We start from the raw sequence: 60,948 nt of genomic DNA on the forward strand, positions 1-60,948 counted from the left end.
ACACGTGGTACAGGCTGTGGGCGCTATAGATTTCGGGGTGGGGAGTCCCTGGAATATCACAAAGACCAGGTTTGGGGGACTTTGGGGAAGGAGAGGGAGTTTCAGGCAGAGAAAGCTTCATGAACAAAGGTGTGGAGGCAGGTGAAGATAGAGATGGGCAAGAATTAGAGAGGAGGCTGGCCCACCTGGGGTGATGCTGGAGGATACTGAGTCGGGGAGGTAAAGAGGGGACCCAACGCACACGTGTTTAGGAGGACTTGAAGACAGTCATGAGTTTGGGAAATACATGCTAGAAACCAAGTGGAAGGAAATGTCATACATGTGGGCTAAATTAGAGGAGGGACTAGACATCAATTAATAGGCACTTGGAGTAGAATTGGGCTCCAAAGTCTGTCTGGAATAGAGACTTGGCAGTACAGTTGGCACACAATCTGAAAGAGGTTTGGAGGGGGAGGTTCATTATATCGATCACTAGATTGATCTCGGGGATGAAGAGGGCTGAGATGTATGAGGTCAAAGATGACTCCAGTCTTTCAAGCCAGTCTTTCTGCTGAGTTGGGGTTGCTTCGCTAATTACAGTGTAGGATTCCAAAGTGTATTAATGGTGATCTGTCTCCTAACCACGACGTCAGGAAAGTACTTAAAACCCACATTGAGGGCTTGAGTCTAGAGAGGTTCACCCACCCCCGCACACCTCGCAGGATCTCAGTTCCTTGACCAGGTACTGAACCCGCGCCCTCGGCAGTGAAAGCATGGAGTCCTAACCACTGAACCACCAGGGAATTCCCCAGAGGGCTTTGAAGCCAGACTTTCTTAGCTGTTTGACTGTACACACATTGTTTAATGATGATTGAGTCTTTTTTCCCCATGGTGGGGTGGGGAGTAACATTTCACAGTGGCCTTATTACAAAGGTCAAGTTATAGCTTGAGAATGTGCTTGGGTGATAGCAGGTGTATGGTAAAGTCTAACCTTCTTGTCCCAGCACTTCCTGAAATCCAAGAGTTTGAGGCTTACCTTTCGGATCATTGATAGTTTTTGCCTGCAAACAGGAAAAAACACTCAACTGGCTTGTGGTTAAATCCTTTTTTTTTTTTTCTTTGTAAACATGATAGAAAATTTACTAATTCTCAGAACCAGTAGTCCCAAGATAGTGGCTCTAGGATTGCTTAATCCAGCAACTCAACTGACAACATCCTTCTTCTTTCCTTGTCCTCTCTGCCACCAGCTTGATATTGAACTTCTCTCTTTCCAGCTATAACTTGGCTGCCACCCTTCCAGGTGTTTTGGGGGGATGTGACCCCCCCTCCCCCCGTGCCTTTCTGGAATGCTGGCCCAGCCTCAGAGTGAGCAATTTCTATTCTGACCCTGGTGCAGTTTGGCTTCTGGAGCAGGTAGCTTAATAATGACAAATGACCTTTGCAACTGTACTTTGCAATTTACAAAGCGTATTTCTTACGCCATCGTTTTCGGTACTCTCTGCACATTGCTTGTTTTCCTGTGAAAAAGTGGAGCTTAGCGAGGTAATTTCCTAAAGGTCACATAGCTAGGGAGAGGTGGGATTGGAGCCCAAGTGTACCTTTCCTCACCTAAGGCTCTTCATTTTCCTACTGCACTGTATAGGCTTCTCCCTGATGGAAGTGAGTTTTCCATTTTCCGCCCATTGCCTGAATCCTTGATCCCCTAGATGGGGATGCTGGTTTAAGTACTGTGTGTATGATCCCATTTCGTAGCTTGGTTAAATAATTTACCCAAGATCATGTAGCTAGTAAGTGTTGGAACTAGGGTACAGATATAAGCCCCTGGAATGTAAATTGGTGCAGCCACGACGGAAAACAGTATGGAGGTTCCTTAAAAAACTAAAAATAGCTATATGATCCAGCAATCCCACTCCTGGACATACATCTGGAGAAAACTCTAATTCGAAAAGATACATGCACCCTAATGTTCACAGCAGCAGTGCTTACAATAGCCAAGGCATGGAAGCAACCCAAGTGTCCATCCACAGATGAATGGATATCAAGATGTGGTATATATACATAATGGATATCACTCAGCCATAAAAAAGAATGAAGTAACACTATTGGCAGCAACATGGATGGACCTAGAGACGATCATACTAAGCGAAGTAAGTCAGAGAAAGACAAATATCCTATGATATCACCTGTATGTGGAATCTAAAATATGATACAAGTGAACTTATTTACAAAACAGAAACAGACTCACAGACATAGAAAACAAACTTATGGTTACCAAAGGGGAGAGGGAATCAGGGAAGGGTAAATTAGGAGTTTGGGATTAACAGATACAAACTACTGTATATAAAATAGATAAACAACAAGCACCTACTGTATAGCACAGGGAACTATATTCAATATTCTGTAATAAACCGTCACGGAAAAGAATATGAAAAAGTATATATACATGTATAACTGAATCACTTTGCTGTACACCAGCAACTAACACAACATTGTAAATCAACTAGACTCCGATTAAAAAAAAAAAGCCCCCGAGTCAGAGGTTTGCCATTTCTCCCTGCATCTTTGCTCACACAGAGTGGCCCCAGTGGTAAATTTCCCACTGTCGTAATACTTTCCCTCCCGTTCTTTGCAGGGTGTTTCTGCGGCCTGGGACTGGTGAGCACCAACAAGTCCTGCTCGATGCCACCCATCAGTTTCCAGGACCTTCCCCTCAACATCTACATGGTCATCTTCGGCACGGGCATCTTCGTCTTCATGCTCAGCCTCATCTTCTGCTGCTATTTCATCAGGTGGGCGGCTTGCTGGCTGATCTGGGCTTGGGGGAGTCTAGGAGGCAGTGGCCGTGGGTCGGGTGAGCTGAGTGAGGCTCCAGTCACAGAGTCACCAGCCTCCAGCCGGGTCAGCTGCTTTGAGGACAGGACTTGGTCCTGCCCTTGGCTGGGCCCCTGAGGCCTGGTGTTTCTATTTACGTCAGCCTGTCAAGTTGTTGGAGAGCCTATAAGGTCAGCATGGGTTGGGGCTGCGTTCCCACCCTTTGGCCAGTTGTTCTCAGGTTGCCTAGAATGACCGTCCAGGTGATATCATCAGTGGTCCCTAGCTGTCTCTCTCCGCCCATTCACATTCTCTGGATGGCCAGGGATGGGAGGCATCATTACACCAATGTCATGATCCTCTGCCCTCCTGGGAAGTCCTGCTGTCATCCCTCCAGATGCTAATATTAGCAAGCTGGTGTCTGCAGAGCCGCTTATTTGTTCTGCCTTGTGAGCTCTTATGTTTGAGAGAGAAAAAACCGAAAACCATCCCTTCTTGAGCGTGGCCGTGCTAGCCAAGCTCCAGGAACTGTTTTCTTCACTTGCAGACAAGGGAACTCGTGGCTGTTTTCTATCAAAAATGTGGGGCAGGGAAAAAAAAAAAAAAAAAAAAATGTGGGGCATGCCTGGTATTCAGAGTGGAAAATACAGTAGTGTTTCTGACTAGGGTGCCCTGTTGGTATTAACAATTCCTCATTGTATGGGACTGTCTTGTGCTTTGGGGAACACTGGACACCCCTGACCATTAGAATGTGCTAATGGTCCTGAGAGCCATTGTGATAACCAAGCCACACAACCCCCCATACACAAACACGTGATCACCCAACGCCTGGGTAGACGGATGTCAGCTGGGGTCTAGGCTGGTGTCTGATCAAATCACCTAAGAAGATTAAATTAAGATGAAGGAAAAAGGAGTTCCTGTTCCCCACTGAGATGTCCCAGTGGGTTTGAGTGCTTCACCTGGCAGGAGGCTGGGGGAAAATAGATCCTTGTCCAGATTCCTAGGGCTGGAGGAGCTCCCTCTTAAGAAGGGGAGGTGCCCGTGGGCCCTGCTCTCTTGTGCTCCCCGTCCATACCTTGGGCTCCTTCTTTCTCAGGACTTTAAAAAGTCCCCGGGACTGGAATTTTCCACTTACAAGTCTTTGCAGAAGAGGTAGAGTCTAAAATTTGCATCTAATTAGTAAGTGAGGGTAGATTTCCCATATCTCACCACCCCTCCCCTTTCCCCAAGCCTAAGTTTTCTTCTGCAAACTCTTCCGTCTTCCTGACCACCAACCACTGCGCTCTCCCCATATGAAGCAATTTATACAACTCCCCAGAGACGGAAGATGGAGACATAGCAAAGATTTTTGTGTGACGCTGGCAGGAGGCTGTAAAACCAACTCTGGCCCCTGCACACACACACACGCGCAGAGGCACACCCATGCCAGGCTGCAAACGTGGTCAAGAGAAGAAAATCTACAAAATTACTCTGAGCCAGTATGTGGGTGACCGGGCTTCATTTCCCGATGGTGCCACTGATAGGTGTGATCTTAGGGTTTTAGCTACTCTCTACTAGGTACCTTCTTTGTGCCAGGCATCATGGTCAGCATTTTGTAAAACATTTAGCTTACTTAGTCCTCAGAACTTGCCTCCAGTTCCGGTACCAGCCTGCTTCTGCTTCATAAATGAGGAAATGCATATGCTCAGACAGTAACAGACCTGCCGACGGTCCTATATCCAGGAAGATGGAGAGGTGAGCTAGTCTGATGACAGTTAGGGAGAGTCTTTCAGATTCTAGATGTTGGTCTTCTCCGATTCCTCTTCCTTGAACGGGAACAGCTGTGGCATCCGTGGCCGCTGCCTTGCAGCTAGAGAGTGTGGTCCTGCAGAAGGACGGGCCGGGAGCTCTGGGTATGGCTGATTTATTCTCTGTTTGGCTGGAGTTAAAGAACAGAGCTGCAACCACATGATAACAGAAGCTGTCCCCACTGCGGGGCTGCTCAGCGCCACCTGTTCCCCCTGCAGGAATCTGCCCCTTTGCCACCCTGCCCTCTGTCCTGCAGTCTGCCCGAAGCCAGTTTGTCCCTGGCTTGCTGGCATGTGGCAGCCTGGGAGTGTCTATATATAGAAAGACACACAAGCACAGAAGCCACTTCCTCTCCCTGCTTCTCGGTTTCCTCCTCAGCCAAAATAGGCCCGTGACCCCCCTCCTGACCTGGTGAGCTCATCGGCCAAGGCCAGCCTCTGCTCCCCCTCTCTCTGTCTCCCTGACTCCCATCCCCCGACCGCAGGAGCTGATCTCTGCCCTACACAGGATGGAGGGGCCCGTGAAGTACAACTGGGCAGGAAAGGAACCATTATTTTTGGGACCTGGCTGCATTGTTTGTTGCAAAAGGGAAAAGCTGGGGAGAGCCCACTGGCAGCGGCTAGAAATGGTCTCATTGAATTCAGGGTATTTTTAGTTGCTTTGCTCACCCAACAGCTGAGAAGGCCACCTGTCCAGAGTCGTTGGCACTCCATCCCCTGCTGGGATGGCCCAGGATCTCTGCTTTTTGCTTTGTTTCCCTTGCAACCCTTTCGGCCTCATTTCATCACAATCTGTACCTTCCTGACGTGGAAATCTACATGCAGAGTGAATATAGAATGTGGCTCTGAAGCGCTTGACTCTTCCGAGAGATAGTCTTAGGCTGTAAGAGTCAGGCTTTTGGAGGATCCTCAGGTGAGACCATTAAAGGGAGCTAGGCAGATGGAAGGGCCGAGGGTGGAGAAGGAGGGCACCCCAGGCACCCTACGACACAGCAAGCAGAAAGGCCCTGCACGTACTCTGTAAGTGTAGCCTTGTTGCAGGCGAGGCAGGCGAGGCTTAAGAGATGGACAACCCCTCGTTCTGAGTCAGGAAGCAACTCCTCACCACTTCCTTATTTACTCTGTACATACCTCCTAGCAGAGCAGCGGCGTCTCCCTCAGAAGGTGGCTGTGAGCACCCCGGCGATGAGATCACTTTCTTTCTTCCCCAGATTAAGCCAATATCAGGCAGGTCGCACTTGATTATTTAAGCTTTGTGTACATCCTTCCCCGCCCCTCTCATTTGGAAGTGGGGACACAGTGTATATGTGAAAGTAGTACCAAGGTAAGGGTGGGGGCTTCCCTGGTGGCACAGTGGTTGAGAGTCCGCCTGCCAATGCAGGGGACGCGGGTTCGTGCATCCCCCCGGTCCGGGAGGATCCCACGTGCCGCGGAGCGGCTGGGCCCATGAGCCATGGCCGCTGAGCCTGCGCGTCTGGAGCCTGTGCTCCGCAACGGGAGAGGCCACAACAGTGAGAGGCCCGTGCAAAAAAAAAAAAAAAAAAAAAAAAGGGAAGGGTGGAATGGTGCAAGCCCTGTTTAGGCCCTTAGCCCAACCCTCCAATGACCAGAAACTGTCCGATGCCACCTTCAGACCAAGGCTGGGGAACACCTGTCCCCTGACCTCCTGTTAGGAGCCATGGAGGTGGCGGCAGCCCGATCTTAACCTGTCCCCTAGCTGTGCATCAGATACGGCTCTTCCAGACCTTCTGCACCCCCCTCCGCTCTGGTTCCAGCATCTCGGTGTTGCTCTTGGGGCGTCTTACCTCGCTCCCTTCGACTGAGGCTCGTGATTGGAGATTCCCTGCCTCTAACTCAGGCCAGCAATCTTTTTCTGCAAAAGGCCAGATATTATAGGTTTTGCGGGTCATATGATCTCTGTCTGAACCACCCAGCCCTACCTTGCAGAAGCAGCCATAGATGGTACATAAGCTATTGGGTTGGCCAAAAAAAGATCGTTCAGGTTTTTCCTTAAGATGTTGTGGAAACCCCCAAATGAACTTTTGGGCCAATCCAATATAACGTGGCTCTGCCCCAGTAAAATTTTATAGGCATTGAACTTGAGTTTCATATAATTTTAACATGGCATGAAATATTCTTTTGATTCCTGCTTTCAGCCATTTAAGAATAAGTACCATTCTTAGCTTCTAGGCCCTATGAAACAAGCAGTCAGCTGGATTTGGCTCTCAGGAGGCCGTGGTTTGCTACCCCTATCCTACCTAACCTGTTGGTTTTCTCAGGTTTCCTTCCAATAACACAGCTCTTTGGTAGAAATGATCCGTGGGAGAGAAAGCCCCATCTAGTTCCCAAGTACAGGAGGACATAGAGCTCCCTGCGTAATTCAGAAGGTTTCCCTCACTGAAAATAAAACAGGAAAAAAAAAAAAATAATTGTGATCAATGTGTGATCATGGTCCTAGTTATCTGCATAGTGAGCCATTCAGAGTCAGAGGCTTGCTGATGAAAGGGCGTTTCCCAAAACCATCACATATTCTCAGGACCATGGTATGTGCCACCTAATTGGTGAAGCAGGCCACAGTGTGTGCTGAAGAGCTCGGCCTCTGTCATCAGATCGACTTTGATTCAAATCCAGACTCTGCTGCCAGCCAGCTCTGGCATTTGGGCAAGTTACTTAACTTCTTTGGACGCCGTGTTCCTCATCTGCAAAAAGGGACGTCTCTCCCTCTGGAAGTTGTTTGGAATTGGTGCAGACATGAGGCGTTGCAAATCCTCCATCACAATTGTGCTCCTGCCATTAGTAACGGCGTGTTCTGGCCATTGTGTTTTGGCCATTGAGAGTCCAGTTGTATGCGGGCCACCAGCTTGAAACAAAAAGAGGAAAACAAAGAAGGAATTGCCTGTGTTGGCCTGGCGCTGTGAAGTGGGGCAGGCGTGTGCTCTGGTTCCAGAATACTTGTGTTCTCTGAGTGGAAAATTCCCCAGGCTCAACAGACTTTATCCTGCTCCCCTGGCTTGGTGGAAATGTCCCTCTTAAGAATATCTAACTTCTGGGAATTCCCTCGTGGTCCAGTGATTAGGACGCCGTGCTTTCACTGCCGAGGGCGTGGGTTCAGTCCCTGATCAGGGAACTGAGATCCTGCAAGCTGCGTGGCACGGCCAAAAAAAAAAATCTTGCTTCCATACAGTCAGCAAGCAGATGGTTGACCTGTATATTTGGGGAGCCTGAAGGAAGTGACCTACCAGAGACAGCAGGGAGGGCGAATGAACTATGGGTTGGCCAAAAAGTTCGTTCGGGTTTCTCATTGCATCATATGGAAAAACCCGAACGAACTTTTTGGCCAACTCAGGATTAGGGTGCTCTGCAGAGATGCCCCCAGTCTGGGGGAGCTGGCAGTGAGTTTTGAGGCAGTTGAACCTGAGTAAGAGTCTTGAGTCCTTAACCCACTCTGGTGACCTGCAGAGGGTCCCGTGCATACTCCATGTGTCTATGGGAAGCACACCTCCCCACCCCCAGAAGGACGCCCCAAGCAGCCAGCCGGCCTCTCCTGCTCTGAATGGCTGTTTGTGCAAAGACATAATGATTTCTTCTCTCCCCTCTTTCTTGCTTCCCCAGCAAACTCCGGAACCAGGCACAGAGCGAACGATACGGATATAAAGAGGTAAATAAAGTCCACGTGTTGCCCCGAGACCTTATCCACTATTAGCCCTGCTTGGGAAGGGGGTGTGGGGAGAGAGCAGGTTTAAGCTGGCCTGGCCTCCCCCTTGGCCTCACCTCTGGCCCCCTCTGAGGCTAACTCCTTTCCCCGTCCTCAAGTCTGGCTGGGCCCAGGCAGGGCCCAGGCAGGGCCCAAAGCCCTCCTCCTTCACGGGAGGGTCACGGGGGCACTCCTGTGTGGGGCCAAAGACTCACTCCCTTCCTTGGCAGCTATACCACCTGGCCCCTGTGTTTGGTTGCTTCTGATACCAGGCCTCCACTTTTTTCCCCAGGTGGTGCTTAAAGGTGATGCCAAGAAGTTACAGTTATATGGGGTGAGTGCATTGGGACAGGTCGCGGGAGTGCCCGGCGGGTAAGGCAAACCTTCTCCAGCAATCTCAGCCTGACCTTTTCAGGAACCTTTTTAGTCCCTGCCTTCCTATTTCCTTGGGCCAAATAAAACTCATCCCAGGAGGTGATCAATATGCAGAATCCGTTATGTCTGGAACTGAACCAGCGCAGGCAGAAAACAAAAGGATCACAAAAGGGTTTGGATACATGGTGTGACCCACGGCCCCAGGAAGCCCACTAGGCATAATCTTAATGGGGAAGACGGTAAGACCACTCCATGCCAGATTTCAGTGACTTTCCCCTGCTCAGACCCCAGGTCTTGGTCTGAAAGAGGTTAACTTTGTGTATGCTCTGGTGACTGTGGATCTGATGCGTGTGTCCAGCCCTGAGGTTCTTCCCTGTTTCCCTCCATTCCCCTCCCCTCCCGCATCACACCCACTACCTGGGGCCCCTCAACTCTGACTCATTTAGGACTACACCATTTCCTCTTCCTTTCCCACCTATGCCTTTGGGGTCACCTAACTCATTTCCCAAGACTTCCTTCCATAACCATGGACACTCCTGCAGAGAGCGTGTGTGTGGTCGTCTGAGTGGGGAGGATCACAGGTCTCACTACACACAAGACTCTACCTGGACATGGCCTCATTTCATCCCTCTTTTTGGGGTCCACTGTCATGATGTCCACAAGTTCCAATGTTTCTTTAGCTCTCCTCCAGAAGAGTAATTCAGGTGGGATTGAAGGGGTTATAATGGGATGTAAGGCTGGACTTAAAGAATGTAAACCAGGGCTTCCCTGGTGGCGCAGTGGTAGAGAGTCCGCCTGCCGATGCAGGGGACACGGGTTCGTGCCCCGGTCCGGGAATATCCCACATGCCGCGGAGCAGCTGGGCCCATGAGCCACGGCCGCTGAGCCTGCGCGTCCAGAGCCTGTGCTCCGCAACGGGAGAGGCCACAACAGTGAGAGGCCCGCGTACCGCAAAAAAAGAATGTAAACCATACACCAGACCCCCCTCCTTTAGTTATTGATAAGTGCCCCCTCACCAAAGGTCCTAGGCTAGAAAGGGTTAAAAATCATAACTACTCAGCCATAAAAAAGAATGAAATAATGCTCTTTACAGCAACGTGGGTGGACCTAGAGATTATCCTCCTAAATGAGGTAAGTCAGAAAGAGAAAGAGAAACACCGTGTGATATCACTTATATGTGGAATCTTAAAATATGACACATGAACCTATCTACAAAACAGAAACAGATTCACAGACAAAGAACAGACCTGTGCTTGCCAAGGGGAGGGGGGGGTAGGGGAGGGACGGATTGGGAGCTTGGGATTAGCAGGTGCAAACTATGATATATAGAATGGATAAACAACAAGGTCCTATTGTATAGCACAGGGAACTATTATATTCAATATCCTATAATAATATAATAATTGGAAAAGAATATGAAAAAACATAATGTGTATAACTGAGTCACTTTGCTGTACAGCAGAAATTAACACAACATTGTAATTCAACTATACTTCAGTTTAAATATAAAAAAAAAAAAAGGTTCCTCTATAACAGCACTGCCCAGTGGAAATCTGAGGATAGAAAATGCTCTCTATCTGACCATCCGGCGTGGGGACCACTTACCACTTCTCAGCTGTTGAGCACTTGAAATGTGGCTAGTGTAACTGAGGAACTAAACGTTGAATTTCAGCTTATTTGGGTCGACTTAAACCTAAAGCAGGCCCCTGTGGTTCACGGCTACCGCCCTGCCAGGGTGAGTTCTCTCTTGGGTGGATGTTCTCTCTTGGAGGATGAGGTGCTGGGTATTCAGGATGGAGGAGTGAGGCTCTCCCCCTTCTCTTATCACAAGGCCCCTTTCTTCCCACAGCAGACCTGTGCAGTCTGTCTGGAAGACTTCAAGGGGAAGGATGAGCTGGGTGTGCTCTCATGCCAACACGCCTTTCACCGCAAGTAAGTGTCCACAGTGGATATGTGTGTCCCGGGGTGGCTTTGAAAGAAATAAGCAGGGAGCATCTTCCAGAGCCTCCAATCCCGACCCCTCCCATCTACCCTTTGCCGGTGATGCCCTTCATCCTGTCTGGACACCAAGCAAGCCAGAGGGGTTAGACCGGGTTGAGGATAGAAAGGTTCTTGTCCTGAGAAGCAGCTGGGCTCCATGAAAAGACAGCTGGAGCAGATTGGTATCTTCTTAGGGAAAAACAGGTCGTCTCTTGCCTGCAGGTGTCTGGTGAAGTGGCTGGAAGTACGCTGTGTCTGCCCCATGTGTAACAAGCCCATTGCTGGTCCCTCAGAGGCCACCCAGAGCATCGGGATCCTATTGGATGAGCTGGTGTGAGTGCTGCCTCCATACCAAGGCCTGGAGAAGACCTCTAGCCTCACGGGTGCCTGGTCCTTCCGCGAAGCCGCAGTGAACAAGACTGTTGGGTGGTGATGGGCATGCTCACCTGGAGGGGTGGGGGTGCCAGGCTGGTCTTCCAGCCTCAGGGTGAGACTAGACTTGCCCACCTCTCTGCTTCCTGAAGCCTGCTTCCCTGCTACTCAGTTCTGATGGTCTTGCCCGTCAGGACCACTGTATCCTGGTACTGGACTATCTGCCCGCCTTGTCCCTGCTCTGGGAAAAGAAATCCATTCCTATTTGGCCAAGAACTTAGAGCACACCCCCTTGAGGGTTCCGCTGAGGAGGACAAGCTGCCCTGACCTAGAAGAAGGAATGAGATGGGCTCTGCCCCACCTGTGACCTCCCCGCTCCTTCCAGAGGAAGGTTAGAAGGGAAGGAAGGAAAGATGGAGGAACCAAGTGCCTCCAGTGGAAGCGAGGGAGGCTCTGTAGGAAATGGGAAGAGCAGGGATGAACAGAAGAAAAGTCAATGTTTACATGGGACCTATGGAAACAAAGGCTGGCCGGCCGGCCTGCTGACTACAGAGGGGTAGAGGGCAGCCCCCTGCCCCTCCGAGATCTGAGGTGCTATCCGTTCCCTGTTCCTCGGTTGATCTCAGAGCTTCCTATTCCGTGTTGGGGTTTGAGTATCCGCCGCCCCGGAGGAAGGGCTTGGTCTACACCCAAAAGGATTCCCAGGGTTTTTTTCTAAAGGAGCAAAAAGGGGGCCTGGGGATGGGGGTGTCTGGATATTAAGGTCGCGGTGGACACCCTCTTCCCCTTTGTAAATAGTATTTTTATACTTCATCCTTACCATCTCAGGCTTTATACATGGAATCCCCCAAATGGAAGGGGTAGGGGTTTTCTGTTCCTCCCCCAAGTGGGTGAGGGTGGGAAAAAGGTATGTATTTAAAGCAAATTAAATTTAATAACAAGTTTCTCTAACCTTGTGCCTGTGGTTGTGGCTTGTGTCCATTGGCCCTTTTCTGCCAACAGAGGGAACAAGGTTCTCGAACTGCCTCGTCGCACTTTCCCATGCTCAGAGCAGACATACATGTGCACAAAGTTTCCTGATCCTTGACAAGAAGAATTCGTATTAATTATGACCTGTTCAGCATAGGTTAGGACTCACATCAATGTGCTTGAAGACCTGACTGAGCCAGGCTCATTCACATGATTTCTAGAATATTTTGAAAGAAAGCTGATGCAGCTGAGGTAGCATTCCAGCTACCAAGACTTGTCATTCATAGAATTCTCCTTGTAGTTCAAGCCACTGAGCTCTTAACACAGGAAAGGTCCACATTGCTACCACGGAGGCTTGATTTCTTTCTCTGATTACATTTTTTTTCTTACCCACTAGCTGACAATCACTGACTCATCCTACCCTGTGTACTACATCTAGAAGTATTGCTAACTTTTTATGCTCCCAGCTGCACTCAGATCTGGCACCCATGCCCTCCAACTGTGCTCTGTCAACGTCTTAAAGGGGTGCTGCGTTGATCGTGCGTTTGCAAAATGGACGGAGAGAGCCAGGAACAATTTTCGTAGCCATCACAAGCAGGGAGCAGCTGGGCTGTGGTCGGCCCGTGCTCAGTGGAACAGGGCAGGGCCAATGGTCCAGCATCTCTTTTTTTTTTTTCCTCATACTTCCAAGATTTTATTTTCTTTTTAAAAAAGTCATTTGAGAAAATATCTCAGAAGTAGAAGGCATTATTGTTTGCCTTTAACAGAAAAAAAAAAAATCAATGTTGCAGTAAAACAGACCACAAACTCATGTGTTTCCCCAACTATGCTGCCTAGGAACGCACCTTCCACTTCCTGGTAGGTCTTGAGCAAAGTCGTGGTGGGTCACAGACATACAAAAGATGCCTGTGCTTCCAGAGAACCCAGACCTACAGGTTAGGTCTGATGCCCTCCCAACCCTGCAGTTGAGCCATGGAGCCTGTTGGCACAGTTGGTGCTCATGGCAGGGCAGACCCAAGATGCCACTTGGGCATCTGACTGTCCTGGTGAAGTTGTTGCTACCTGTCTTGGTGGCATCCTTTGCCCCACGGTGCGCCTGTTCTTGTCACCTCTTCACACGCTGAGAAGTAACAGCTGCTCCTCGGAGCCTCTACCCCCTGCTCGTTGCTGCCAACCCTGCAGGGTTGGATCTCTTCACTGAGAGCACCAGTTCCTCCTCTCCAGGTGGGCCTGCTTGCTTCAGTGCAGGGAATGCAATGCATTTCCCAGGCAAAACAAAGAGCCCTCTAGCTCCTGCCGCAGCCTCCTGGTGGATGCATCACGGGAATGAGGTGGGAAACAGGTGGTTTCCAGGTGGGCCTCAACCTTTCCAGCTCCTCCCTCACCGCTTCCCTTCATCTCAAGGAAAACTCATCGGTGTTGGCGTATTCTGAGTAAAATGTTAGCACCAGAATGTCTGTGTTGCAAATTTGAATAGCACTGTCTTGGCGTCAAAACGATGGTAAGAATGCCTTGTGTTACCTTTGAGGCTTCAACACAGCTTGGTAGAATGGTGTTACAGCACACAGAGACAGGGACACTGGGTATTTTTTTGGCTGATCAGGTGGAATTTGATCAATAGCTGATCACAAGTTAAATAGTCACAAGTCCCAATTTCATAGTCGTAAATGTGGTCTTGTTACTGAGTTCAGAGTTTCTAGAGCATCTGCTGCCTGGGCCAGGCACTGTGCCAGGTGCTGGAAGACAGGACAGCCCTTGCCTTGGGGAAGGGCATGGGCACACGAATTTGGGTGAGGAACTCACGGTAGAGAGACTCTTAGCTCAACTGGTGTGGAAGTGACAGCAGGGGTGCCTGCAAGGAAACATTACGAGAGCTGGAGCTTGAGAGTAACGTGCAGAAAAAGACACAAGGATTCACCGCCGTGGGTGCCAGAGAGTGCAAAGAATTCATGTGAAGTGGGAGTGCGGAAGGGTTGGGGGTTAGAGTTCTGTGTAGTGCAAGGAACCTGGGACTTGACAGGGTGAGAATCCTAAAGTGTCTTTAAAACCTGCACATCAGTTGGGAGCAAAGCCAGTGATCTCATCCATGCACACAATATTCATGATGGGCAACTACTGTGCTTAGTACTATTCCCATTACTGAAAAATTTGACTCTAGACATGTTTCAAAGGGTAAAAAATGGAAAGAAGCTGGGTGATAATCATACAGACCAGGATTCCGACTTCAACGAGCTTATCTATGGCAAGCAAACACCGTGAATCAATCAAAAGATAAGCACTTGCCCACCAAGTTCTTTCACAAAATACATTTTGCTTTCCTTTCTATGTATATCCCTCTGAGTCTGGGATCAGGAGAAGAGTGTTGGAAAGCAAATAAATGGCTTACGCATAATTACACAGACAGAAGCATCGGAACCAAGGCACAAACGCCGATCGTGCGGATCTAAGCATCATTGGCTTCCACGTCCCACGTAGCTCTGGCAGCCGATTACTTGCTACGAAGATACTCAAAGTAGCAGGTGCTTTTAGTTCCTGGGCTGAGGCAGTCGTGGAGGACAGGGAACCCAGGTAACTCAAAGGATCTGTGCTTGCCATTATCCAGGATTACAGATTTTTTTTAAATTCTGCAGTGGATTGCTTCTTTTAAAGAAATCTTACGTGGCTCTACCCTTGACAAAATGGTTAATTAAAGTGGGGTGAGAACTCAAGAGTAGAATTTGAAAATCACTGACTTGGAGAGGATGGGGCAACTGATGTTGAAGAATTGTGCCCTCCCATGCCCCCTTTCTCCCATCAATTCTTCCATCCCCACTGGGGCTTTTCCCCCTTCTCACTAGGGCCTTTGATGCCTCCCCAGTTGTGCCATGTTTTCCCTGTAAGTCTAACCTATCCTCTGACTTCCATTCTACCACCCTCTTCTGTCTCCCTGGGCGTCGGAATAACATCTGGAGTGCCCTTGACCTTATCACTCACAGGTGAATCTTCTGTTAAAGCCATACACACAGATCCAGAGGGCTAGATGTGACCAAACTGGAGGCAAGAAGGACAAACTGATGACCAGTCATGCAAGCTTGTACAACAAAGCCATTCATGGGAAAAGACACTAGCTGTTTACCATGCCCCAGGCCAACGATGGCATTAGATTCCTACTGATCCGAGTTTAAAAAGCATCATGGGCATTTAGCTCCTTCCCTGATAAACTGGCAGACTCTGTGGACAGGGAGGACGTCACGGATGTCACCTTCGTGCTTTGTCATGGCCCTGGATCCTGTCTCCATGTGACAGTCTCAGCTGTAAACTAGGGCCTGTGCTTTGCAGACAAAGGGGAAGCTAACAGCACCAGGAAGCCCGAGAAAACGTGTTTGATGGCTTCTGACTGTTCATCACAATCTATCACCTCTCCACTGGTGCAACTCAGCACATTTTGCTTTCTCTTTTTTCTTTTCTTTTTTTTTTTTTTGGCCACACCTCTCGGCTTGCAGGATCTTAGTTCCCCGACCAGGGATCAAACCCGGGTTTTCAGCAGTGAAAGTGTGGAGTCCTAACCACTGGACCACCAGGGAAGTCCCAGCACATTTTTCTTATCCATCCTCTCTCTTCTCTCATTCCTTTTTTCTCCCTCTTCCTCTCTTTACCCTCTTTTGCTTCATCCCAGCCTATTCCCTGATACGACGGAGAGCCCCAAAGCCATTGCAGAGTCCTCCTGACAGGCCATCATTGTCATGAATGGTTCAAACGAAACACCAGTTCCAAAGGGTTTATATCCAAATGATTGTGTAAGCAACCCCAGGGACCACCTCTGAGTTTCTATATATTTCATATTATATATGTTCATTAAGTCTCAAGCAGGCGGCTGATATCCTCAAAGGCAGAAATAGAATCCACCGTGATGCTGATACATTAAGGACACGATGCAATCAATGTGAGAGAGGCTAAAAAATCCAAACCCCAAAGAAGGAAAAACCAGGTTTGCATCAGTGGGAGAAATGGATCTGGAAGCACAGTGGCTGTCAAGTTGGGCATAAGTCAGAAAAAAACCCAAACAAATCCAAAATGCAATAGTACTACTATACCCAGCCAGGGAGTCATCCTCCTGGCCTTCGGTATTGAGCAGATCTCTATGGGATTATTTTGCTCAGATTTTATGTCTGCAAGAAAACAGAAGCTATAAAAAGTACCATGAGAAAGAAGCTGGAGTATTTTAAGTGTGGATGGATAAATACCAAGGGGCAAGACCTTAGTGGTGACCTTCAACATTATGCTGTAAGCATGCATCTCCATCACAAACTCAGACGTTCCAGAAATGTATTGTTTTCTTTAAGTTGTCTTTGACCCTGAGTCACAGACTTTCTCCCCATCTGCAGTGCTTGCCTTCCTCCCCAAATTATTCATGAGTCAGAGTCTTACACAGATCAACCCTCTCCCTCCATCCTTCTGAAAACACTATTTAACCATGGATAGGTCTGTTTGCTGGTCCCCAGGGACCCTGCCTCTATCACTGGTTTCGTGCCCAGTTTGCAGTATGGGAAGCTTGCTGCGATGTCAAGGGCCCAGTTTGTCCATGTCCCACACAGTTGCCTCCACCGGCACCATCTCCTGGGTGCTACCTAGGAGCTAAGGTGCAGATTCCCACTAACCTTGGGACCAGCCACCTTTTTAATTTTTTTTTTTTCCAAGAATGTATTCAGATATATTATTCACAGTATTGAAAATATGTTTACAGATCGAAAGACAGAAAGTCTCAAATCACAGTGACAAAATTCCAAGTCAAAATGTTATTTGCTAGTAGATATGAATTTAATCATCTAGAGTGATTTCAGGGAATCCCATATAAATCCTAGACCGACAACATTTTATTTTCATTCTTAGCTTTCCATTTATTCATGCCTGTTCTCTCCAGTTACTGGCTAATTAAAAGTCTTACTATTAATCTATGTTAAGATTTTCTAGTTCGGGGCTTTTTCAACATCAGAACAAGTGACATTTGGGACTGGTTCTTTCTTGTAGGGCTGCCTTGTAGCATGTTTAGCAGAATCCATGGGGACTGCCCACCTTTATCCTTTTCAGATTGAAGTGTTAGTTGTAGAGTGAACACCTGCATTCTACAATGAACGTTTTGCAATGTTTGTTTTATCCCCTATCTACCCATCTAGCCTTAATCCAGGTACTTTTCAATGCATTTCAAAGCAAGCTTCAGATACCAGTACATTTCTTGTACAGGTAACTGAAATTGTACAGCTAACTATTTTTTTTAACAAGTGAACTTGTTACTGAGTATAACTGGAAATCTACCTCGAATATGAAGGAGATAAGCATTTTCTGATAACTTGTGGATAAATTTTGATGAGTGGCTCTGACTCAGGCTGGTTTGAGAAATAACTCAGATATGAAATCATTTTATACTGAAAATGCAGTCGCGGTGGAAAAGCATCCTTCACTGCCTCAGGTAACGTCTCACCTTGCTAAATTATATGTTGGGTGTCAAGGCAAAAAGAGAGAGAGGGTGAGAGAGACAGAGAAGTGCATCAAAAGTGTAAGACATCCTCCTCTTACTGCACATATTAACATTTCTTGCACAATTATCCATGGGATATTCTCATTTTGGACTCTTTCCACACCCTAAATTTAGCAAGCTAGAATTATCTTTTAAACACCACTTGAAGCAACCTTTTTGAAAGGAAGACGCTGAGGAGGGGGAAATCTGCATTTCCTTGCGGCTAGGATGCAATGGCCTGGATTTAATTCTGCAAAGAAGCAGACTCTATTGTATGCTGAGGATAGAGCAAAGACAGTGCCCCAGCAAATTCATTACAGGTGTGTAAGATTAAAAGCATAGACATGCAGATTGAGAAACAGGCCGTGCGTTCCAGGCTTTGTGTGTTCTGGTCACAGTGCGCACTGAATTGAATAATTGCCTTAACTGTGCCAGGTGGATTTCATTATTTAAAAGGATTCTGAGTTTTTAATGACTAAAAAGGTCTTAAAAATGAGATCTAAGGACTCTCACTTTTTCATTTATATACTTTGAAACACGAAAATCTTCATATAAAATCTGTTTTTTTTTTAAGTGAGCCGTGCCTATAGAATAAAATAAATTAGAAGGAATTTCTTTAAAGTCTGGTTTACAAAGAGCAATGCATGTAGCTAGCACGGATCAGGAAAGAGCCATTTTGTATGAACAATTTTCGTCCATAGTTATTCATTCTAAAAGGGGTAAGGGCTCAGTAGTTGAGAAACAAAAGATTCACTGGTAAGAGTCAGTGATGAACTGGGGCTGTGTTTTAGGAAATCAGGGGTCCTCTCCCTTCTGTTCCTCATTATGAGGTTCATTTGTATAGTGGAATAAACAAAGCCAGCATTGGAATCCAAAGAATGGGTTTTAAACCCAGCTCTGCCTATAATTAGCTGGGAGGCCCTGGCTTTGTTTCTTACTCTCTTTAAGCCTCGCTTTTCTCCTCTGTAAAATGGAGATCATAGTAACTGCCTCAGAGTGTGGTCAGGAAGCGTACATAAAATAACGCATAAATTGGGAGATTGGGGTTGACATATATACACTAATATGTATAAAATAGATAATAAGAACCTGCTGTATAAAAAAATTAATTAAATAAAATTCAAAAAAAAGAATGCATAATAAATGCTCAAAGTCATTCTCAAATATAAGCTCTTTTTGTTTCTAAAAAGTCTCCAAAAATAAGGGGACTAAATGATAGGTCTATCAGAAATAAGAAAGCCTGTGTATTTCCCCTAGTCATCCTAGTGAATACAGCGTCCTTTATGGAGCATATACTGTGTTGCAGGTGCTGCGTTCATTTTGCATAAAAAGGATTTGCTTTACTTCACTGGGCATAGCCGATACCTATTGAACATGCCATTTGTAGAGAAGTCTGATACGGATAATTGTACTTGAAATGTACAGACGATGAAAAGTATATATTTCAAAATTTTCCTATTTATTCAGCTGCCAGCGCATATTAATTGAGTGCCTACTATGTGCCAGCCACTGCTCCCTGTGCCAACACACAAAAACCAACATGGTCCTTATTTCTAAGACACTTACGGTGTAACAGGAGAGACAGAGACTAAACAAACGTTAACATATACACGTGCCAACCATGAAAAAGTGTGCAGTGCCTTCCTGAATTAAACTGGGAGGGGGTGTGGAGGTGAGTCCAGGAAAGGCATATCTGAGCAAGAAGCCTTTAAGCTGAGACCAGAAGAATGGCAAGAGTTGGGGAAAGACCAGACAGAAGAGCATAGGTGAGAACTTTGAGGCAAAATAGAGCTTGGCTTATTGGAGAACAAATTCCATTTGGTTGGAGCTTAATGAGGGCGGGGAAGGCAGTACAAAACGAGGTTGAAGGGACACAGGGGTCAGATCATGTAAGGGCCACGGTGAGGAGTTTTAATTTATGATAATGGGATTTAAGAACAGAAGTGACATTGTTTGAGTTAGTTGTTTAATGGAGATGGGGTGGTGGATAAGAGTGAAAGCCACAGGCCAGCTGGAAGGGAGGGAATAACAAGGATGACAGTCAGGTTTTTGGCTAAATGACTTGGTGGATGGAAGAGTTATTCAGTAGGAATGAGATTATAGAAAGAAAAGCTTTGGAGGTGAAGGTTCAAATTTCAGTTTAGAAATGTTAAATTTAGGGAATTCCCTGGTGGTCCAGTTGTTAGGACTCTTGTACTTCCACTGCAGGGGGCATGAGTTCGATCCCTGGTTGGGGAACTAAGATCTTGTATGCAGCACAGCATGGCCAAAAAAAAAAAAAAGAAAAAAGAAAAAGCAAGAGATGTTAAATTTACCCATGAGAACTGCAAAAGGAGATAGAGGTAGAAATTTGAATGTGTGATTCTGAAGCTCACTGATGGGTATGGGCTAGACATACATCAATGGTGTTGAAGGCCATGGGAAGCATAAGATCACCTCAGGAGAGAGGGTTGGCAATGAAAAAAAGATCCCTGACAAGATCTGAGGAACTAGAAGCTTTCAAGACCTGGAGAAAGCAGAGGATCCAGGAAAGGAGGAGTGACAGAGAGATGGAAGGACAACCAGGAGGGGTGGGCTGACCACAAGCAGAAGAGACAGTGTTAAGGACAGGCAGGTCAAGAGTCAAATGTTTCTTAGAGACCAGATAAGAGGGATATCGAAGTGCCCACTGAATTTGGCCACGAGGGGGCCACTGATGGCCTGAACGAGAGCAGTTTTGCTGGATTTCGGGGGGTGAAGGCATGCTTGAGTGTGTTGAAAAGTGATTGAGCAGCAAGAAAGAAGCCACTCCTAAAAAACTGAAAAGAAATAAAAAGTGCATCTAAATGTATACCAAGTTGGTCACATAGCCATAAAGAAAAATAAATTTATTTCACGTGACTGGTGGAGTCTTGCCTCCATGTTGATGGCGGCTGACTGATCAGGCTGGTGGGTGCGGGAGGTTGGAGTGGCTGTGGCAATTTCTTCAACTAAGACAGCAGTGAAGTTGGCCGCATCCATTGCCTTCCTTTCATGAACCATTTCCCTCTAGCATGCACTGCTGTTTGAGAGCATTCAACCCACAGCAGGACCTCTTTCAAAACGGGAGTCGGTCCTCTCAAACCCTGTCATGACGTTAGCAACTAAGTTTACTTAATATTCTAAATCCTTTGTTGTCTTTCAACAACCTTCACGCCATCTTCACCAGGAGTAGATTCTATCTCAAGAGACCACTTTCCTTGCTCATCCATAGGGAGCAACTCCTCAACTGTTAGCTTTTTTCATGAGATTGCAGCAATTCAGTCACATCTTCAGGCTCCACTTCTAATTCTTCTAGAATTAACCAAAACGTGATGCCGAGACACACTGTGAGCAAATGCTGTTAGAAAAACGGTACTGATAGACTTGCTTGATGCAAGGTTGCCACAGACCTTCAGTTTGTAAAAAACGTTCTATCTTTAAAGTGCAATAAAGCAAAAAGCAACAAAATGAGGTCTGCCTGTAATAAAGTTAGAGAATTGCCGTTTTGTAACCTCTAATAAAGCAAAGATCATCTATGGCTGCTAATGCCACCAGGGTAGAGATTGATAAGGAACTTTATATCAGATATTTCTCTCTTATCAATAACAGTGGGAAATTACATGCCTCCTGTGATACAGTCAGTACACAGCCCTGCCCCCCAAGACTGACCGTGAATGTAATCCTGCCTCTAGATCCAACTTGCTCTTCATAGGAGGTGGGGGAGATAGAGGAACAATTTAAATGACACCAAGAAGCAGCAATCTCCTTAATTCAGAGTTTGGGTCCTTTTACAGAACAAATGGCCCTCTTTCAATGGCCTTTTTTTTAAAGAGTGGGGAGTATTATAAAGTTTTAAAAACTTAAGAGATACAACCAGGTGCAAACTTTCCATAATTAAAAAAAAAATCTAAGTGAATGGTAAGTGGAGAGTTGGAGACAACATGAATATGTTTGTTGTTTTCATTTTTGTTTTAAGACATTTTGCTGAGCAGAGAAGTAGGGTGGTAGCTCCAGAAGAAAATGGCATCAGAGAGAATTTTTAAATTTTTTTGATGTGGACCATTTTTAAAGTCTTTATTGAATTTGTTACCATATTGCTTCTGTTGTTGTTCTGGTTTTTTGGCCTTGAGGTATGTGGGATCTTAGCTCCCCAACCAGGCATGCGGGATCTTAATTCCCTGACCAGGGATCGAACCCAGGCCCTCTGCAGTGGAAGTGCAGAGTCTTTTTTTTTTGTTTTAATTTTTTAAAAGATGTATTTATTTTTGGCTGTGTTGGGTCCTTGTTGCTGCGCGCGGACTTTCTCTAGTTGTGGCGAGTGGGGGCTACTCTTCGTTGCAGTGCGCGGGCTTCTCATTGCGGTGGCTTCTCTTGTTGCAGAGCACAGGCTCCAGGCGCACAGGCTTCAGTAGTTGTGGCTCGCGGGCTCAGCAGTTGTGGCACAAGGGCTTAGTTGCTCCGCAGCATGTGGGATCTTCCCGGACCAGGGCTCGAACCCGTGCGCCCTGCATTGGCAGGCAGATTCTTAACCGCTGCGCCACCAGAGAAATCCTGGAAGCACGGAGTCTTAATCACTGGACCTCCAGGGAAGTCCTGGCATTCACTTTTTAAGGCATTGTCTTATAACTGGGATATCATAGCATCTCTTGCATCTTACACTCATCACTGAGCAACGCCTTGTGGAAACCCCTCCTGGTCCTCTGGCTTAGCTCCACTTTTTATTCTTTTAGTAAATAGCTGGATGATTCCCCAGTGGGGATGTGTCCTTGATGAACCTTCACTGTTTTCAGGTTTTTGCCCTATGAACAGTCACACAAAGAACCTATTGTTCATCCTTGTGGTCTTGAACCCATATCCCTACATAGAGTTATTTGTATCCGATAGAGTCTCAAGACTACAGTTGTCACTGCATTCATTTATTCTGTTAAGAGATGTTGCCAGATTGGTTTCCAAAAGCTGGAGGAGGAGAGTCAAGGAGAGGAAGCCAAATGTGGATAACACGCCTACTCCATGAATTTAAGTTGTGTGGATTGAATGAAGGGACAGGTGCAGAGTAAAGACCAATACAGTTGACAATTATTATTAGTTCTTTTCCTAAAGACTGTGGGCTCCCCAGGTCACCACCTGGGTCTCTGCTGGTGGGGGGCATTCACGAGGTACACAGTGGCAGTGACATTCGGGATTGTATACCTGGCGGGTCTACAAAAAAGGGGTAGAACCGGGAAGAGCAAAGCCTTGGAGGGCTTCCCTGGTGGCGCAGTGGTTGGGAGTCCGCCTGCCGATGCAGGGGACACGGGTTCGTGCCCCGGTCCGGGAGGATCCCACATGCCGCGGAGCGGCTGGGCCTGTGAGCCATGGCCGCTGAGCCTGTGCATCCGGAGCCTGTGCTCCGCAACGGGAGAGGCCACAACAGTGAGAGGCCCGCGTACCGCAAAAAAAAATAAAAATAAAAAGCCTCGGAAGTCCAACGGACTCAGCTTTAATTGCATCTTTACCACTTTCCACTGTGAGATCTTGGGCAAGTTTCTGAACTTCTCAGAGCTTCAGTTTCCTCATCTGCAGGATGGAGATAATGATGCCAGCCTCCTAGGGTGGCTGTGAAGAGGAAGCAATGGACTTGAGGCCCTGAGCAGACTGCCTGGTGCTCCTTACAGGTGCCACTTTTTCTCAGATGCCTTCATTATCTCTCTTCCCCCAGCAGACGAAAACCTGTTGAAGGCAGGAACTGCATCGAATTCGTCGCTGCATTTTTCCCCCACCCCCAGCTGCATGGCATGATCTTAGTTCCCCAACCAGGGATGGAACCCACGGCCCCTGCAGTGCAAGCTCGAGAATCTCTACCACTGGACCACCAGGGAAGTCCCCTCGCTGCATCTTTATATATCCAGATGGATATATATATCCTCACTTGGTTTTCCCTTCTACCAACTACCTTAAGGTCTTTTGCTCAGTTAAACCAGCATTGATTAAAAACGAGAGGAAGAACAATTCTTTTATTATGGAAAATATCAGACTTCCACTATGATAGAGAGACTAATATAAAGAACACCCATGATCCACTCCCACATTCAACACTGTCAACACGTGTTTAACCTTTTGGTTTTTTTTGTTTTTGTTTTTTTTTTTTGGCTCTGCCTTGTAGCTTGTGGGACCTTAGTTCCCCAACCAGGGATCAAACCCAGGCCCTCAGCAATGAAAGCACGGAATTCTAACCACTGGACCACCAGGGAAGCCCTGACCAGATTTTTTCATTCATCTCTTGATCACTCCTTCCCACCACCCCTCTTTATGGAGTATTTTAAAGTGAATCCCAGATATCACATGATATCAATTGTTAAATACTTGTGTAAATTTTCAGTTGCAGTTCTCAAAGTGTGAGCTGGAGAACCCTGAGGGTTTTCAACACCCTATCAGGCGCTCTGCCAGGTCAAAACTGTTTTTATAATAATGTTAATATACTGTTTGTCTTTTCCATTCTCATTCTCTCATGAATGTATGGTGTTTTCCAACACAGACTGAATGCAGCAACAGATCTGAGAATCCAGCTTTCTCCTATTAAACCAGGTATGAGAGTTGCAAATTTTTACCGATCTGTTTACAAAAATGTAAAATAATGCTACTCTTCTCTATTTTTGTTTTGTCTTGAAAAATATCATCACTTTTCATAAAAGCAAGTTTTTAGTTAACAGGTAATGGGTTCATTATTGCTATATTTAAAATAATTAAATGGATATATTAAAAATTTGTCAGTTTTATTTTCTAACGTAGAAAAATATATCTATCAAAATATTTATCTAATGTAAAGAAAGCTCTTTGGGATCCTCAATACTCTTTTAAATTAGTTTTTAAACTGATATTTAATTCTTCACATAGCATAGGATTCACCACTTCACAGTATAATTCGGTAGGCTTTAGTATATTTACAAGTTGGGCAACCATTACCACTGGCTAATTCCTGATCACTCTTATCACCCGAAAAAGAAGCCCCATACCTGTTAATAGTCACTGTAAATTCTTCTCTCTCCTCAGCCCCTTTCTGACTCCACTGATTTGTCTATCCTGGACATTTCAGATAAATGAAGTATTTTGTGTCCGGCTTATTTTGTTTATCCACTCATCAGTTGGTGGACTTTTAGGTTGTTTTCACTTTTGGCCATTATGAATAATGCTGCTAGGAACATTAGTGTCTAAGGTTTTGTATGAATACATGTTTTTAGTTCTCTTGGCTACATACCTAGGAATAGGATCGCTGGGTCATACGATTAACTCTATGTTACTCTAGATTTAACTTTTTGAGAAACCATCAAAGCTGCACCGTTTTACATTTCAACCACCAGTATATGAGTGTCTCACTATCTCAACATCCTTACCAAAATTTATTTTCTGTGTTTTTGATCCCGGTCATCTTTGTAGGACTCAATAATTTCTAAAGCGTATAAGGGGTTCTGAGGCTAAAATGTTTGAGAATTGTTTTTCTAACAAATAACTTTAAAAATACATGAAAGCATTTTTTTGGTAAATAACAAGTTCATAGAAACAGAGGACAGATTAGTGGTTGCCAAAGGAGGGGAAGGATGCAGGCAAAATGGATGAAGGTGGTCAAATGGAACAAACTTCCAGTTATAGATATGTACTGGGGATGTAATGTACAGCATGGTGACTATAATTAATAAACACTGCACTGTATATTTGAAAGTTGCTAAGAGAGTAGATCTTAAAAGTTTTTATTACAAGAAAAAACATTTAATTGTGTGGTGATGGACGTTAACTAGACTTCTTGTGGTGATCATTTCACAACATATACATATATTGAATCATTACATCATACAGCTGAAACTAATATGTTAAAAAAATAAACATAATAACACTATCGAATTAACAATAATTTCACAAAGTTTTCTGAAACCGCGGTAATCAAGCTTGCCTAGGACAGACTCAATTTACACCTTTGTACCAGCATAACTATTAAAAATGTCTCCTTTAACTCTCAGTATGCCCTGTTTAGATGACAAATTATATGAACACCCTGTAACAGAACTATGTTCAGATTTCCCCAGTTGTCTTAAATATATCTCTTTACAATATGTTTATTGAAAACAATATCCAACGTCGCATTTGATTGAGGTGTCTTTAAAAACTATATCAATTCTCTCTTCCACTCCATTTCTTTCATGCTAGTTATTTACTGAAGAAGCTGGGTAATTTGTGGAATTTCCTGTATCCTTAGCTTGGCTGATCATATCGTCTTGGTATCTTAATCTGTCTCTGTGTCCTTCCTATTTCTTGCCATTTTGTAGTTAGATCTAGAAGTTTGATTAGGTTTAGGGTCAATTTTTGCGCAACAGTATTTCGTAGATGGTGTGTATATACTGTTGCATTGCATCAAGAGGCACGTGGGATCGGGTTATCTCACTTTTAGTGATGTTAAGATAAATCGGTGGGTTCAGGTTTTGTTAGCTTGATCCAGCTATTATAAGATTCCCATCAATGTTCCACTTCATAATTCTAATAGCCATGAATGTTTGTTGCCTAGTCCCAGGGCTTCATTAGGACCTGTGAACAGTAACTTTCTAATTCTACTAGCTCTGTTGCCCTTTTTCTACTTTCTACATTTCTACAAATGTTCTACTAGCTCATTTGTTGCCCTTACAAACTATTTGGATATTCTGAAATATACAGAATAAATGCTTGATTTTTTTCCTTTTACCAATTTTCAAAAAAAAGAGTTGGTTCTTTAGGTGATCCAAGTATGAATGATGATGTTTTTTCTTTGTTAGTATTACTATGAATGAATTAATGGATTTGTATATATTAGATTATGTTTCAATCCATTAGTCATTATTCTTTTTTTAAGCCCAAACTGTTCCACTTTGGCCAAAGGGTGCCCCTTCAACCTTGCTCTTGGGTTCTTTTGACATAACCTCAGGAGTATTTGATAGCTACTTTGCTTTCTGTCATAATAAAATGTCACAAGCTCATCTTACACCACCCTTGCTTGCCCCCGTTCTAAAATCAGTCATTTCCTAAAGGAGTCCTGGTTCTTCTTAGTGGGCAGTGGCATTTAGATTATGAATTTGGACACTAGGGGCTGCTCACAGGCATTGGATTGTCATTGCTTCTTGGCCTTTTCAGTGGACACAGCTACGATATATATATATATATTTTGTAAACAGAGAAAAATTAATCATGAATTCATACTACCATTGCCAATTCAAATTTTTGCTTATAGAATTTACATCTAATTTCATTGATTTGATACCTGTTATCTCTTTATCTTTCACCGCAGACCTTGGTTTCTAACAACACTAAGATACTTACCTGCTATTTTATATACACATGTGTGTAAAATATACACGCGACAGCATCTAATTAACAATACCGGTATTATTACTAACAGTTACTATTACTAAATGCAGTTTGATTTCTTTGCCATTCCTTTCTGGTTTTTTTTTTGTTTTTTTTTGGGTTTTTTTTTGCGGTACATGGGCCTCTCACTGTTGTGGCCTCTCCCGTTGCAGAGCACAGGCTCCGGACGCGCAGGCTCAGCGGCCATGGCTCATGGGCCCAGCCGCTCCGCGGCATGTGGGATCTTCCCGGACTGGGGCACGAACCCGTGTCCCCCTGCAACGGCAGGCGGACTCCCAACCACTGCGCCACCAGGGAAGCCCCCTTTCTGTTCTTAGGATAAGTCCCACTAAGGATATACAGTCAAAATCTAAAGTCAGTTTCTTATTTTTCCATGCGGTTATGCCAGTAACTTGAAATACACTTTGATTCATGACTTTCTTTTTCTTTTAGGAAATACTTTGCATTTTCTTCTAAAAACGAATTATGTAAAGTACTTACATGATGCCAAAGTCAAAACTATAAGACAGAGTATATGAAACGAAGTCTAGCTTCCATACTCATTTTTTTCATCTTTGTTCTTTTCTTACATATAACCCTTTTTTATTAGTTTGTAATTTAGTTTGCCATTGCTGCTGCTTTAAAATGTGAGCAAATGCACCACACCTTTCTCAGGAGAGAAGCAACATATACGTGGCCTCAGCCTTGCTTTTTTCACTTAAACAATATATCCTAGCGTCCCATGGCCTCCACAGAGATGGTCTTCATTCCTTTGTACTGCTGCACAGAACTGCATTGTGTGGATATACCGTGCTTTATTCAACCAGTCCTCTGTGGATGGACATGTGGGTTCAACAAACATTTACTGCATAACTAAATTGTGCCAGGCACTGGAGAGCAAGGCATGGTGTCTGGCCTCAGGAAACTCAGAGTGTAGAGAGGGTGAACGCTTGCAATACAAGCACTTTCCTAAGGGAGTGTGATCTTGGATCCACTTAGCACAAAGGGCACATGGAACAGGGAAGACAGTGTCCCACACAGGAGGGATACAGTAACTGTCTGTGGATTGCCATCTTGCTCCCATAGGGGTCAATATCTGGGAGATCTTGATAGGGGAGAATGCCCTTGGGAGGAGTTTTTGTTTTTTTTTTTTTAATAAATTTATTTATTCATTTATTTATTTTTGGCTGTGTTGGGTCATCGTTTCTGTGCGAGGGCTTTCTCTAGTTGTGGCAAGCGGAGGCCACTCTTCATCGCGGTGCGCGGGCCTCTCACTGTCGCGGCCTCTCTTGCTGCGGAGCACAGGCTCCAGACGCGCAGAGCTCAGTATTTGTAGCTCACGGACCCAGCTGCTCCGTGGCACGTGGGATCTTCCCAGACCAGGGCTTGAACCCGTGTCCCCTGCATTGGCACGCAGACTCTCAACCACTGCGCCACCAGGGAAGCCCTTGGGAGGAGTTTTTAATCAATGTTTGAAACTGCTTAGAAAATGATGAGTGCCACCAGTTGGCCGGAGAAAGAAAGACCAAGGGAAAGACGTAGAAAGGAAGGGTCCTAACCATAAAATTCCTCTGAAAAGAAAAAATGTAAGTTAATACAGGAGCTGTGGTTTAACAGTAAGAACTAACACCTGTATAAAATTTACCACGGACCAGAAATTGTTCTAAGCCGTTTAAGTATATTTAACTTTAACAATTCTACGAAGTAGGCACTATTACTACCCACGTTTTACCTTCGAAAAAAATTAGGGCACGGAGAGGTCGCCGAACTTTCCATCAAGGTCACAGAACGGGCGAGGGGGGTTGGGAGCGAGAAAGCACTCGCAGTCAAGATCCGCAGATCGGCTATCTGTAAGCGGTGCCGTCTCCAAGGCGAGACGAAAGCCCTTAAGTCTCCCTTCACTCTCACAGCCCCCTGGGGACCAGAGCCTACTCTTAGCACTCCCCGGGCGCGGCCTCTCCACCCCAAGATCCGAAAACCCCGCAAGTCATGCTCTAGGCGCCTTGCGGCTCGGGAGCCAGAAAAATCCCAAAGACCTGCGGGACGGTGGGCGCAAACTAGGCCGGCCGGCGGGGCAAGGTGCGTTTGAGCCTCGGTGCGGGTCAGCACGCTGCGAACGCCTCCACGAAAAGCGGCGCCGCCTGCTTTCCGACTCCTTCCGGTGTCCGCCGCCCGTTTCTAGGCGCTCCCGCCCACGTCTTGGAGCAAATACGGTGTGCTTCCCCGGGCACCTACCACACAACGCAAGTTATGAGAAATAACCGGCAAACGCCCTCGCAAAGCCGGGGACCGTGACCGGCCCCCGGGGAACCCAAGATCTAAGGTTCTCAGCTCCACCGTCCGAGAAGCCGCAGCAGGAGACCCCCCAGGACAAAAAGTCGCACGGGGCCGTGGCTCCTTCCGCTGCCCCCACCCCTACCACTTACAGCTGCCGACCCCGCCCCGGGAACCGCCCGAACACACGCGGGGAAACACTTCACGTGCACACCCGCGGGCGGGCCCGAGCCACACCCGGATCAGCCGCGTTTCTAGCGAAACCCCCGTCGTCGCAGACCATTTTCAAACTCCTCGCTTACCAGCGACTTCCGCCTTTTTTCCTTTTTAAAAGCCCACGGCAATCAACATTAAAAATCTAACTGCAGGAAGAGAAAAATCAAAGCTCACGCAGAACTCGGAGTCAAACACGCCTCACAATCACGTACTAGACCCAGGACGATACGCACTATCAACAACCAAACCATCGCAGGATTAAGAGGATCCTTCATAGTTCATGTCAGACGGGTAATGTGCCACAGTCGTAACAAGGTTGGAAGGAGGCACATGTCACACAAGCGCGTGAACACCCAATCATCACACTTATGAACTACAAAAGGATCAACGTGACTCGTCGGCTAAGGAGCCCCGGGTACGACCCACTAACTTCACAGTAAGGGTGACAGATGTAGTGCATATTTACTTAGACTTGATATGAAAAGTCCTGTATATTTTATCATGTTCACCGATATTGCCTGATACTTCTTTCGTTTCTACCTCAGTAAGTGAAAACAGAAACCAAATAGCGATGCGGCTATTATCCATGCAAATATACTCTCCATAGCTCCACCCTCTCTTGAACCCGGGTCGCTATTGCTTTACGGTAGTACGTCGTGAAATGACGGAGCGTAGCCGCGGTAATGGCGGAAGCTAGCCTTGTGCTTTGCGGCAACGACGTTTGCTAAGTCGGATCCTGATAGGCGTAGGCGTGCCGGAAGGGCTGAAGGTAACGGCGGCCCTGTTAGTGTCACGCCTTAGAGATTTATTTCTCAGGCTCTTTAGGATATTTTTGTTTTCCCGCATCTTTTCCTTTATACCTTTACTCTTCTGCGGGCTAGACTCTCCCTCGGTCCTCCAAGACGTCTCGCCGTTTTATTTGATTTTAGTTCTGTTCTTTGAGAGAATCCCAGCCCCGGAGTTATCTTTCCTTCCCTCTTTAGCGGACCCCCGCTCGCCTCCATCCTCGTCCTCGGTCTGAGGCATGGAGCCTGACGGCTCTCGGGAATCCCCACCTCGGGAGGGCTCTTCCTTTCCTGGACCGTGGCCTTCCTCCGCCCTCGGACAGGCCTTCTCCCAGATCTTGCACCAGTTTGCCGGTCAGGAATCCCGACGGGGCAAGGCCAGAAATGCAGCTCTTCGGGACCTCAGTGCTGTACTAGATGCCAAAGAATGTGATCAGTTATTTGCGGGGAGTGACACCTCGCTCCGTGGAATGCCCGAGATGCTGGGGCAGGTGGCAAAAGCCCTGGGGAAGTATGCAGCTCCTCCCGAGGGGCCGGAAGGGGGAGGTGATCGTCACTCCGAAGTGGCCGAGAAAGCGGCAGCAGTTGGGTTACTCTTCCTTAAGCTGTTGAGGAAAGTTGAGACCGCTAAGAATTCCTTGGTTTGCCCTGCATGGAAGGCAGGCCTCCGTCACTTGGCAGGACCCATCTATATTTTTGCCATCACACACAACTTGGAGCAACCATGGACCAGCCCAAAATCTCAGGGCGTCGCTGGACAGGTGCTCGCCTTACTGCTTCAGGTTACTGAGTGTGGTTCTGTGGCTGGATTCCTCCACGGAGAAAATGAAGATGAGAAAGGGAGATTTACTGCGGTCATGGGGCTTCTCAAACCCGATTTGAATAAGTGAGTACTCCTGCCGTAAGGGCCACCGACTTAAGCTTCAGACTAATGTTTTAGAAGGTTAGAGCTCAAAGGAGTCTTGTTTCTGCATCAGCGACATAAAGGTGTTGTAAGCCCAGAACGGTTGTGATTGTGATGACGTTAACTCGGTAGTGGCAAGTTCGACATTAGAACCCAGGTCTTCAGACTTGATTTTCTAGTGCTTTTTCCAGTCCTGACAACTGCCCTAAAATTGGAAGTTCAGTCCCATTTATTTAGACTTAACTTTCTTCAGTTAGGTGGGGTTGGGGATTCGGAGAAGATTTAAACTTCGAGAAGATTTAAACTTATGGTTTGAATTTAAACTTAGGGATCGTGAAGCTCATCGCTAGTTATTAGGTATGGAAGCGTGTTTGGGATGAAAAAATGAAAGTCCTTTAGATTGCTGTTAGCTAAAGTATTTTCTGTGAGTTTCCACTTGCTACTTTGTACATTTGTGTTTGTGACCCTGGAGCGATGAGAAAAAAGTGAGTACATAACTGTCTTTTTACCAGGAATGTGGAGGTAAAAGGCTTAGTTTTGAGGATGTCTCTTGCTTCTTTTTATTGCTTCTGAATAGGACCAGTTTCATTATTTGCAATATAAAGATAACATTACCTGTTACACCGTATTTGAAGATTGGTTGAGTAATGTGTGTAAACTCACTTTATAAGCTATAAATTGCTGTTTGAATATTGATTCATTTGCTCCCATGTGGTAATAATAATAATAATAGTGATACTGAAGACATTTCCTTTCCTCCTCTCTCCCTTCTCAACACTTTCTCACTGTAACCACCACCATCACCACAGATTCTTTACATAGCTGTGGTTATAACTGGCTGCTTTTCATCGGATATTCTTTAGACCCAGAGCCCTGGGTGATAAATGTATTTAGTGTAAGTTCTGTACGTTATTTTGATCTAAATCTTAAAAAAGTATGTTGTTAACATTGAGTTATCTTATGTGGGATGTATTTTTCTTTCAAGTATAAGAAAATATAGTTAGCTTGAACTGGACACCATGTCACTTAATGTGGTTTCACATTTCCATTTAGGGACTCCTGGAAGAGTAACCCAGCCACCAAACATGTTTTCTCATGGACTCTGCAAAAGGTCACTCGACCCTGGCTGAGCCAACATCTGGAAAGGGTACTTCCCCCATCATTGCTCATCTCAGATGACTATCAAACCGAGAACAAAATCCTGGGTGTCCACTGCCTCCATCACATTGTGCTAAATGTGGTAAGTGGCCTCCGTTCTCTGTCATCTGTACCGATGGTGCAGGCTGAGTCATCATAGCCATTCCTCGTTCATGACATCACTGCTCTACTGCTACCCATGTTTATACCTTTTATTAACTGGCTTTCTTTTAATGCTGTCATGTGACTCTCAATTCACTAATTTATATTTTTCTCTCTGTATTTTCCTCTGCCAACCTAGTAGGTTGTATCTTATAGGTGATGTATATAAGAAACGTAGACCATCGTCAGACTGAAGAACCAGACTTTGAGTCATTAACAACTGACTTTCAAGGAACAAAAAATTCAGAAGCTGAAAGGGATTATACCCAAATGTGCAATCTATTACTCAAGGAAACTGCTTTTTTTTTTTTAAACTGTGTATTATGGAGCCTTTAAAATATACACAGAAGTAGAGAGAGTGGTATAATGAATCCCATGTACCATGTTCAATCTCAAAAATTATCAACATTTTGCCAACCTTGGGAAGCTTTTAATTGGGTAATTTGTTTGATTGCAGCCAGCTGCTGATTTGCTGCAGTACAACAGGGCCCAAGTCCTATACCATGCCCTTTTCAACCACCTGTACACACGGGAGCACCACCTCATTCAGGTAATGGTAAGATTTGTTCATAACTCTGAGTCTGAGCTCTCAAATTTGAGTAGAAGGTGGCACTATGTGAATAAGAATACTTGGTACACATTTTACTCTTCTAGGAAGGTAAAGATGATAACTGAGAGCCACTGACAAATTGAAAATATGGGGGTAGCAAATGACTAGAAAATGTCTCAATACCAAGAGACATCCACATTCCTGAGTCTCCACAGAAAAGCCAGTGTTTTATCTTCATCTGGGTCAATTATATATCACTTGGGGGCAGCTTTATGTCTGAAAAAGTTCTATTTTTTATTTTTAATTTTTTTTTAGTCTCACCAATTTATGAGCAAAAAAGAGATGGGTTCTTTTTTTACTTTCCTTTTTCTTTATTTTCTCTTTTTGGCCACACAGCTTTCAGGATATTAGTTCCCCAACCAGGGATTGAACCCAAGCCCCCTGCAGTGGAAGCACCGAGTCCTAACCACTTGGCTGACCGGGAACTCCCAAAAATGTTCCATTTTTATTACTTTAAGTGTCTTTACTTCTGGGCTGCTTTTATATCAACACACACTCTGGGAACTCCTTGTATGTTGGGTTTTTTGTGTCATTTATTCTTTCATCCAGTAGACATTGAGTACCTACTGTGTGCCAGTAACCATTGTAGGTTCCAAGAATGAATGAGTCGGACAGGGTTTCTGACTTTAAGAAATCCTTTGGAGAGACATTTGTGTAAATATATATATTGTATATGTAAATACAGTACAGAGTAATAAATCTATTAAAAGTTTTCTGTAAAGTGCAGTGGGTGTTGAACAGTAGGCAGCTAATGAGGTTTGGTGGTATTGGGGTGGTTTTAAGAGGATCGGGTAAGGAGGTGATATTTGCTTATAAAGGATGAATAAGAGTTTCAGTCATGGTGTTTGGAATCACACCAGGACAGACGTAAACGATAGGGTCCTGGGCAGGCTGCAGCGCACAGCATCTGCTGTGAAGAGACCTTCAAGCTGGCGGAAGAGTAAGACGTGGAGATCACCTTCCTCCCCACAGATACATCAGAAATACATCTACGTGTGGAACAACTCCTACAGAACACCTACTGAACACTGGCAGAAGACCTCAGACCTCCCCAAAGGCAAGAAACTCCCCATGTACCTGGGTAGGGCAAAAGAAAAAGGAAAAACAAGAGACAAAAGGATAGGGACGGGACTTGCACCAGTGGGAGGGAGCTGTGAAGGAGGAAAGGTTTCCACACAGTAGGAAGCCCCTTTGCGGGCGGAGACTGTGGGTGGTGGAGGGGGGATGCTTCAGAGCCACGGAGGAGAGCGCAGCAACGGGTGCGGAGGGCAAAACAGAGATTCTCACACAGAGGATCGGTGCCGACCGGCACTCACCAGCCCGAGAGGCTTGTCTGCTCACCCGGCGGGGCAGGCAGGGGTGGGGAGCTGAGGCTCGGGCTTTGGTCGAGGGAGAGGACTGGGGTTGGCTGCGTGAACACAGCCTGAAGGGTCTAGTGCACCACGGCTAGCCGGGAGGGAGTCCGGGAAAAAGTCTGGACCTGCCTAAGAGGCAAGAGACCATTGTTTTGGGGTGCGTGAGGAGAAGGGATTCAGAGCACCGCCTAAACGAGCTCCAGGGATGGGTGCAAGCCGCGGCTATCAGTGCAGACCCCAGACACAGCATGAGACGCTAAGGCTGCTGCAGCCACCAAGAAACCAGTGTGCAAGCACAGGTCACTATCCTCCCCTCCCAGGAGCCTGTGCAGCCGGCCACTGCCAGGGTCCCATGATCCGGGGACAACCTTCCTGGGAGAACACACAGCACGCCCCAGGCTGTTGCAACGTCATGCTGGCCTCTGCTGCCGCAGGTTCACCCCGCATCCGTACCCCTCCCTCCCCCTGGCCTGAGTGAGCCAGAGCCCCCAAATCAGCTGTTCCTTTAACCCTGTACCGTCTGGGCGAAGAACAGATGCCAACAGGTGACCTACACGCAGAGGCGGGGCCAAATCCAAACCTGAGCCCCGGGAGCTGTGCAAACAAAGAAGAGAAAGGGAAATCTCTCCCAGCAGCCTCAGGAGCAGTGGATTAAATCTCCATAGTCAACTCGAAGTACCCTGCATCTGTGGAATACCTGAATAGACAGCAAATCATCCCAAAATTGAGGTGGTGGACTTTGGGAGCAACTGTAGACTTGGGGTTTGCTTTCTGCATCTAATTTGTCTCTGGTTTTATGTTTATCTTAGTTTAGTATTTAGAGTTTATTATCGTTGGTAGATTTGTTTATTGATTTGGTTACTCTCTTCCTTTTTTTTTTTTAATATATACATATATGTATACTTTTTGTCTTTTTCTCTTTTTGTGACTGTGCATGTATATGCTTTTCTGTGTGATTTTGTCTGTATAGCTTTGCTTTTACTATTTATCCTAGGGTTCTGTCTGTCTGTTTTTTCTTTTCTTTTTTTTTTTGCGGTACGCGGGCCTCTCACTGGTGTGGCCTCTCCTGTTGCGGAGCACAGGCTCCGGACATGCAGGCTCAGTGGCCATGACTCACGGGCCCAGCCACTCTGTGGCATGTGGGTTCTTCCCAGACCGGGGCATGAACCCGTGTCCCCTACATTGGCAGGCGGACTCTCAACCACTGCGCCACCAGGGAAGCCCTTTTGTATAGTTTTTAATGCTTGTTATCATTGGTGGATTTGTTTTTTGGTTTGGTTGCTTTCTTCTTTCTTTTTTTTATTTTTAACAATTACAAATTTTTAAAATTTTGATTATTTTATTTTTCCTTCTTTCTTTATTTTTTTTCTCCCTTTTCTTCTGAGCCATGTGGCTGACAGGGTTTTGGTGCTCTGGCTGGGGGTCAGGCCTGTGCCTCTGAGATGGGAGAGCCAAGTTTAGGACATTGGACCACCAGAGACCTCCTGGCCCCATGTAATATAAATCAGGGAGGGCTCTCCCAGAGATCTCCATCTCAACGCTAAGACCAAGCTCCACTCAACAACTAGCAAGCTACAGTGCTGGACATCCCATGCCAAACAACTAGCAAGACAGGAACACAGCCGCACCCATTAGCAGAGAGGCTGCCTAAAATCATACTAAGTTCACAGACACCCCAAAACACACCACCGGATGCGGTCCTGTCCACCAGAAAGACAAGATCCAGCCTCATCCACCAGAACACAGGCACCAGTCCCCTCCACCAGAAAGCCTACACAACCCACTGAACCAACCTTAGCCACTGGGGGCAGACACAAAAAACAATGGGAACTATGAAGCTGCAGCCTGCGAAAAGGAGTCCCCAAACACGCTAAGTTAAGCAAAATGAGAAGACAGAGAAATACACAGCAGATGAAGGAGCAAGGTAAAAACCCACCAGACCAAACAAATGAAGAGGAAATAGGCAGTCTACCTGAAAAGAATTCAGAGTAAAGATGATCCAAAATCTTGGAAACAGAATGGAGAAAATACAAGAAACATTTAATAAGGACCTAGAAGAACTAAAGAACAAACAGAGGTGAACAACACAATAAATGAAATAAAAAATTCTCTAGAAGGAATCAATAGCAGAATAACTGAGGCAGAAGAAAGGATAAGTGACCTGGAAAATAAAATAGTGTAAATAATTACCACAGAGCAGAATAAAGATAACAGAATGAAAAGAATTGAGGACAGTCTCAGAGACCTCTGGGACAATATTAAATGCACCAATGTTCGAATTATAGGGGTCCTAGAAGAAGAGAAAAAAAAGGACCGAGAAAATATTTGAAGAGATTATGGTTGAAAACTTCCCTACTATGGAAAGGAAATGACTGTCAAGTCCAGGAATTGCAGAGAGTCCCATACAGGATAAACCCAAGGAGAAACATGCCAAGACACATATTAATCAAACTATCAAAAATTAAATACGAAGAAAAAATATTAAAAGCAGCAAGGGAAAACCAACAAATAACATAAAAGTGAATCCCCATAAGGTTAACAGCTGATCTTTCAGCAGAAACTGCAAGCCAGAAGGGAGTGGCAGGACATATTTAAACTGATGAAAGGGAAAAACCTACAACCAAGATTACTCTACCCAGCAAGGATCTCATTCAGATTCGATGGAGAAATTAAAACTTTTACAGACAAGCAAAAGCTAAGAGAATTCAGCACCACCAAACCAGCTTTACAACAAATGCTAAAGAAACTTCTTTAGGCAGGAAACACGAGAAGGAAAAGACCTACAATAACAAACCCAAAACAATTAAGAAAATGGTAATAGGAACATACATATTGATAACTACCTTAAATGTATATGGATTAAATGCTCCAACCAAAAGACATAGACTGGCTAAATGGATACAAAAACGAGACCCACATATATGCTGTCTACAAGAGACCCACTTCAGACCTAGGGACACATACAGACTGATAGTGAGGGGATGGAAAAAGATATTCCATGCAAATGGAAATCAAAAGAAAGCTGGAGTAGCAATTCTCATATCAGACAAAATAGACTTTAAAATAAAGATTATTATAAGAGACAAAGAAGGACACTACATAATGATCAAGGGATCAACCCCAGAAGAAGATATAACAATTGTAAGTATTATGCACCCAACACAGGAGCACCTCGATACATAAGGCAAATGCTAACAGCCATAAAAGGGGAAATCGACAGTAACACAATAATAGTAGGGGACTTTAACACCCCACTTTCACCAATGGACAGATCATCCAAAGTGAAAATAAATAAGGAAACACAAGCTTTAAATGATACGTTAAGTAAGATGGATTTAATTGATATTTGTAGGACATTCCATCCAAAAACAACAGAATAAATTTTCTTCTCAGGTGCTCATGGAACATTCTCCACGATAGATCATATTCCGGGTCACAAATCAAGCCTCGGTAAATTTAAGAAAATCGAAATCGTATCAAGTATCTTTTCCGACCACAACGCTATGAGACTAGATATCAATTACAGGAAAAAAATCTATAAAAAATACAAACACATGGAAACTAAACAATACATTACTAAATAACCAAGAGCTTACTGAAGAAATCAAAGAGGAAGCCAAAAAATACCTAGAAACAAATGACAATGAAAACACAATGACTCAGAACCTATGGAATGCAGCAAAAGCAGTTTGAGGAGGGAAGTTTATAGCAATACAGTCCTACCTCAAGAAACAAGAAAAATCTCAAACAACCTAACCTTACAGCTAAAGCAGTTAGAGAAAGAAGAAGAAAAAAACCCCAAAGTTAGTAGAAGGAAAGAAATCGTAAAGATCAGATCAGAAATAAATGAAAAAGAAATGCAGGAAACAGTAGCAAAGATCAATAAAACTAAAAGCTGGTTCTTTGAGAAGATAAACAAAATTGATAAACCATTAGCCAGACTCATCAAGAAAAAAAGGGAGAAGACTCAAATCAATAAAATTAGAAATGAAAAAGGAGAAGTAACAACTGACACTGCAGAAACACAAAGGATCATGAGATATACTACAAGCAACTGTATGCCAATAAAATGACAACCTGGAAGAAATAGACAAATTCTTAGAAAAGCACAACCTTCTGAGACTGAACCAGGAAGAAACAGAAAATATAAACAGACCAATCACAAGCACTGAAATTGATACTGTGATTAAAAATCTTCCAACAAACAAAAGCCCAGGACCAGATGGCTTCACAGGCGAATTCTATCAAACATTTAGAAAAGAGCTAACACTTATCCTTCTCAAACTCTTCCAAAATTTAGCAGAGGGAGGAACACTCCCAAACTCATTCTACGAGGCCACCATCATCCTTATACCAAAACCAGACAAAGATGTCACAAAAAAAGAAAATTACAGGCCAATATCACTGATGAACATAGATGCAGAAAACCTCAACAAAATAATGGCAAACAGAATCCAACAACACATTAAAAGGATCATTAAAAAAATTTTAAAAAAAGGATCATACACCATGATCAAGTGGGGTTTATCCCAGGAATGCAAGGATTCTTCAATACATGCAAATCAATCAATGTGATAAACCATATTGACAAATTGAAGGAGAAAAACCATATCATCTCAATAGATGCAGAAAAAACTTTTGACAAAATTCAACTCCCATTTATGATAACCCTCCAGAAAGTAGGTGTCAAGGGAACTAGCCTCAACATAATAAAGGCCCTATATGACAAACCCACAGCCAACATCGTTCTCAATAGTGAAAAACTGAAACCATTTCCTCTAAGATCAGGAACAAGACAAGGTTATCCACTCACACCACTATTATTCAACATAGTTTTGGAAGTTTTAACCACAGCAATCAGAGAAGAAAAAGAAATAGAAGGAATCCAAATCGAAAAAGAAGTAAAACTGTCACTGCAGATGACATGATACTATACACAGAGGATCCTAAAGATGCTACCAGAAAACTACTAGAGCTAATAATGAATGTGGTAAAGTAGCAGGTTACAAAATCAATGCACAGAAATCTCTTGCATTCCTATACACTAATGATGAAAAATTTGAAAGAGAAATTAAGGAAACACTCCCATTTACCATTGCAACAAAAAGAATAAAATATCTAGGAATAAACCTACCTAAGGAGACAAAAGACCTGTATGCAGAAAACTATAAGACACTGATGAAAGAAATTAAAGATGATACAGATGGAGAGATATACCATGTTCTTGAATTGGAACAATCAACATTGTGAAAATGACTATACTACCCAAAGCAATTTACAGATTCAATGCAATCCCTATTAAACTACCAATGGCATTTTTCACAGAACAAAAGATTTCACAATTTGTATGGAAACACAAAAGCCCCCGGATAGCCAAAGCAATCTTGAGAAAGAAAAACAGAGCTAGAGGAATCAAGCTCCCTGACTTCAAACTATACTACAAAGCTACAGTAATCAAGACAGTATGGTACTGGCACAAAAACAGAAATATAGATCAATGGAACAGGATAGAAAGACCAGAGATAAACCCACACACATATGGTCACCTTATGTTTGATAAAGGAGGCAAGAATATACAATGGAGAAAAGACAGCCTCTTCAATAAGTGGTGCTGGGAAAGCTGGATAGCTACTGTAAAAGAATGAAATTAGAACACTCCCAAACACCATATACAAAAATAAACTCAAAATGGATTAAAGACCTAAAGGTAAGGCCAGACACTAAAACTCTTAGAGGAAACCATAGGCAGAACACTCTATATGACATAAATCACAGCAAGATCCTTTTTGACCCTAGTGAAATGGAAATAAAAACAAAAACAAGTGGGACCTAATGAAACTGAAAAGCTTTTGCATAGCAAAGGAAACCATAAAGAAGATGAAAAGACAACCCTCAGGATGGGAAAAAATATTTTCAAATGAAGCAACTGGGAAAAAGGATTTAATCCTTACCAAAGGGTTAAACTCCAAAATATACAAGCAGCTCATGCAGCTCAATATGCAAAGAACAAAGAACCCAATCCAAAATGGGCATAAGGCCTAAATAGACATTTTTCCAAAGAAGATATACAGATTGCCAACAAACACATGAAAGGGTACTCAACATCACTCATCATTAGAGAAATGCAAGTCAAAACCACAATGAGGTATCACCTCACACCAGTCAGAATGGCCATTATAAAAAAATCTACAAACAATAAATGCTGGAGAGGATGTGGAGAAAAGGGAACCCTCTTGCACTGTTGGTGGGAATGTAAATTGATACAGCCACTATGGAGAACAGTGTGGACGTTCCTTAAAAAACTAAATATAGAACTACCATACGACCCAGCAATCCCACTACTGGGCATATACCCTGAGAAAACCATAATTCAAAAAGAGTCATGTACCACGATTCATTGCAGCTCTATTTACAATAGCCAGGACATGGAAGCAACTTAAGTGTCCATCAACAGACGAATGGATAAAGGAGATGTGGCACATATATACAATGGAATATTACTCAGCCATAAAAAGAAACTAAATTGCATTTTTTGTAGTGAGGTGGAGGGACCTAGAGTCTGTCATACAGAGTGAAGTAAGTCAGAAAGAGTGAAGTAAGTCAGAAAGAGTGAAACAAATACCATATGCTAACACATATGTATGGAATCTAAAAAAAAAAAAAAGGTTCTGAAGAACCTAGTGGCAGGACAGCAATAAAGACGCAGACGTATAGAATGGACTTGAGGACACAGGGAGGGGGAAGGGTAAGCTGGGATGAAGTGAGAGAGTGGCATGGACATATATACACTACCAAATGTAAAATAGATAGCTAGTGGGAAGCAGCCGCATAGCACAGGGAGATCAGCTCGGTGCTTTGGGACCACCTAGAGGGGTGGGATACGGAGGATGGGAGGGAGAAGCAAGAGTGAGGGGATATGGGGATATATTTATACATATAGCTGATTCACTTTATTATACAGCAGCAACTAACACAACAATATAAAGCAATTATACTGCAGTAAAGATGTTAAATAGTTTCAACTATGGGGGGTGTGCAGAGAACATTCTGAAGACAGCAGAAACAAGTTATATAAAATCAGAGGTCGAAATTACCTTGTTTCTTATTTTATGCCTAGTCTCCCTCCTCCCACCTCAGTCTGTCCCCTTTCTTTTTTAAATACTATTTTTGGTTTTGAGAACCCAGGCTGTGCTAACAGCCAGAAAGGTGTTAGGGCTCTTGAGATGGTGATTTAAGGAAAAAAAAAAAAAAGGAAAAAGGAAAAAAGACATAAAAGAAAAAACAAAGATCCCGGGAGAGGTAAAAGGGAGTGCCTAGACATTGAAATTTCAGATAGGGCTGTCAAAGTGGATACAAATAGGATCATCTGAGATTCTGTTTGGGAGTGGTTTTATTGTAAATACTTGGAAAATATCACTTAGACTCAGGAATTTACTGACAGTAGACTTAGACTCCTAAGTTTTGGATTAAAGTCTTAGCTCTGCTATTCTTCCAATTTTATAGATTAGCAAAGAATCATCCTGAGGAGAGGGTATTACCTTGAGACGCTCCGATGGAGATAAAAGAATGTAAAAAAAGTTTGAAAATGTAAAGTAATATACATTAAACTTATTACTAGACTGTTCTAGAATTCTATGACATGGACCCCAAGGATGGTAGATTAGTGGAAGTTGCTAGAAAAATCTGAGTGTTGTGAATACAAATTCGTTTACTACAGTTCCTTTCTATTACTTCCTCCTAGGCTGTGCTCCTGTGTCTGCTGGATTTATTCCCCATCCTGGAGAAAGCCCTGCACTGGAAGGGAGATGCAGCCCGACCCACCACACACTGTGACGAGGTCCTGCAGCTGATCCTGATGCACATGGAGCCTGAGCACCGCCTTCTCTTACGCAGGACTTACGCAAGAAACCTACCGGCTTTCGTGAAGAGGTGAGTCCCAGGGCAGCTGGGCGTGGCCATACTCAACTTCAACTTCACTCTTTGGAGTCACATTTTCTCTGTCATTTTTAGGTTGGGGATCTTAACTGTCCGGCACTTGAAGAGGCTGGATCGAGTCATCATTGGTTATCTGGAGGTTTATGATGGACCCGAGGAGGAGGCTAGATTGAAGATATTGGAAGCCCTAAAACTTCTCATGCAGTATACTTGGCCCAGGTATGACAGCCAGCAGACAGGTGTGCTAAGAGGGGCAAAACTCAGCCGATACTCCCTTCAGAACTTGCCCAGGTGTACATTCAGTACAAAGTATTAAGGACGTGCCATATATTTGAATACCTCCTGTTTTTCCATACCAATTGGATTTTGAACTGTGAAAGTGGCATTGAAGATATAATATAGTCAGTTCCTTCAGGTGTACATTTCTCTGGATTTATAATGCATATTAGAGTTTTAAAGGCCATTAAGCAGTGCTACAGTAGACGTACTTAACTTTGTTCACCATAATGTTTCTTAAATCTGATAGAGAATGGAGCACTCATAGCACATCACTGAACATCTGTGGTAATCAGAATACTGATCTGGGATATATTTGCTTAGCATTCCAACTCTGGCTGGAGGTAGGTGTCCCGAACAGCAAGCTGGAACCCAAACATGTTGGGTCTGCAGAAGGCTCTCTTGCATGAAACGTTTAATTCAGCGAGAGTCCAGTGCCTCAGCAATACGTGGGTGTCTCTGTTCTGAGCCGTATTCTCTCATCTCCTCATAATGTACCCCACAGTCACATTTGTAACGAGGTTGCATTTATTTGCTTACTGTCTTTCTCCTCTACTGAACTAGAAGCTCCAGGATGGAAGACTGACCACTTGAGTACACTGAGAACTCCAGAACTTACTCAGAACCTGGTATTAAGTACACAGATATTTTTAGTGACTGGAATAGGTGCATGAATGAAATTGAATCAGACTAATACTGTCCAAGTAGAAGAGGTCAGCAAGCGAACGTAGAGGTCAGAAAATGAATGTCAATTATGGAGGGGCCGGAGCCTGGGGAGTGGGAAACAGCAAATTGTGTGTTGAGTGATGACAGGTGGAGGGCTGAGCAGCACACAAGTTACAGGAAAACACTTAATGTTTTTTAGATCAAGATGAGGGATGGAAACTTTTCTTCTCCCAGTCACATTTCTGCCCAGAAGTATAGTTTATTTATATTTTCACACTACAAGTTTAATTATTTTTCAGCTTCCTTAAGGCTTTTTAGTTTTTTTTTATTGTGGTTAAAAAATACATAAAATTTACCATTTTAAAGTGTACAATTCAGTGGCATTAAGTGCATTTACAATTTTGTGTAATCATTATCATAAAAACTTTTAGAAACACTAAGTAGAAGTAAATAGACTGGGCCTAAGTGGTGGTAATCTAGGATCTAGAAATATAGTGACAGAAAACTCAAATTGACACGTAAGTCTCAAAAGCCAAGCTTATTTCCCTCACTGTATTTTTAATCTCCAGGCCTAAGACCGCATCAAAGCTAAAGAACTGTGGACCATTTCCTGTTCTCTGGTCAAAAGTATAGGCCCCTGGTAAGGGAGGTCCCAGTTCTCCCTTTTCAGGAGGGGCTGTTTGCTTACGGTAGGACCATGCTTATGGAGGGAAACTAGGTATTCCTGGGCAGGCCAGAATGTCAGTGTGTATGGGCAGCATGCTGTAGAAAAAACCAAGGGCCTTAAAGTTCAGAAATCTGGAGTCTGGTCTCGAGTTCTGCTTCCAGCTCTGTGGTCTTAAATTTTGACTTCAGTTCCTTCATTTATGAAATGAGGGTTTTCTACTAGATGGCCTTTGAAGTCTCTTTCAGTTTTAATATCCTGATTCGGAGTCTGAACATCATTTTTCTTCTTGATTCCAGAGTTCCCTGTAGACTTGTGGTCTTACTGAAGGCTCTCTTGAAACTGATATGTGATGTAGCAAGGGATTCAAGCCTCACACCCGAATCTGTTAAGAGTGCCTTGTTAGAAGAGGCCACTGACTGCCTGATTCTCCTGGACCGCTGCTCTGAAGGACAGGTGAAGGTAAGGGACAGTCTGTGACTTGGTTTCTGATAGGCTTCTTCATCCTCAGGTAATTCCTGTGATTCTAATTTACATTTAAGTGCCTGACCAAGTCTGTAAATGAACGTGGGGGGTTCGAATCTCTACCTCTGAGCCTTCTAGCCTTCAATGGAGTTTGATTAATACCTTATTCTTCCTTTAAAGCTATTCAGAACTGTTTAGACCAAAAGGCAAGAGGATCAGTGGATGTTTCTGGAGCCAGGACAGAGAATGGGCAAAAGGATCACGATCGAGAAATTTAAGTTCTGTTCTAGTGGTCTGAATGAAAAAAAAAAAAAAAAGGTTGAAATAATGGGCTATAAACCACCAAGGAGTAATAATTTAGGTAGAGTAAGCAATTCAATTACCAGAAATGTTTCCAGTTTTTCAGAGGCAACTGTGTTTTCCACATGCTTACTTATCCACGTGGGAATTCTTCCTTTGGTCTCATATTCCACAGAAGTTAACTTCTCAAAGCCATAGCATACAATAGCTGTGTGTCCACGTATACATAATTTATAAATTACTGTCTCATTTCTTACCCCATTTAGAAATCAATTGAAAGTTATAAGGCAGCATGAAAAGAAATTCATATCCTAAAAATATTTAGGGGTAGCATGGTTTATTCAAATTATTTCATCTTGGCTTTTTAATCTTGGGCACTTTTCAAGCCCTAGATTTAATCTTGATTCACCCTGACTGGTAGTAAGCTACTTCTCTGTGCTCCAGTAGGACATTTCTGTTTCTAAAGTTACACCTGTTCTGTGAACTGTGCCCTAGTGTCATCCGTCCTTCCTTCTTTGAGTATGGTACCAAGAAAGAACCACCAAGGTAAAAGGAAAACATATCAAACAAACAAACAAACAAAAAACAAACGCTGTTTGGTTTGATGTTTCAGGGTCTCCTGGCTAAAATTCCCCAAAGCTGTGAAGACAGTAAGGTGGGGAACTATATCCGAAGAGTGCAGCAGGTTTCTGAAGGAGCTCCCTACAATGCAACTTAAGACTTGTATTACTTTCCTGAAGAGGAAAAGATTTTCTTTCTTTTCCAATTGTTTTAAATGGAATCATTTCAGGAAAAAGGTATATTTATATTAAACATTATAACTTAGATCTTCTTTTTCCTTCTTTCCTTTTTACTCCCATAGAAGTAGGGAAAAGAAACATGAAAAAATTGAAGTCTGGACATTTCTAAATAAAGGGGGGAGGGGGAGGAATGCAGGGGTAGGATACCAAGGAAACGGGTGGGTAGCATTTAACATTTAGAAATATTTACACCCACAAACTCATCTGTTACGTTTCTTGGGCTCAAGCTGTTACTCCAGCACATGTAACAATGCTATAAAAATACTCTGTTCACAATTTAGGCTTTTCTCCACTCCCTCCCATATTTTTTGCCCCACAGAAGTAGCATAAATATTAAAAACACAAATATTGTGTTAAAAACAAGATAAAGAGCAAAATCCAGAAGTGTGTATGTGTTTAAGATTAAAAAAAAGGGAAGAAGTTCAAAATGTCCAGTCCTGTTTATAAACGTCTGAAGGGAAATCACGTGGTTTTGGCCTTGGCCTCGGGCTCTGTCTCCAGCTCATACTCTATCTCTACATATGCTTTTTTCCTCCTCAAAGGTCCTTTCAAGGGTGCTTTGCCTTTGTGTTTAGTGTCAACGGCCTTTTCTTCTTCCTCACTGGAGGATTTATCATCCTCATCTTCATCACTGCTGGCATCCAGTTTATCCATGTCCTAATATGGGGAGGGAAAAAAATAGGAAAGACACTAGATTCATTCCCCAAACTGCCTATTTAGAACTAAAACTAGAGAATTTATCTGCTCTGTGTGACCAGAACTCCCCTCCCCCTTTTTTGTCTGAAGCCAAAGGACAGATTTTTACCCATGAACCTCACCTCAAAATCACTTATGTCACTCTCATCAACTTCATCATCTTCCACAAACTCTCTTTTTCCCACATCCTAAAAGAAAATGTAACTGTTATGTTCAAGATACATAATGAAAATTCAGCTTAGACATCTGGTTTTATTCTTTGATAAGTGCATCAATAACATAAACAGAATGAGAGTCTACTTACTAGGCAAGCAAAATCAACTTATTTCCAAGTTTAATACTTCTGAATTTAAAACACTTCAGGGATATCAATTCTCATGCCTGATTTAAATCATTAGAGATAAAACATCCTCATTTTAAATGGTTAAAATCAATATACAGTACAAGAGCAAACAATTTGCACATTCAACAAAAAGTTAATTTCAAATATTAAAAAATAGTTTACGACTAGGAAAAGTTACACCTGTGTACCTGTGTGAGTCTATTGTGAATCTACTTGTTAAATTTGCCCTTTACCTAAAAATACTATCATTTAAGTACTTCCCCTATATTAACAGTAAAATTAAGCCCCTTGTAAATTTCAGTAGGTTCCTTAATGTTATATTCCCTCAGCTAATAAGGACCCTTCATTTGTCATCTTGCAGGAAAAATTTTAGAATGCTAATAAATAAGATCAAATTGTCAATGCATAAATAGTTTGTTGGCTGAACCTGGAGAACAAAGCAGCCACTACTGAACCAAATTAATCAAAAATGATAGGAAAAAATAACCAAATATCTATTTTGGTTAGGGAAATGAAAATGATATTCTCTCTCAATTACATAAAAATAGATCTCATCGGGCTGGTGGCGCAGTGGTTAAGAGTCCGCCTGCCAATGCAGGGGACACGGGTTTGAGCCCTGGTCTGGGAGGATCCTACATGCAGCAGAGTGGCTGGGCCCATGCGCTGCAACTACTGAGCCTACGCTCTAGAGCCTGCAAGCCACGACTACTGAAGTCTGTGAGCCCAGGGCCCATGCTCCGCAACGGGAGAAGCCACCGCAATGAGAAGCCTGCACACCGCGACAAAGAGTAGCCACGCACTTACCGCAACTACAGAAAGCCCGTGCACAGCAACGAAGACACAACACAGCCAAAAATAAATTAAAAAAAAAAAGAAAAAGATCTCATCCCATAGGTTACTGCTTGACAAAGCAAAAACACAAAGCTTACTTCTTTATCTTCTTCATCATCTTTTTCCTCAGCATCTGAAGAGCCACTGTCTGCCTCCTGCTGTTCCAGGGCCTTGTCGAAGGCATGGATGGGGAAGTTGTAGATGTCGCCATACTAAAGAACATAAACGTGGGTCAGCTTTAACCACATTTGGATCTTATGCTTGAAGTCCACTGTCCAACAAGTATATTATTTTCCTCAGTGATCAAACAAGAATAATTAGTAATATTACTATATTATTTTCAGGCCTAGAGCCAGCAGTGTCTTTCAAAAACCCATATTTGACATTTAAATAATCAGCGATTAATACCAAACAGGCACCTTCTATGAAGGATGGATACCAGATCACTTAAAACTTAATAGTCTATAAAACCCATGGATTGGAACAAATGTAATTTTGCTGATAAAGGGGAAATAGTAAGGAAAAAGTAAGTTTTATTCATGTTGTTTCTGTAAATGACAAATTTTTCAAAAGACAATAAAAATTCATTTTAAAGAACCTTAAAAGTCTAGGATGAATAGGCAGGAGGATCGAAACTGTACGGCTTTTATAGAGAGATCTGGAGTTGTTGTGTTTGGGAGGGGGAGTTGGGAATAATGGCAAAAAAGGAAAGGTCTCTCTACTGAAGTATCAAGAGTAACTAAAGTATTTTATGTGCTTGATCAGGAAACTAAAATGAGGAAGCCAGGGTCTATATGAAATCTATTTTATTCCAGTAATAAAATCAAGGTGAAGATCTTTCTAGCATCTTTAAAAATAAAACACATTTCCCACTATTCCTACATTTCCTAGCATATTACCACCTAAAAAATAAAATCTGTACCCCAAAGTTTCTAGCTTTCTCACCGTATCTTGTTTCAGTCTCTCCAGCAATTCCTTTTCGATGGCGTTGTCCAGCTGAGCAGCTATTAATGCCTTTTCCTGTAAGAGAAAAAGAGCAAACCCATTTACTTCATTAGACTCATTTTTCAGCCTGTAGAAGTGGGAGAAATCAAGTTTTTATGTGAAAGATGTAATCCCCTTTTCCCTCTTACTGTAATAGGAACTTCTGCCTGTCCAACCAGATATATGTATCTTTAAAAAAATTCCTATGGTTTTATGAATAGATTTTTAAAAATAGTTGGATCATTTTTATTTTTTTAAATTTATTTATTTGGTTGCACCGGGTCTTAGTTGCGGCTCGTGGGCTCCATGGTTGTGGCATGCGTGTGGGATCTAGTTCCTGGACCAGGGATCAAACCTGGGCCCCCTGCATTGAGAGCATAGAGTCTTAACCACTGCGCCATCAGGGAGGTCCCTTATGAATAGATTTCTAAATTAAATTCTACAAATTCTTTGACAGATACACAAAGCAAGTAGGTCTACATACATTTAAGTGTCTCAGAAAATTAGAAGTCCTGAAGCAGACTCCATAAAAGCTGCGAAAAGGAAACAGAGACCTTCACCCATTTACGCTTTCTAAAACAGTGTTAGATTCCATGTGATAGAAAGTAGATAAAAAAATCTCTTCAGTGGTCTTTTGTAGGAAATGATACATGGTATCAACCTTTACACAAACAAAACATAAAAATGTAACCTCAATCTGCCTTTCTTGCCAAAGACTGTGCATTAATTTGAGAGTAAAAATCATAGCGAATGTTAGTGTTACACACTGAAGCTATGTTAGGATGAACAATGCACAGGATCAATTACAATGCAGGGAGACTGGGAGCACACAGAGCAGTTAGAAGGTTACTGTGATCTACATTTTTCTCTAACACGGGTGCTCACACCTCAGGGGTGATCCACTGAGATGTAGCAAATACTCAAAACTTTTTTGTATATTTTTTTCCTTAAGATATTAACTATTACACATTTTTATGCACACACATAGCTGCCTTGACTCTGTCCATAAAGGAAATAGTTGTGTGTCACATTACAGTGAGCAAGATATGCCAAGGGAAAAAATACTGCACAAGAGTTTGAAAGTGGTGGCCTCACTCCTTTATTCAGATTATTGCAGCCTATAGCTATTGCTTGGTTAAGTGGATTTACAGATGATATTGAATACTTTGCAATAAGATAGGGAGTAGTTTTAAAGATGTATGCTGGTTATTTAAAGATTTAGTACTTTAAAAAGAGTTGTAGAACTTAAAGAACCATGCATTTTTCACAAAGAGAAAAGTGTTCCAGATTTGTCAACCTTTTCTAAGATGACAGATGGCTGTCAGCAGTATGTAACGTAGCAGAAGGTTTTTTGTGTTTGTTTTTATTTTTGGCTGTGTTGGGTCTTCGTTGCTACATGCAGGCCTTCTTTAGTTGTGGTGAGCGGGGGCTACTGTTCATTGCAGTGTGCGGGCTTCTCATTGCAGTGGCTTCTCTTGTTGCAGAGCACGGGCTCTAGGCGCACAGGCTTCAGTAATTGTGGCTCGCAGGCTCTAGAGCACAGGCTCAGTAGTTGTGGTGCACGGGCTTAGTTCCTCCGCCACATGTGGGATCTTCCCAGACCAGGGTTCGAACCCGTGTCCCCTACATTGGCAGGCGGATTCTTAACCACTGTGCCACCAGGGAAGCCTCTGTAGCAGAAGTTTTAAAAAATAAATACACTCACTGTTCCTTCAAAGGAAAGGCAATATTTTAACAGGGAGTTTGAAAGAACTGTTTTTCCAAAAAAACCTTGTTCTGTGGCTAGAACATTTAAAAAAGTGATTACATCTATATGTGACATTGCTGAAAACGTGTCTTCTATAAAAGCTGCAATCACACACTTAAAAAATTTGGAAACGCCATTTTCTATCCCATTTAAAAATCTTCCAAATCTATTTCAGAGGGCTTCAAATTATTTGGTAAAAATAGAAAATTTTAATTTCTTCTGAAAGGTTTGCAAGAATGCCTGTTTTGACTCAGGGAGGATGAAAACTCACTAGCCAGATTTAAACAAAAATGTCTGCATAATTGGTGGTGAATGAAAAGTGAACAGCAAGTACTAAATGCAGGCACTCAAAAATGCCCTCCTGGGCTTCCCTGGTGGCGTAGTGGTTGAGAGTCAGCCTGCCGATGCGGGGGACATGGGTTCGTGCCCCGGTCCGGGAGGATCCCACATGCCGCGGAGCGGCTGGGCCCGTGAGCCATGGCCGCTAAGCCTGCGCGTCCGGAGCCTGTGCTCCGCAATGGGAGAGGCCACAGCAGTGAGAGGCCTGCGTATGGCAAAAAAAAAAAAAAAAAAAAAAAAAAAAGGCCCTCCTTTCTGTCTGTCTCTGAGCTTTCTTATCACTTATAACAGCCCTTAAAGGCAAATTTACACTGCTGAGAACCAAACCTTCACTTCACTACATCACAAACTTTTACTTATAATACACCTATTAGTGCAAATATACATGTATAATAACATTTACAAGTAGTATATTGGGGAGCATATGTTCAAAAATTTTATTGATGGGGTGAGTGATCAAAAACGTTTGGAGATTCAATCCTGGGTTTCGGCACCAAAAAAATAAGTTTGGAGACGAATGATATAACAGGTTTGAGATACAGAACTCTATGTGATGAATGGAAACAAAAGCATCAAGATTATTAAAGCTATTCCTTGATAGGACATGACAAATGCTGAGGTAAATGTCTGTTGGTGGAAGGATGGTAAGCAAAGCAAATAGCTAGAATTACTGAAAATGTGAACTTGTCAGGAAAAGCTAATTTCTGGGTCTTAAAAGCATAAGAATACTCAGCCTGAGTGAGGTCTCATGAGGTGGACTGGCAGACTGCTCTCTATGACAAAGGCTGGAATTTCCTGACTAGATTCTCCATGGATAGCAAAATATTATCATCACTGTTCACTACTTCAGTAACAAAGCTGACAAGTTTACTTCAAAGAAACAAATAATCCCAATTAATCCCTATTAATCCCTTAGCAGCAATTTCAGAACCCCCAAAACCCAGTTTAGATGCCTAATATGACCTGAACTGACATGAGGCTCCTTAAAAAAACATTTATTAAATTCCATCTAGTGTGGATTCATCTAGTGAAACATTGTTATATTTCACTGCACAGCTACTAGTGTGTTTAATGAGAATGCTCAAAGCTGGCTGAGGGTAATATGTAAAACATGATTGGCAACATACCAGAATTCTAAATGTGACCTCAAGAATTTCAGACAAGGAGTTGTGGATCTCTATTTAAGGTATTTTTTCTGTTCTCCATTACACATACCCCCAAAGTACCCACATTTTAACCTGCCCTGAAAGTCATAATCTTCAGATATGGAATATCAGATAGCATATACAACTAATACTGTTGTCCATAATCTAGGGCCCGAATGGTTCACAGACAGCAGTGACTGAATCGTTCTCATGAGACCTGACTACCTGACTACAGCCCTACCCTCAATGAAAATACAGAACCTACGATTATCAGAATAAGTTACCTCTCTTCTTTTTTCCCTCCGTTCCACCTTCTTACTCAAAGGAACAAGTTTCCTCCTATGGGAAATAAAACACATGATCAGAAACCCCAATTACATGTTCTACACGTTCCTTTAAAAAAAAAGAAGAAAAAACAGGATTGGAATTGATTTTGTAGGGCTTAGCTAAATATAGCAAGATTACATAAAATTGTCTAGATAGTTAATGCTATAAAAAGTCAGGCATTTTTACATATATTTGACATTGTTCATATACATGGCTGTTTCAGGATGCCTTAGGCATCCTGAAACTTCTGAGGGCATTTACAATGCTGAAGATTAATGCTTCCGCAAGCTAAGAAAAAATAATTTTCTACAGAAGATTGACATCTCTAGCTTTCTCTGCAGGTCACAATGAATTAGGGCCTATCACTCCTTAAAGATGCATGCAATTAATTCTGTGGATTTCATATCACTTAAAAAAGTAAGTTTTCAATGAACCCACAGTAAAGTTCTTACACTCCATTTCACATTTTTAAGATCATTTTCAACTCCCTAATTTTAGGATTCCCTCAGGGTTAAAAAGACAATTTTCTGAAGCTGATAATCAAGTTGTAGTCTACTGTTTTTCAAATCCTGCAAAATTAAAGGGCACAACTTTAACCTGTGGCAAAGCTACTGCTGCTTAGCACGTCATAAAAAATTACCCAAAGTTCAACTTAACAGAAAACATTACTAGAGGTTTCACAATATCTCAGCTTCATAATAAGATGCATGGAAAGGTAATCTAAAAACAAATAAATGAACGATCAATACTCACTGCCGCTTTAGTGTAAGTTTTCTAATTCGAATTAGGTACTGGGTGATCTTGGTGAATCTCTGCTTACATTTGTGTCGAATGAAACGGGGCCAGTAAATTAGATTTTCATCTATTTGCTCCAGTGCTTTCTCATAGTTTTTATGAAGCCGGACCTGTTAAACAGAAAGGAAGCTTGAAGGGCAAGGGTCATGTTAAGTCTTCGCTGTTAACGACACTTATGGGGCCTAATAAGGACGGCTCCAAGAATTTAAGGTAGACGTGGTCAAGGAAGTGAGAAAAGCATGTGGCCTTTTTGCTCTTGATCAATGGTCGTCATGATTTTATGTCCTAAGTCTTACCCGTTCCCAGAGACGCCTAGGGAAAGCTGCTCGTTCTATAACCTTCATATACAAGTAGCACTGTCCTGCAGGATAAATAGTTTTATTATTATTTACGGAGAGACTAAAAAGTATCCTTTTAAAAGCTGTTGAGTACTTCTCTTGGAAGTTAAAACTGAGGAGTTACCTTTCTCTTCTTTGATAGTGGCATACTGACTGTTTGCCAGGGGACAGGACGACCGATTACACAGTCCAGTCAGGCTGTATTCATTTCTGCAAAAACTCTGAGTCTTGGTTCTAGAATGAGAGGAAAAGAGCAAAGATTATAAGATGGGATGCCAAGAGGGCAACTGACGGAATCTGTATCCAAGTTGAAAATCTAGACTCACCTTATTTTGAAGGAACAAAATTGCTTGTTTCCTAGTGTATCCCAGATAACCTGCAAGACAGAGTAGAAACCCATTTCAATTGCTCTTACCTAGCAGATGCCATATTAATCCAAGAGAACAATGCGCTAGGGCAGCACCCTGCTTTACTGAGGAAATGAGTCTTTGAAGAATGAGAGGACAAAGAAATGCTTTGTAAAATAGTCTGATTTATTTGTTTTTTTACACAAATAACAGATTCTTGTAGGAAAAGTAAATACAAATTAGCGCTAACCATAACCTTACTGCCCAGAGATACAATTTTGTAGTTTTTTTTTTTTTTTAGATGTTGGGGGTAGGAGTTTATTAGTTTATTTATTTATTTTTGCTGTGTTGGGTCTTCATTTCTGTGTGAGGGCTTTCTCTAGTTGTGGCAAGCGGGGACCACTCTTCATCGCGGTGCGCGGGCCTCTCACTATCGCGGCCTCTCTTGTTGTGGAGCACAGGCTCCACACGCGCAGGCTCAGTAGTTGTGGCTCATGGGCCTAGTTGCTCCGCGGGATGTGGGATCTTCCCAGACTAGGGCTTGAACCTGTGTCCCCTGCATTAGCAGGCAGAGTCTCAACCACTGTGCCACCAGGGAAGCCCCAATATCGTAGTATTTTAATTTGTATATTATACCAACTAGCATGCCTACATGTATATTTTAAACAATATGAGATTATATATATAGTAGTGACTTTTTTTTTTTTTTACTTAATGTGTTCATTATGCATCGTTGTCACACACTACTAGATTTTTGGATATACGTACCACACATACCATGATTTTATCTCATTGACAAGGAAGATCCTCTGTTGCTATCCTCCACTAACTCATATGCTCTATATGCATTCAGCATTTATTGTACACTTAATACTTGTGTAAGACACTGACATTTCAAAGTCCTGACACACAGGAGGCACTCAGGCACGTGCTGAATGAAGGATGGTACAATCCTTAAAAAGCTTTTTCTTTCTAGCTACAGAAAAAGAGATGTAAACAAAGCATCACAAAGCAGCAATCTAAATGCCACAGTAGAGGTGTGTAACAGCATGAGAGCCTTTGAGTGAGCTGCCTGGAGGAAGTGGGAAAGGCTCTGAAGTAGTTAAAGGGAAAAACACAAAGAAGCATTAAAGAATGGAACAACATTTTTGGAATTTTACAGGATGTGTGTTTGGCAGGGGATGGTGGGAAACAGGTAAGAGGAAATGAAACTGGAGAAGTAGGAGCTAATTCTAGTTTGTGGCTTTAAATATCATCTCCAGGTTGATGACTCCCAAACTGTCATCTCCTGGTCAAACTTCTCTTCAGAGCACCAGATTTGTATATACATGCAGCTGCTTACTTGACATCTCCACTTGAATGTCTAAAAGGCATCAAACACATTCACAGGTCCAAATGGAGCTCTCAATTCCACACCTCTCAAAAGAATACTGGGTTCCTTCCCTAGTCTTCCCCACCTCCACAAATAAAACCACCACTGAACGGTTTGTTCAAATCCAAAAATCCCTTGATTTTTCCCCTTCTTCATTTCATCCATAACCAAGTCTTGCCGGTTACAATGATAAAACACATCTCTAATTCATCCATTTCTTTTCATGACCACTCCCACCTTAGTTGAAGCTACTTTCATCATGCTCTAGTCTCTTTGCTTTCATTCTTTCTCTCCTTCGACAGCCTTTCACACAACTAGAGACATTTTCACAAATGTAAATCAGACGTCACTTCTCATTTTAAAAAGCCTTAAAACACCTCCTCCAAGACTCTACATGATCTTGTCCTGCAAAGATACCCAACTTCACTCCCTACCTTTCTTCCCTTGATTTCTATAACACAGTCACACTAATGTCCTTTACCACATTCCTTCTCTCTTATCTCCAGATCTTTGTATTTTACTGTTCTTACTGCCCAGATTGATTGCTTTTCCCTCAGCCCCCAGTAGCGGTTCCTTCTCATCTTTTAGATCTCGCCTCAGATACCTTCTATTCAGAGAAACCTTCCCTAATCAGCCCTATCCGCATCAACCCGATGTTTCTTTCATAGTAGTATTACACGGTTCAACTGTTCACATGTTTACTGTCTCCCCCGCCAGAGCTGCAGTAAAATAGAGGTCTTTTGCCTGGCTTAATAACAACCAAATCTCCAGTAATTACTCTTGGCACACTGTAGGCGCTTGAATATATCTCATACAAATAACTAAACGAATAAATCTAGGATGCTTCCAAAATTTTGACGCGGGCAGAGAGTGGAGCAAACGTAAAACCTAACACAGGAAAAGTAGGTTGAAAAGTACCGTGCACATGGTTGAAAAGGATGCTTAAATTTGGTGTCTAAACTTCACCGTACCGTCCCCCAGGCCGCCACCCACCCCCTACCCCGCCGCCTCCCGAGTCCCCAGGGGACCATACACAAAGTCCTTCCTTGCTAGGCACCAAGGCCTGGATACACCGACCCCGGGGGTTGAGGTGGCGGTGTCCTGACCCCTTAACCCCGAAGTGCCCGGGTAGACACGTGAGAGCCCCACGCTCGGAAATCAGGGCCCTGGAAGCCTCGCTTCCGGAGCCACCCTACGCTAATGGGCCAGCTGAGTAGGTGGCTTCTGAGTCTCCTAAAGCGAGCGAGACACACTTCATAAAACCCGGGTGGCAGCGCAAAGAGACTCACATCATCTGACTGCATCTTGTCAGCGGTTCAGCGGGCTGAGCCTGGCCAGGGCAGGGAAGCAACCATACTGCTTCCGGAGAATCACTTCCGGGAATCCCAGTCTCGCCTATCGCGAGAGTTCTGAGTTTTGCAAGGGGTATTACGCGGCGCTCCTTGACTAAGGAGCGGTCTAACTTTTGCGTTCGCCACCAGGTCACCGCCGCCCCTGGACTGTCACCGCACGCTCGTACCGCTTAGGTTTTGTCCCCGGCTCCCCTTGGGACTGTAAACCCGACTAAGGGCCCGTGGGAGCGCGCGCAGGAGCCGGCGGCATTTCGAAGGGCGGAGGCCGAGAGCGCCGGGAGCGCCCCTGTCCAGCGAGTGGTTTGACGGTCCCTGAGTGTTAGCCGCCGGCCCCGCCCGCTGGGCCTTCCCTCCGCGGGGCGCGCACCGCCGCCGGCGGGGCCTCAGCTCCGAGCCGTCGGGGCTGCAGTGTTACTCGCTCCTTCGCCGAGTCTGTGGACCTCAAACGCGGGCTTTTTAGACTTAAGACCCTCGCTTCCGCACTTACCCCCACCCCCGTTTGGTGTGGTATTGGGTCCTGACTTTTGAAATTCCTGGGTCAGATATTTTTCCCCCCCAGCGCTTTTTCTTTTGACAGGGGAAGAAGAAAATCTTTACTAGCTCAAACCGTTTTTCAAAAGAAAAGCCACTTCAATACCAGTAGAGTAAGAAAGGCACAATCCCAGAATAAGGATGGCCCTTAGTTTGCATATCACATTATAAAATAATTTAGTATATCATAAATAGTATAATTTTGTTGCATGCAGATGAAAACTAGGCATTAGAACCACCCTGTTAGAAAGCATTGATTTAGCACTGGTTTGGGGAGCCAAATTTAGGTTATAAAAACCAACTTCAGTTTACTAGATGTTTTGGGGCACGTCAGTCAACCTTCAGCAAAGCTGTTTCCCATTAGAAAAATGGGTGTATGCAAGGACTACAGGTATTATTGTAACAGAGAAGCACAAATGTGACTCCATATTGGATCTGCTGCTTTTACGTTCACCTTTGTATTCTCTTGCTTTTGCTACAGCTTAATAACTAAAAGAATGTTGCCTGTAGCCTGAAATATGCGGGAGAGCCCATCCTCAAGGCTCTGACCTTTAAAGGTGTAACCCTTTCCCATTCATATAGAGAGAAAAGGATGCAGAGCAGAGAACGTTTGCCTTGTTGGAGGCTAGTAGGAGCATCCTGACCTGACCTAGTGGACGGCTGCAAGAACAAAGAATTATGGCCCCAAGAAGTTTGCCTCAGTCAGCCACACCCCTTCCCCTTTTAGTGTAAAGAAAGCCACTATCTTCTCCATCCGCTGGCTTTCCGAATAAAATTGCTCTTCCTTGCTTCAGTAACTCAGCTTTTGATTCATTGGCCTGCCATGCAGCGGGCAGTAGGAGCTTGGATTTGGTAACAGTATGTTAAAAGCATAGTTTACATTGCTTCGTAAAGAACCAGTGTGATGGTTGTCACTAGCCTACTGCCTTATGCAAGGCTGGTTTAGAGACCAGAGGAAAGTCATACTAGAAATACCCGTACCCTTTTATGTTAGTAAAATCAAGTTTAAAACTGGATTGGAAGTTTGGAAAATGTGGAAGAACTCAAAAGCTGGACGAGACTCACCACCTGGGCTACAGCACACTCCCTGAATTAAGTAGGGGAAATAGTGTGTGTTTTCAGTATGATTTACTATAACACTCCGTCCCTGCTCACCACCAACAGGTGAGTCCCGTAAATAATTTTTTTTTAATTGAGGTGTAATTGACATATTACATGAAATGTTATGAGTAAGATATTGGAGATTGTAATGCAAAGCTGCCGTTCATGATTTTTGTGTATAGTGAGTTGGCTGTAGTATTTTACTATTGTCTGTTTAAAAAAAGAAAACATATCCCCTTTCAACTTTATTGTATTTAATTGGTACAAATTGTGTGTATGTGTTTTAGAATACAGACTAATTCTGATTTTTTAAAAAAAATCTACTCTCAGCAACTTTCAAGTTTGCAACAATATGATTAATTACAGTCACCATGCTGATTATATGTTATATATATATATGTATATCCCCATGACATATGTATATATATAATCTCCCCATGACTTAGTTATTTTATAACTGAAAGTTTGTGCCTTTTGTCCCCCTTGGAGCATTTTGCCCCCATCCCACCCCTCCCCTCTGGCCACCACCAATCTGTTCTCTGTATGAGCTCTGTTGTTTGGTTTTGTTTTGAGGTTCCATATGTAAGTAAGATCGTAGGGTATTTGTCTTTCTCTGACTTATTTAACTTAGCGTAATGCTCTCAAGGTCCATCCATGTTGTTGCAAATGGTAGGGTTTCATTTTTTATGGCTGAGTAATACTCCATTGTACATATATACTACATTATCTTTTTAAATTCATCCATTGATAGACACTTCGGTTGTTTCCGTATCTTGGCTATGGTAAATTATACTGCAATGAATATGGGAGTGCATACATCTTTTTGAGTTAGTGTATTCATTTTCTTTGGATAAATACCCAGAAGTGGAATTACTGGATCACATGGTGGTTCTATTTTTAACTCTTGGAGGAACTTCCATATTGTTCCCCACAGTGGCTGCACCAATTTACATTCCCACCAACAGTGCAAGAGGGTTCCCTTTTCTCCACATTTTCACCAACACTTGTGTGGGTGAGAGGGTATTTCATTGTGTCTTTGATTTCCATTTCCCTGATGATTAGTGATGTTGAGCATCTTTTCATGTACCTGTTGCCCATCTTGTGTGTCTTCTTTGGAAAAATGTCTATTCAGATCTTCTGCCCATTTTTTAATCAGATTGTTTGTGGGTTTTATTTGCTATTGAGTTGTATGAGTTCTTTTAATATATTTTGGATTTTAACCCCCTATCAAACATGATTTGCAAGTATGTTTTCCCATTTAGTAGGCCGCCTCTTCATTTTGTTGATGGTTTCCTTTGCTGTGCAGAAGCTTTTTAGTTTAGTGTAGTCTCACTTGTTTGTTTTTGCTCCTGTTACCTTTCCTTTTGGTGTCAGATCTGAAAACTCATCGCCAAGACCGATGACAAGGAGTTTACCACCTACGTTTTCTTCTTGGAGCTTTATAGCTTTAGGTCTTACATTCAAGTCTTTAATCCATTTGGGGTTGATTTTTGTGTATGGTGTAAGATAGTCGTCCAGTTTTACTCTTTTGAATGTGGCTGTCCTGTTTTCCCAGCACTGTTTATTGAAGAGATAGTCCTTTTTTCACTGTATGTTCTTCGCTCTTTGTTGTATGTTAATTGACCATATGAGCATGGATTATTTCTGGGCTTTGTATTCTGTTCCAATGATCAGTGTGTTTGTTTTCATGCCAATAACATACTGTTTTTTTATTACTATAACTTCATAATATAGTTTGAAATCAGGGAGCATGATGCCTCCAGCATTGTTCTTCTTTCTCAAGATTGTTGTGGCTATTTGGGGTCTTTGTGGTTCCATACAAATTTTAGGATTGTTCTATTTCTCTGAAAAATACCATTGGAATTTTGATAGGGATTGCACTGAATTTGTAGATTGCTTTGGGTAGTATGGACACTTAAACAATATTAATTCTAATACATAAGCACAGAATAACTTTGCATTTATTTGCATTTTCTTCAGTTTCATTCATTAATGTCTTACAGTTTTAGTGTACAGATCTTTCACTTCCTTGGTTAAATTTATTCCTAGGTATTTTATTCTTTTTGATGCAATTGTAGATGGGATTGTTTTCTTAATTTCTCTTTTTGTTAGTTCATTATTAGTGTATAGAAATGCAATAGATTTTTGTATATTGATTTTGTATTCTGCAACTTACTGAGTTCGTTTTTTAGTTGTAACAGTTTTTTGGTAAATAAACTTGACTTGCAACCACCGTAGAAATGGCTCTTAACAAGTTTTCCTCCTAAAAAGTGAGGACTTCAAGTGGAAATGCAGAATATAGAAACATCCTCAAAGTGAGACATATATTTTAAAAATAATTACAAGTAATACAAGAATGCAGGCTAGTTTATTTTCTAAAGTCTATTAAGTGAGAAGTAAATGTTTTCTTTCACTCCTCTCCTTCCAAAAGCCTTTAGTTAATTCATCAAATAATTTGGAGTACCTGCTATGTGCCAGATACAGTTCTAGGTGCTGGAGATGCAGCAGTGAAAAAAAAAAGGATCTATGCTCTCATGGAGCTTACTTGGTAGCGAGGAGACAGATAGTAAGCAAATAAACAAATTATATGACGTGATGTCAGGCAGTGTGATGTTATAAAAAAAATAATAAAGCTAGGTCAGTGAACAGAGATGGAAAGGATGATGCTCTTTTAGAATGGGTAATCAGAGAAGGATTCAGAGGAAATGATATCTAGGGAACCTCAGTGAAGTGAGGGAATAAGTCATATGAAAACATATGAGTATCTGTTAAGGCAAATAAAGAGCAAATGCAGAGTCCCAGAGATAAGATGCTTGGAGTGATCAAGGAGTAGCACGGGGAACGTGTGGGCCAGAGGGTGGTGAGAAAAGGGGAGAGAGAAAGGACATGAGACTGGGGAGCAGACTGGGGCCAAATTAGGCACAAGTGTAGTCAACCTCGCCTTCACAGTAAAACAAACTGGAGGCTTTCAAAAATCCTGACACCAGATTTCTACTTCAAAAACTTTGTTGAGACAGTTTTTTTAGTGGAGAGATATATTATGTTCAAGACTTGAATGTTTCACTATCATTAAGAAATCTGTTCTCCACTGTTTGATCTATAGATCCGGTGCCTTCTAAATCATAATTCCAATAAGATGCTTATAGAATTTGACAAGCTGATCGTGAAGTGTATATGGAAATGCAAAGGATCTAAAAGAAATAGAAAAAAATATGTATGTGTAGGTGTGTGTGTGTGTGTGTGTGTGTGTGTGTGTGTGTGTATATATACAGACATACGCACAAACACACACATAGACCAACAGAGAAAGAATGGCCAAGCAAATGGCACCAAATGTTAACAGTG

At 43.2% G+C, this 60,948-nt stretch overlaps 3 protein-coding genes and 1 non-coding gene across 4 annotated transcripts in view; 2 read left to right on the forward strand and 2 right to left on the reverse strand.

The window, feature by feature from the left end:
- Nucleotides 1–10,963, forward strand: part of RNF122 (ring finger protein 122) — a 14,532-nt gene extending 3,569 nt beyond the window's left edge. The window contains exons 2-6 of the mRNA XM_065900029.1: nt 2,612–2,768; nt 8,190–8,235; nt 8,564–8,605; nt 10,496–10,578; nt 10,849–10,963. Coding sequence (XP_065756101.1) covers nt 2,612–2,768; nt 8,190–8,235; nt 8,564–8,605; nt 10,496–10,578; nt 10,849–10,963 — 443 coding nt within the window. The remainder of the gene's footprint in view (nt 1–2,611; nt 2,769–8,189; nt 8,236–8,563; nt 8,606–10,495; nt 10,579–10,848) is intronic.
- An 18,614-nt stretch (nt 10,964–29,577) lies between these two features.
- Nucleotides 29,578–29,681, reverse strand: LOC136141958 (small nucleolar RNA U13). Its single transcript, XR_010657812.1, has one exon. It is a non-coding gene; the product is annotated as a small nucleolar RNA U13 (small nucleolar RNA).
- A 454-nt stretch (nt 29,682–30,135) lies between these two features.
- Nucleotides 30,136–45,382, forward strand: TTI2 (TELO2 interacting protein 2). Its single transcript, XM_065899846.1, has 7 exons — nt 30,136–30,967; nt 32,039–32,225; nt 32,742–32,834; nt 41,991–42,178; nt 42,260–42,403; nt 44,090–44,252; nt 45,169–45,382. The coding sequence occupies exons 1-7, from the start codon at nt 30,321–30,323 to the stop codon at nt 45,271–45,273; spliced, it is 1,527 nt and encodes a 508-aa protein (XP_065755918.1). The 5' UTR covers nt 30,136–30,320; the 3' UTR covers nt 45,274–45,382.
- On the reverse strand, nt 44,671–55,998 carry MAK16 (MAK16 homolog). Its single transcript, XM_065899847.1, has 10 exons — nt 55,909–55,998; nt 53,227–53,276; nt 53,025–53,134; nt 52,859–52,923; nt 52,521–52,672; nt 51,725–51,779; nt 48,171–48,245; nt 47,324–47,437; nt 46,174–46,239; nt 44,671–46,012 (listed from the first exon to the last, which is right to left on the reverse strand). The coding sequence occupies exons 1-10, from the start codon at nt 55,921–55,923 to the stop codon at nt 45,818–45,820; spliced, it is 897 nt and encodes a 298-aa protein (XP_065755919.1). The 5' UTR covers nt 55,924–55,998; the 3' UTR covers nt 44,671–45,817.
- Between the last annotated feature and the right edge of the window lie 4,950 nt (nt 55,999–60,948).

Source organism: Phocoena phocoena, chromosome 21, assembly GCF_963924675.1.
Source record: "Phocoena phocoena chromosome 21, mPhoPho1.1, whole genome shotgun sequence".
In the NCBI taxonomy this organism is placed as follows: domain Eukaryota; kingdom Metazoa; phylum Chordata; class Mammalia; order Artiodactyla; family Phocoenidae; genus Phocoena; species Phocoena phocoena.

What these genes read in the sequence shown, in the direction of transcription:
- MAK16 (XM_065899847.1), bottom strand. An exon ending in AAACTTACACTAAAGCGGCA is followed by an intron (nt 51,780 to 52,520) that starts GTGAGTATTGAT and finishes TATTTCCCATAG; the next exon opens with GAGGAAACTTGTTCCTTTGA. An exon ending in AGAGACTGAAACAAGATACG is followed by an intron (nt 47,438 to 48,170) that starts GTGAGAAAGCTA and finishes TATGTTCTTTAG; the next exon opens with TATGGCGACATCTACAACTT.
- TTI2 (XM_065899846.1), top strand. Translation starts at nt 30,321, where the DNA reads ATGGAGCCTGACGGCTCTCGGGAATCCCCACCTCGGGAGGGCTCTTCC. An exon ending in CTACCGGCTTTCGTGAAGAG is followed by an intron (nt 42,179 to 42,259) that starts GTGAGTCCCAGG and finishes TGTCATTTTTAG; the next exon opens with GTTGGGGATCTTAACTGTCC. An exon ending in GCTCTGAAGGACAGGTGAAG is followed by an intron (nt 44,253 to 45,168) that starts GTAAGGGACAGT and finishes TTGATGTTTCAG; the next exon opens with GGTCTCCTGGCTAAAATTCC.